At 54.8% G+C, this 69,309-nt stretch overlaps 2 protein-coding genes across 7 annotated transcripts; one reads left to right on the top strand and one right to left on the bottom strand.

Moving 5' to 3' along the window:
• Positions 1-42,034: 42,034 nt before the first annotated feature.
• On the bottom strand, positions 42,035-52,352 carry LOC141977595 (uncharacterized). Of its 2 annotated transcripts, none has more exons than XM_074939116.1 (7): positions 52,231-52,352; positions 50,136-50,861; positions 48,806-49,920; positions 48,474-48,600; positions 47,228-47,851; positions 46,462-46,619; positions 42,035-45,121 (listed from the first exon to the last, which is right to left on the bottom strand). In XM_074939116.1, the coding sequence occupies exons 2-7, from the start codon at positions 50,707-50,709 to the stop codon at positions 45,113-45,115; spliced, it is 2,607 nt and encodes an 868-aa protein (XP_074795217.1). In that variant the 5' UTR covers positions 50,710-50,861; positions 52,231-52,352; the 3' UTR covers positions 42,035-45,112. The 2 variants fall into 2 exon arrangements, with proteins under 2 accessions (XP_074795217.1, XP_074795218.1); XM_074939117.1 differs by lacking the exon at positions 52,231-52,352 and adding an exon at positions 51,067-51,468.
• A 264-nt stretch (positions 52,353-52,616) lies between these two features.
• Positions 52,617-65,522, top strand: LOC141977593 (uncharacterized). Of its 5 annotated transcripts, XM_074939114.1 has the most exons (8): positions 52,617-52,703; positions 53,969-54,936; positions 57,108-58,222; positions 58,446-58,572; positions 59,829-60,440; positions 60,939-61,070; positions 61,640-61,736; positions 62,805-65,522. In XM_074939114.1, exons 2-8 carry the CDS (start codon positions 54,306-54,308, stop codon positions 62,992-62,994), a joined length of 2,904 nt encoding a protein of 967 aa, XP_074795215.1. In that variant the 5' UTR covers positions 52,617-52,703; positions 53,969-54,305; the 3' UTR covers positions 62,995-65,522. The 5 variants fall into 5 exon arrangements, 3 of the variants coding, with proteins under 3 accessions (XP_074795215.1, XP_074795214.1, XP_074795216.1); XM_074939113.1 differs by lacking the exon at positions 52,617-52,703 and having other exon boundaries at positions 53,666-54,936; XR_012636240.1 differs by lacking the exon at positions 52,617-52,703 and having other exon boundaries at positions 53,667-54,936; positions 61,640-61,997; positions 62,805-62,937.
• The last annotated feature ends 3,787 nt before the right edge of the window (positions 65,523-69,309 follow it).

Raw genomic sequence — 69,309 nt, 5'->3', positions numbered from 1 at the left:
ACAAACCCCTCATCCCTGGCACCACCCCATGGCCTGCACCCCCAGCCTAGAGCCTATACCCCTCCTGCACCCCAACCCCCAGCCCTGAGCGCACCCAAACCCGGAGATCTCTCCTGCATCCCAGAGCCTACACTCCCAGCAAAGAACCCTCACCTTCGCTGCACCTCAACCCCCCTGCCCCAGCCCAGAGCCCCCCCCCACACCCTGAACCGCTCATCCCCGGCTCCACCCCAGAGCCCTCACCCCCTCCTGCACCCCAACCCCTGCTTCAACCTGCAGCCCCTTCCCACACTCCAAATCCCTCGGCCCCACCCCCCCAACCTGGAGCCCCCTCGTGCACCCCAAATCCCTCATCCCCGGCCCCACCCCAGAGCCAGCACCCCCAGCCCAGAGCCCTCACCCTTCCCATACCCCAATCCCCTGCCACAACCTGCAGCCCCATCCCACAGTCCGAATCCCTAGGCCCCAACCCCCCAGCCTGGAGCCCCCTCCTGCACCCCAAACCCCTCATCCCCAGCCGAGCCCTCACCCCCTCCCACACCCCAACTCCCTGCCCCAGCCTGAAGTCCCATCCCGCCCTCCAACCACCCCCTGCACTGGGCATGGGTAGAGACTGGTGGGATTGGTAGGACCATAGCTGAAAGGGAGGGGAAGGGGACACCAGTGCAGGCTGCAATAGAGGGGCAGACAGTGCAGTAGCCCCCCAGGATGCCCTGGGAGTGAAAAAGCTAAGAAGCCTTTCCCTGGTGCTAATCCAGAATAGAGCACCTGGAGGGAGAAATCTCAGGCAGCATGGGAGGAGATTACTGGCCAGGCTGTATATGCAAAGCTAAGGCCCACAGGTGCATTACTGCGTGAGAGGCACAGCAGCTGGGCTGAGGACAGAGAGCGGATCACCCCGTCAGACTGCCCTGTCACATGCCCTTGAGCCAGCAACCTGGGATTCAGCTGCCTGGAATGCACCAGGCTGAGACTGGCTCATGACTCACGTGGGAGCAGATTTCCGGGTGCAGCTGACACTGAGCAAACACCAGGGTCTGACAGGAATGATCAGGCAGGTGACAGTGCCAGAACGAAGGCTGGAGATCCCTAGCATCCATAATCCTGCCTGCAGGTAGAGGATGGTGCTTTTCTGATCAAAAATTTTCCATCGAAACTGGTTTTTAACGGGTGTGTGACAGGACAAAGTATTTCATGCAAGGTGCCTGCTTTGCACAGAAAATTGGGATTTCTCCTCAAAGGAAAAATGCTGAAGAGCTGGGGGAAAAATCAGCTTTGAGCTCAAAACAGAAACATTTCAGTTCTGAAATGCCACTGCAATGCCTCATGGGAGTTGTACTTTGAGTTCCTCACATTCCCATTCTTCTTGATGGGCCGGGATCCCCAGCTGGACTACATTTTGTATCATTCTCTTGGTCACACCACTGCCATGATGCATGGAGAGCATAGTGCATGTAGTCCAATCCTGGAGTTTGGCCTAGAGAGGCCAATGAGAGCTCGAGGCCACCCGAGTGACACTGGCTCCCACAAGGCTGCATGGCAGCATTTCAGAATCAAAATCTGCCAGGGGGTGATTTTTCAGGGCAAGCTCGAAATTTTCCACATGGGGATAAAAATGTCTGAGGAGCTCTAGAAAAGGATCTTATTGGAGGCAGGCACAGAGATACTTGGGAGGGGATGCGAGCGTCTGCCGGGCTGTGTGTGCAGCTACCTCAGCTATGGGGCGCTGCAAGACATACACTGGGGAGGGGTGGGGATAGTCATCAGACGACGAGGTATATTCAGAGATGAGGCATGGACCCAGCCCCGTCCCATGGAGGGGGCACTCGCTCAGGGCCATGGAGGGAACAGTCCAGCCCCACGTGGGTGGCTCTTGCTTGGTGCCATGGGGGGAAAGCCCTGCGCATGTGGCGGGGGTGGGGGAGAGGAACTGGCTAAGTGCCATTGGGGAAGCAACCCAGCCCCATGGGGGTGGCTCTGGTTAGGTCGGTGCCATGGGGGGAACAGCCCAGCCCTCACAGGGTGGATCTGGCTGGGTGCCATGGGGGGGAACAGCCCAGCTCACGTGGGTGGCTCTCGCTTGGTGCCATGGGAGGAACAGCCCAGCCCCACAGAGGGGGGGCCTCTGGCTCGTTGCCATGAGGGGAACAGACCAGCCCACGGAGGTGGCTCTGGCTTGCTGCCATGGGGGGGAACAGCCCAGCCCCATGTGGGTGGCTCTGGCTCGGTGCCATGGGGGGAACAGACCAGCCCTCGAAGGTGGCTCTGGCTCGCTGCCATGGGGGAACAGCTCAGCCGACTGGGGCGGTTGGCTCTGTCTTGGTGTAATGAGGGGAACAACAGCCCACATGGGTGGCTCTTGCTTGGTGCCATGGGAGAAACAGCCAAGCCCCACGGGGGATGGGGGGCTCTGGCTCAGTGCCAGGGGGGGAACAGCCCAGCCCATGTGGCTGACTCTCGCTTGGTGCCATGGGGGGAACAGCCCAGCCCACGTGGCTGACTCTCGCTTGGTGCCATGGGGTGAACAGCCCAGCCCCACGGGGCAGAGGGGCTCTCGCTCAAGGCCATGGTGGGAACAGCCCAGCCGACGGGGGAGGGCATTCGCTCAGTGCAATGGGGTGAACAGCCCGGCCACACGGGAGTGACTCTTGCTCAGTGCCATGGGGGAATAGCCCAGCCCCATGGGGGTGGTTCTGGCTTGGTGCCATGGGGGGGAACAGCCAAGCCCAGCCCACAGGGGTGGCTCTCGCTTGGTGCCATGGGAGGTGTGAGATTATACTTCATATTCTTTGTGAAAATATGCCTGTGGTAGGAATATGACGTAACTAAGATATGCTTTATGCAAGATAACTCTTCTAAGGAATCATAGGAAAGGTTACGATTTACTGAATATAATTATCCTATTTGTTTGCATGTATCATTTCTATATCTGAAATTAGGAATATTGACTATGTCTCTGTATTTCAACTATGCTACTTTGGGTGACACCCACTGCTAACACTTCAGGTACAAGAAGGAAAAAGCCAGACAGGGTGGATGGCCCATCAACAAGGACAATGGATTGTAAAAGAGCTTAGTCTTCCCGTGAACCTGTGGGTCAGCCTGTGAAAAATGGCTACAGGGGCCCTACAGAGGCATGTGACCATGTCACCTGATACTGGAACCCATCTTGAATTCTGTACTTTTCCACGAGAAGTTGAGGAGGGAGGGTCAAATTAGAAAACAAAGGACTCCTGCCTTATGCAAATCCTATTTAAGGATGGGGAATGAGGTAATCCATGTAATCAGTTCTCCCCTGCTACCCCACCCAAGATGACGTCTGGAAACAGCTAAGACTGACCTTGGAGAAAGAACTGGACCCAGGCTGGAAGGACATCTGGCCTGTGAAGACGATTATTAGAACCACATTTAGGGTGAGAACTTACATGCAACCAGTTTCTTTAGTGTATTAAGCTTAGTTTGCATGCTCCGTTTTATTTTCGTAGTTATATGCCTTGTTCTGTCTGCTACCTCCTTAACTACTTAAAATCATAGAATCATAGAATATCAGGGTTGGAAGGGATCTCAGGAGTTCATCTAGTCCAACTCCCTGCTCAAAGCAAGACCAATTCCCAACTAAATCATCCCAGCCAGGGCTTTGTCAAGCCTGACCTTAAAAATATCTAAGGAAGGAGATTCCACCACTTCCCTAGGTAACACATTCCAGTGTTTCACCACCATCCTAGTGAAAAAGTTTTTCCTAATATCCAACGTAAACCTCCCCCGCTGCAACTTGAGACCATTACTCCTTGTTTTGTCATCAGCTACCACTGAGAACAGTCTAGATCCATCCTCTTTGGAACCCCCTTTCAGGTAGTTGAAAGCAGCTTCAAATCCCCCCTCATTCTTCTCTTCCACAGACTAAACAATTGCAGCCTCTCCTCATAAGTCATGTGTTCCAGTCCCCTAATCATTTTTGTTGCCCTCCGCTGGACGTTTTCCAATTTTTCCACATCCTTCTTGTAGTGTGGGGCCCAGAACTGGACACAGTACTCCAGATGAGGCCTCACCAATGTTGAATAGAGGGGAACGATCACGTCCCTCGATCTGCTGGCAACGCCCCTACTTATACAGCCCAAAATGCCATTGGCCTTCTTGGCAACAATGGCACACTATTGACTCATATCCAGCTTCTCGTCCACTGTAACCCCTAGGTCCTTTTCTGCAGAACTGCTGCCGAGCCATTCGGTCCCTAGTCTGTAGTGGTGCATGGGGTTCTTCCGTTCTAAGTGCAGGACTCTGCACTTGTCCTTGTTGAACCTCATCAGATTTCTTTTGGCCCAATCCTCCAATCTGTCTAGGTCCCTCTGTACCCTATCCCTACCCTCCAGCATATTTACCTCTCCTCCCAGTTTAGTGTCATCTGCAAACTTGCTGAGGGTGCAATCCACACCATCCTCCAGATCATTTATGAAGATATTGAACAAAACCGGCCCGAAGACCGACCTTGGGGCACTCCACTTGATACCGGCTGCCAACTAGACATGGAGCCATTGATCACTACCCGTTGAGCCCAACAATCTAGCCAACTTTCTATCCACCTTATAGTCCATTCATCCAGTCCATACTTCTTTAAATTGCTGGCAAGAATATTGTGGGAGACGGTGTCAAAAGCTTTGCTAAAGTCAAGGAACAACACGTCCACTGCTTTCCCCTCATCCACAGAGCCAGTTATCGCGTCATAGAAGGCAATTAGATTAGTCAGGCATGACTTGCCCTTGGTGAATCCATGCTGACTGTTCCTGATCACTTTCCTCTCCTCTAAGTGCTTCAGAATTGATTCCTTGAGGACCTGCTCCATGATTTTTCCAAGGACTGAGGTGAGGCTGACTGGCCTGTAGTTCCCAGGATCCTCCTTCTTCCCTTTTTTAAAGATGGGCACTACATTAGCCTTTTTCCAGTCGTCCGGGACTTCCCCCGATTGCCATGAGTTTTCAAAGATAATGGCCAATGGCTCTACAATCACATCCGCCAACTCCTTTGGCACTCTCGGATGCAGCGCATCCGGCCCCATGGACTTGTGCTCGTCCAGCTTTTCTAAATAGTCCGAACCACTTCTTTCTCCACAGAGGGCTGGTCACCTCCTCCCTATGCTGTGCTGCCCAGTGCAGTAGTCTGGGAGCTGACCTTGTTCGTGACGACAGAAGCAAAAAAAGCATTGAGTACATTAGCTTTTTCCACATCCTCTGTCACTAGGTTGCCTCCCTCATTCAGTAAGAGGCCCACACTTTCCTTGACTTTCTTCTTGTTGCTAACATACCTGAAGAAATCCTTCTTGTTACTCTTAACATCTCTTGCTAGCTGCAACTCCAGGTGTGATTTGGCCTCCCTGATTTCACTCCTGCATCCCCGAGCAATATTTTTATACTCTTCCCTGGTCATTTGTCCAATCTTCCACTTCTTGTAAGCTTCTTTTTTGTGTTCAAGATCAGCAAGGATTTCACTGTTAAGCCAAGCTGGTCGCCTGCCATATTTACTATTCTTTCTACACATCTGGATGGTTTGTCCCTGTAACCTCAATAAGGATTCTTTAAAATACAGCCAGCTCTCCTGGACTTCTTTCACCCTCATGTTATTCTCCCAGGGGATCCTGCCCATCAGTTCCCTGAGGGAGTCAAAGTCTGCTTTTCTGAAGTCCAGGGTCTGTATTCTGCTGCTCTCCTTTCTTCCCTGTGTCAGGATCCTGAACTCAACCATCTCATGGTCACTGCCTCCCAGGTTCCCATCCACTTTAGCTTCCCCTACTAATACACCTGTTATAGTCAATAAATTTATTTCTGGTTTACAGTATAACCCAGTTTATGTGATTTCTAACTGGGGGCAGGGGGAAGTTGTGTATACCCTCTTCTACATTGAGGGAAGAGGTGAATTTCATATAATTTTGGGTTTGTACTCCAAGGGCAGGGGTGTGGACATCTGGGTGCTGTGGCAAGCCCCTTAAGCTGAGTTTTCTCAGAGCCGATCTCTGTCCCTCTGTGTAGCTGGGTATGGCCCTGCCTGTGTGCTTGGCTGGAAAAGGCAGGGGAGTCTAGCCCACCAAGACCAGCTAAAAGGGGGCCCAAACTGGCAGAATAGTCTGACTCACTGGCATCCAAGCACACGAGGTGACACCCCCAGGGGTCCAACCTATCACGGGGGAACAGCTCAGCCCCAAGTGGGTGGCTCTTACTTGGTGCCATGGAGGAAACAGCCCAGCCCACGTTGGGCGGTGTCCCTGGCTCAGTGCCATGGGGAAACAGCTCAGCCGATGTGGGTGGCTCTTGCTTTGTGCCATGGGGGGAACAACCCAGCCGATGGGGGAGGGCAATCACTCAGTGCAATGGTGTGAACAGCCCAGCCCCATAGGGGTGGCTCTGGCTCAGTGCCATGTGGGGAACAGCCCAGGCTCACAGCGGGGGTGCTCTCACATGGTGCCATGGGGGGAACAGCCCAGCCCATGGGGGTGTGTGACGAAGTGGGGATATTCCCTTGTTATGTTGTATGTGAGCCTTTGTGAGTGTGACAAAGTGGGGGATTTTCTTGATTTTGTCAATGGTTTGCATGCAGAGGGGGTGGGACACAGTTTCCCTGGGTGTTATTGGTTTAATGAGGTGATGGGAGAGAGAGTTTGTTGTTACAGAGGACCCGCAATGGAACTGGGACCCCAGCCAATGGCCTGGAGAATGGATACCCCAGCGACTGGCAACCTGGTGACTGGGAGGGCCAGCTCGGGAGTCACAACCAAATCTGGCCAGTGGGAAGACAATGGGCTGCGGAGAGAGGACCCCGGTGACCTGACCAGCTGGTTCCAGCCAGAGGGGGCCAGAGGACGGATGAGAGGAGAGGAGGCCCAGGCGACCCTGTTTACCTGGATAGAAGACAATGGACAGAGGCAGGACTTGGGGGAGGTGATATCGGATGCCCAGCTGGAAAGCACGGGGCGGGGGCTCGGGACTGGACAGAGAGAGCAGGTAGAGCCCACCTGGATGCAGGAGAAACTTAGATGTACAATGCTGAGGGAGGTCAGGCCTGAGGCCCTGAGAGTTTCCTATGCTGTGTTCAGACGCTCAGTAAACCCTCCTGTTTTATGCTGGCTGGAAGTCGCTCTGGTCTAGAGATCAGGGTTGCATTATTCCCGCTCGGAGTGGAGGCCCCAGGGGTCCAGAGCGAGAGACAGGCGTGCTGAGGCTCAGAGAGGTGCGGTTCCAGGAGGCAGAGAGGCTTGACCCCCTAAAGAGAGTGAACCCCCGAGAAGGGCTGTCACACTTAAGGGGGTTCCTCCCAGGGACCGTATGGGGCCAGGAGTGGGCACAACCTGTGAGTCCATGACAACATGGTAGCAGAGGAAGGTTGGCGGAGGCACCCTGTAAAAAATTGGCCGTGAACTCTGTGAGCTTTGCAGTGCGTGGCTGCCAGTGATAAAACAAGGGAATTAAAGGAACCAGGGCAGAAATGGCCTATAACTAGCTCCATAAGAGGGACCTGGCACGTCTGTGCAGGGGGAGATGGCTGAGCTTTGGGAGGCTCACTAAGAAGCAGCTGATGGCTCAGCTTGTAGAGAATGACTGGTCCGAGGAACAGGCTCCAGATCCCAGATGCCTGGAGAGCCAGGGAGTAGCCATTGGGGCAGTCCGTGTAGCAGTCGGGTGTCTATCAGACCTGACTCCCCAGTCAGCACAGGGGGACCCCAGTCAGGTTTCTCCCTGGAGGAGCTGTGGAGACTGGAGCTGGAGCTGAAAGCGAAGGAGCTGGAGCTGGAGAAGTGGAGGCTGGTGGACCGTGCAGAACAGCAAAAGCACGAGTTGGAGTTGGAGAAGATGCGGGCCAAGAGGGCCTGCCAGGGGGTAAGTGGGGAAGGGCCCTGAGACGCCAGTGTGGGGAATCTAGACACCAAACTGTTGCCCCCGTTTAAGGGGGGGGGGATATTGATGCCTACCTCACAGACGTCGAGAAGGCTTGTGATCTGAACCAGATTGACCCTGCCGACAGGCTTTGCTGTCTGATCCCCCTGCTGGGTCCCAAGGTTCAGCCAAATGGATGGTATTCAGATGGAGGACTATGACCTGTTCAAACGGGCTTTGCTTCTGAAGTTTGATCTGAGCCCTGAGGCATACAGGAAACGATTCCATGATGTACGCAAGACCTCAGGCATCACTTACAAGAAGGTCACCAACCTGCTGGGGGAATAGATCCGCAAGTGGGGGAAGGGCAGAGGGGCCACTACCGTAGAGGACGTGTATAACCTGGTGGGGTTGGAGTGTTATGCTTATAAGCAGCACAGGATCTTTTTCAGGGGAAAAGGCAATACGCCGCGTTTATTGAAGATACAACAATTAGCATATGCATTCAATCACACCACGCGCACGCACACACACACACACACACAGTGCCCCGCCAGTTGATGTTATATTTACCAGTCCAGAGTCTGGATCAATCTAGTGGCCAGCTAGATTGGTCACAGGTAGGTAGGAGCCGGGTTCTGTCGGTCGTGACACAATGCTCCGGGGAAGTCTTGGCAGGACGAACCCAAAGTTTCATGGTAAGGCCCCCTGTTTATATCGTGATTTTCCTTCATTGGGACCAATGAGTTTTGCACCGTCATGCTGTAATCAATTGTTGTTTGTTTTCTTAAATTGTCCTTATTATCCTTTATCTTGTTCTTTCATCAAGTCTCTCAGGGAGTTACCCCATGCTGGCTTTGATCACAGCTGTCTTGTCCCCATTGATAGGTGCCTGTCTCATCTTTAGAGTCGTCAATCTGCCTTCCTCTGATATTTCAATAGGGGCGTGTTGCAGCCTCCTGCGCCCTTGCATCTGTCTCCGGTGCTCCCTAGAACATCTGGGGTAGCGATGGCCTTCACACTTATCTCTTAACACCCGCTCCTCATTCACACACAAAACAGAATTAATTTACACAGAACATTTTGAACAGGAACATCAAATTGCAATGCAGAAGAAAAACAATCATGGCATTCTTTTACTTATTTTAATATGCTAAACCTACAACAAAGTGATGACCTCAAAGGTCTGTCATTGCCTTGAAATCAGCTCAGACACAGGAGTCCAGCTGGAGTGCTCTGACACAGAGTCCAGCTGATGCATCTTTACCAAATGGTCCATTAGGCCATTCCTTTCTGCTATTCAAAAAGGGTGGCTGGCAGGATATGGTCAGATCATACATCAATACGTTTAATACATGCTACATTATCTTATTAATTCTTTATCCTTCATTCTAAATCATACTAAATACAAACAATAAATCCTACTGCTACAGGAGCAGCTGTGCGACATCTGCCCTCCAGCCCTTAAGCTGTGGTTAGCGGACCGGAAGCCCAAAGATCTGCGCAGTGCGGGTGCACCGGCGGATGAGCTGTGGACAGCAGATCGGGGGCAGGAGGGAGACCCACATTCGGGACTCAGAAGGGGAGTCACCCAGAGACCTCTCAAAGGTGGGACTCCAGGAAGCCCAACTCAGGGGTGCCCGGGAATGCTGGGGCAGGTGACCCCCCTCATGGGACCTGAGGGACCTGAAATGTAATTACTGTGGCCAAAAGGGACACAAGGTAGCGCAATGCCTGAAGATGAAGGAAATGGCGGCCAAGCAGAATCCGCGGGGTGTCAACTGGATGGAAACCCACCGAGAGGGGGCACCGCCAGCCAAGGAGGCCCCAGTTGACAGGGCTGTGCCAGTGGGAGGGGACCGCCAGGCGAGGCCGGCAGGGGTCCAGGCCAGGGGGCATAACTGGACACTGCAAGACAGAGGTTTCTGGGGTTGTGTGTGGGACCTGAGATACTGGCTAGTGTCACTCAGTTGCACAATCCAAGGAGCAGCTTACATGCCAGAGGCTGTGTGTGAACAGCCCAGGAGTGGGGATTCTCACAGCAGAGCAGGGTAAGGCTGGCTCCCAAAGTCCAAGATTGGAGTGACCTAGCAGATCATCTGTCCAGATAACACCAGAGGGGAACATCACAGCGAGGGATATGGGACCTCCCAAAGGGGGGGACTGAAGCTCAAGGGTAGAGCTTGACAGGGCTGGGCTGGAGCCTCTGTCCCAAGGTGGGGAAACTGAGGCACTGCCAACCAGGGCTGTACCCTCAAACCCAGCAGCTGAATTCCAGATGGGGCTGCAGGAAGATCCCTCCTTAGAGAAGCTGAGGGCCCTTTTGCTGGCCACAGCGGTGAAGAATCCAGGGGGAGGAATGCCAGGAGAGATTCCTGTGGGAGAAGGGATTCCTGTACTGGGAATGGGCTGGGTTCGGGGCAAACTGAACCTTGGGAGGCCAGGAGGCAGTTGGTCCCCCAGAGGTACTGCCGCAGACTGTTGTACTTGGCCCACGATGTCCCCCTTTCAGGGCATCCGGCGCACCAGGCAGAGGCTGCTGCAGAACCTTTACTGGCCCGGGGTCTTTGATGCAGTCCAACAGTATTGCAGGTCCTGTGACTCCTGCCAGAGCGGGGGAAGGCCTGGGATAAGTGTAAAGCAGCTTTGAGACCTTTGCCCATCATAGAGGAGCCTTTCCAGAAGGTGGCTGTGGACATAGTGGGGCCCCTCAGCAGGGCGACCCGGTCGGGGAAGAAATACATCCTGGTGGTGGTAGATTTCGCTATGCGCTACCGTGAGGCAGTGGCCTTGTCCTCTATCGAGGCAGACACCGTGGCAGAGGCGCTACTGACCATTTTCAGCAGGGTGGGGTTCCCCAAGGAGGTCCTTACAGACCAGGGGTCCAACTTCACGTCAACCCTGCTCCAGTGCTTGTGGAAGAAGTGTGGGGTCCAACATACCTAGGCCTTGGCGTGTCACCCTCAGTCCAATGGGCTGGTGGAAAGGTTCAACGGGACCCTAAAGATGATGCTGAAAACCTATATGGACCAGCACTCGCAGGACTGGGACAAGTATTTACCCCACCTGCTGTTTGCATACAGGGAAGTGCCCCAGGAATCCATAGGGATTTCCCCATTCGAGTTGCTGTATGGGAGGAGAGTGAGGGGACCCCTGGACTTGATGAGAGACGAGTGGGAGGGGAAGGCCTTTCCCGATGGAGAATCAGTGGTGGCGTATGTCCTGACCTTCCGGGAAAGGCTCGCTGAGCTCATGGCTAGGGGAAACCTAGCCAGGGCACAGAGGAAGCAGAAGGTCTGGTACGACTGCTCAGCACGTGCTGCTCCTATGCTACCGGGGACTAGGTGATGCTTCTTGTAGTAAGATGAGGCCTTGACACATAAATCCTTGTATAAGAGGCCCAGTATGAGGCCCGAGGCCTGAACTATAGTAATGGTGAAGACTTTGCTAACATAAAGCAAAGTTAAGCTGTGAGCCAGAGGCAGGCCCTGCTCACACAAGTTGGAAGCTGCTAATTGCACGTACACACATATCTAAAAGGTATCGAGTACTAATAGGATGAACATGTGCCAGGATGGCACCAGAACATTCTGGTATGAACACATTCCACAGAGATAATGAGGAACAGGCTGACCCATCCTAAAGACAGAGTCAAAAGGATAATATGATGGATAGAGTTGTTTGTTCAAACCAACATGTACCAGGAGGAAGACAGCACCCTAACGCGTAGAGGGGCTGTACCTCGATGTGTCAGGAGTGATGCGTAACTTGTTTGTACCTGTGTATAAGATGCACCCCTGAGTGGCTGTCTTTGTCCATCCCAGGGGGCAGTGGAGAGTCCCACCACTGACTGAGCCGGTCCATTGTCCAGGAGCACATATGTACTAGCAGAACCATAGACGTCTGATCCTGGGAGCTAGAGACTGTGTTTCATTTGGCAATAAACCTGGCCCGGTGTCTTTGTACCTTATTGGAGTCTGTGGTCATTGGGGGTTCTCTCGGGGTCTGCTGTGTCAGCGATCTGCGCAGAGCCAGGGCATCACACGGAGGAAACACACGCACGCAGCTGACTGTTATCAACATTGAACAGAGCAGAGCACCACACCGGTGACATCTGACAACACTCTTCATCCCCATGAAGAAGAACGAGCTGCAATCTGTCTGGGACGGCCCCTTCAAGGCCATCAGACAGGTAAACAAGGTGAACTATGTAGTGGAACTGTCCAGTCGGGCACACAACCACCAGGTGCCCCATGTCAACATTATGAAGCCATAGTGGGACAGGGAGAAGTTGGTGCTGGCTGTGTGTGGGCAGTGGGAGGAGAAGGGAGAGGATCCCTGGTGGGACTCCTCCCTCAGGCGGGGGCTGACCCCTCCTGGAATCAGTTCCCCTCTCAGATCAGCTAGCCCCTGCCCAGCAGGCATAGATCAGAGAGATGCTGCATTCATACCAGCAGCTGTTCTCCAACTGGCCTGGGCTCATTGATTGAGCTATCCACTGGGTGGAGATGGGAGCCAACCCTCCCATCAGGTGTTCCCCATTCAGGGTCACTGGGAAAGCAGCCCAGGACCTGGAGAGAGAGGTCGAAGACATGCTGGCTTCAAGGGTGATCCAGCCATCCTCCAGTCCCTGGGCGTTGCTCGTGGTGCTGGTCCCCAAGAAGGACGGGTCGATCTGGTTCTGTGTGGACTATTGGAAACTCAATGCCATCACCGTGTCCGATGCCTACCCCATGCCTAGGACCGATGAGATCCTACACAAGTTGGGGGGTGCCCAGTACCTCACTACCATGGATCTCACCAAAGGCTACTGGAAGGTGCCTTTGGACCCATAGGCCAAGACAAATTCTGCCTTCACCCCCCCAGTAGGGCTCTTCGAGTTCCTGGTCCTGCCTTTTGGCCTCAGGGGGACACCTGCCGCCTTCCAGCACCTGGCAGATCAGTTACTAAGGGGGATGGAAGACTTTGCTCTAGCATATATTGACGATATCTGTGTCTTTTGCCAGACCAGGGAAGAACACGTGTCCCAGGTGAAGAGGGTGCTGGGTTACCTCCAGGATGCAGGACAGACTATAAAAGCTGGAAAGTGCAAGGTGGGGATGGCAGAGGTGTCATACCTGGGCCACAAGGTGGGGAGCAGCCACCTGAAGCCAGAGCCACCAAAGTGGAGGCAATGAAAGATTGGTCTGCTCCCCAGACTAAGAAGCAGGTCCAGGCTTTCATTGGGATGGCCGGGTATTACCGGAGGTTTATGCAACACTTTAGCTCATGGAGCTTTGTAGGAAGGGAAAGCCGGACAAGGTGTTCTGGACCAAGCAGTGCCAGAGGGCAATCTGTGCACTAAAGGGGGCACTCATCCAAAACCTGGTGGTGTTAATCTTGGATTTTAATAAACCCTTCCTGGTGTTCACAGGTGCCTCAGACAACGGGCTGGGTGTGGTGCTGATGCAAACTGATACTAAGGGGGAGAGACACCCTGTGACGAAGTGGGGTTTTATTCAATTTATGATGCATGTGAGTCTTACTGTCCTATCCTAATACTGTGTGTACCTTAGTTTCCCTATGTAATGCACCAATACTTCGGTGGTGGGAATTTGGTGTGTGATTTTTGCTGAGGCCCTCAGGGCAGGTGAGACTGCCCAGCTGTTTGCACCTATGTAACCTGAGACCCAGGAGGGGGATGTGACCAGGTGACACCTTTTGCCTGGGAAGCAAGACAAAGAGAAGGAGAAATGGGGGGTATCAGAGGTTGGGTCGCTGTAATCTGGCAGCAGGGCCGTCCTTTCCCATATGTAAAGTATGCTGCTGCATAGGGCACCAGGAAATTTGGGGCCAAATTTCCAGGTGCTCTGTGCAGCTGTGTGCTGCTCCAGCCTCTGCTCCAGCTCTTCCCCAGGCCCCCGCCCCTGCTCCACCCTAGTCCACCCCCACTCCCCTGAAGATTGCAGCCAGGCCCTACCCTGCACTCAACGTGTGGTAAGTGGAGTGACCCGGCCCCAGCCTGCTCCACTTCCCTAGCTCCCAGTTGCACCGCCAGCGAGTTCTGGGAGGCAGTTCCCCACTTCCCCCAAGCCTGGGAGCCAGGGGAGCAGAGCAGCTTGGGGCCCCAGGCCTCAGCGGGTGGGAGCTGGCCAGAGGCCTCCGCGAGGTGCAGGGCTGTGTGGGGCACCAAAATAGCTCAGGATGGCCCTGTCTGGCAGGCTGTGTTGGGGGACTGGAAGAGGGGAATCCAGGGCATCTGGCCCAGGATTCCAAAGATGGACTTGGCTGAAAGTCACTGATTTCTGGAATAGCAAGCTCAGTTCTACGCTGTGTTCCTGTCGACTAATAAACCTTCTGTTTTATCGGCGGGCTGAGAGTCATGTCTGACTGCAGGGTTGGGGTGCAGGACCTTCTGGCTTCCCCAGGAGCCCCGCCTGTGTGGACTCGCTGCAGGAAGCACAAAATGTGGACGGGGATGCTGAATGCTCTGAGGTCAGACCCAGGAAGGTTGAAGCTGTGTAAGCTTCTTGCCCTGGAGACAGTATGCTCAGAGAGAGGACTCCTGTGGTGCTCTGTGCAGCTGTGTGCTGCTCCAGCCTCTGCTCCAGCTCTTCCCCAGGCCCCCGCCCCTGCTCCACCCTAGTCCACCCCCACTCCCCTGAAGATTGCAGCCAGGCCCTACCCTGCACTCAACGTGTGGTAAGTGGAGTGACCCGAATGCTGAATGCTCTGAGGTCAGACCCAGGAAGGTTGAAGCTGTGTAAGCTTCTTGCCCTGGAGACAGTATGCTCAGAGAGAGGAGGCTCCTCCAGAGACCTGGCTGGCTTTATACGGAGTAGTTCCAGAGCATCGCCCAGTGACTCTGTATCACCTGTCCTTTGTCTTCCGTTCCAGGTAAACAGGTCACTGGGGCCCTCTCTCATCCATCCGTTGTTCCCCTCTGGCTGGAACTGGTTTGTCAGGTCACCAGGGTCCTCTCCCCTCAGCCCATTGTCCTCCCACTGACCAGAACTGGTTGACTGCCTAGCTGGGGTGGACCTCTTAGTCTCCAGGTGTCAAGGCTGATTCCCCACTCTGGCACTTCGAGTGCAGAAGGTGGGGGCCCACAAGGATTCAAAAATTAATACTGGCCACTCCAGGCTTGTATTAAACTCCCAAGGTTACAGCTTTTCTCTGACCTTGGATAGGTAGATGCTGCCACCACCCAAGTGCAGAACTCTTTTGAGAGCCCAGGAAGGTGCACTTGGGAATTCCTTCCTGTGGGGTACCCTCAAACCCTTTCACCCCCGGTCCTGGGAAGAGCTGAGAAAGAAGAAGAAAAAAAAAAGAGGAAATCAACTGTTGCCACCAGCTAATTAAACAACATGTGCACAAACCTCTTAAGACACAAAAATCCGATTCTGTTCTTAAAAAAAGTAAATTTTATTAAAAAAAGAAAGAAAGAAAGAAAATACATCTGGGAACTTCAGCTATTGCTAGATTTTAAAAGGTCAATTACAAGAATTAAGCATCAAGAATAGCTCTCTTGAGGTCCAGCTTAAAGGTTACAAGCAAAACAAAAGCACCTGGGGTTAGCACAGAGGAATCCACAAGCCATAAAGAAATAAAAGGGATAAACCTAATCGCGTCTTCCTAGACGTTTCCTGGTCTACTTACATAGCTGGGGTTTAAATGAGTAGTTTCTAGGCATGATACTGATGATTTTTTTCATGCCTGGCCCAAACTTCTTACAGCATAGCTGGTCCCTGTCCGCCTCTCCCTGGGAGAACCACAGACAGACAAAAGGGGAGTCGTTTCAATATTTAAAAGTTCTAGCCTTCCCACTGGCTCTTTAGGACAGGTGCCCACTCACTTCCTTTTACCTATGCATAGCAGTGAGACTTTTTAACCCTTTACAGGGAGAGCAATTACAGAAGAGCTACTAAAAGGGATTTTATAGCTACTGGCTGGCTGGTGGAGAGGTTTAATGGAACTCTAAAGATGATGCTGAAAACCTTTATGAACCAGCACCCGCAGGATTGGGACAAGTACTTACCTCACCTGATGTTCATGTACAGGGAAGTGCCCCAGAAGTCTATCGAGTTTTTGCCTTTTGAACTGTTATATGGAAGAAGGATGAGGGGGCCCCTGGATCTGATGCGAGACAAATCGGGGGCAGGAAGGACACTCCTGATGGAGAATCAGTGCTGGAGTAAGTCTTGACCTTCCAAGAAAGGGAAGCTGCTCTTCCAAGAAAGACTTGCTGAGCTCATGGGCTTGGCCAAGGAGAATCTGGCCAGAGCCCAGAGGAAACAGAAGGTCTGGTATGACTGCATGGCGCGGGCCCATGCCTATACCACTGGAGACCAGCTGATGGTTCTCATCCCTGTGAGAGAAAAAACAAACTACAGGCCGCCTGGCATGGCCCTTTCAAGGTTGTCAAGCAACTAAATGAGGTAAACTGTGTGTGGGACTGTCTAACTGGGCACACCACCACTGGGTATACGATGTTAATATGACGAAGCCATATTATGAAAGGGGGGATGTGGTGTTAGCTGTGTGTGGACATTGGAAGGAGCAGGGAGATGATCTTTTAGTAGATCTATTCCCTGAGACAGGAGCTGGCTCCTCCCTGGAAACAGTTCCCCTCTCTGATCATCTAACCCCTGCCCAGCAAGCTGAGATCAAAGAGGGTGTTGCATTTGTACGAACAGCTGTTTTCCAGTCAGCCTGGACACACTAATCTGACTGTCCACCAGGTGCAGACAGGATCGCACATGCCTATAAGATGCTCCCCCTTCCAAGTTACAGGGAAAACTGCTCAGGACCTGGAAAGAGAGGTCAGTGACATGCTGGCTTTGGGGGTGATCCAGCCATCTTCCAGCCCTTGGGTCTCACCTGTGGTGCTGTTCCCCAAAAAGGACGGGTTGATTTGGTTTCGTGTGGACTATTGGAAGTTTAATGCCATCACCGTATCTGATACCAACCCCATGCCCAGGCCTGATGAGCTCCTAGACAAGTCGGGGGGGAGGCGGGAGGCTGGGGGGCGGTTGCTACCTTACCACCATGGATCTTACAAAGGGCTACTGGAAAGTGCCACTGGATGCAGATGCCAGGCTGAAATCTGCCTTTATCACCCCTTTGGGGCTCTATGAGTTCCTGACCCTGCCTTGCAGCCTAAAGGGGGTGTCTGCTACCTTCCAGCACCTGGTGGATCAGCTACTGAGGGGGGTGGAGGGTTTCGCTGTGGCATACATTGATGACATCTGTGTCTTTAGCCAGACCTGGGAGGACCATGTCTCCCAGGTTAAACAAGTGCTGGACCGACTCCAGGAGGCTGGGCTGACCATAAAAGCTGAGAAATGCAAGGTGGGGATGGCTGAAGTATCTTACCTGGGCCACTGGGTGGGGAGCGGCTGCCTAAAGCCAGAACCAGCCAAGGTGGAGGCGATCAGAGACTGGCCCGCTCCCCAAGCCAAAAAGCATCGCAGGATGTTGGGGGTGCAGGGCCCTGACTCCCCCACACTTCATGACAGCCTCTCAACGTCAGTGAATGAAGGGAAATGCTTGGATCCCAGCAAAGCAGCTGTGAGCTTCCCAATTCCATCCCGTCTCATCTCTCTGGCTGTGTGGGGGGATGATGGAGGCAGGGCCTTTGTGATACTCTCAGTAAGTCATGGACCCCCTGTGACACTGAGCTGACTTCTCCCAGAGTGTCCTTTCATAGTAAGAAGAAGTCCAGTAAGGGTATGTCTACACTACAAAATTAGGTTGATTTTATAGAAGTTGATCTTTAGAAAGCAATTTTATAAAGTAGATTGTGTATGTCCCCACTAAGCGCATTAAGTCAGTGGAGTGCGTCCTCAATACCGTGGCTAGCATTGACTCACGGAGCATTGCACTGTGGGTAGCTATCCCACAGTCCCCGCAGTCTCCGCTGCCCACTGGAATTCTGGGTTAAGTTCCCAGTGCCTGATGGGGCAAAAACATTGTCGCGAGTGGTTTTGGGTACATGTCGTCAGTCTCCCCTCCCTCCCTCCGTGAAAGCAATGGCAGACAATTGTTTCACGCCTTTTTTCCTGGGTTACCCGTGCAGACGCCATAGCATGGCAAGCATGGAGCCCGTTCAGCTCAGCACTGCTGTTGTGAGCATTGTAAACACCTCACGCATTATCCTGCAGTATGTGCAGAACCTGGCTAGGATCCACTAGCACAAGGATGATTGTGAGGAGGACATGGGCACAGACATTCCTGAAAGCACGGGATGTGGCAGTTGGGACATCATGGCGGCAGTGGGGCTGGTTGATACAGTGGAACGCCGATTCTGGGCCCGGCAAACAAGCACAGACTGGTGGGACTGCATAGTGTTGCAGGTATGGGATGATTCCCAGTGGCTGCAAAACTTTCGCATGCGTAAGGCCACTTTCCTGGAATTTTGTGAGTTGCTTTCCCCTGCCCTGAAGTGCAGGAATACCAAGATGAGAGCTGCCCTGACAGTTGACAAGTGAGTGGCGATAGCCCTGTGGAAGCTTGCAACGCCTGACTGCTACCGGTCAGTTGGGAATCAATTTGGAGTGGGCAAATCTACTGTGGGGGCTGCTGTGATCCAAGTAGCCAATGCAATCACTGACCTTCTGCTAGCAAGGGTTGTGACTCTGGGAAATGTGCAGGTCATAGTGGATGGCTTTGCTGCAATGGGGTTCCCTAACTGTGGTGGGGCGATAGACAGAACACATATCCCTATCTTGGCACTGGACCACCTTGCCAACCAGGACGTAACCACAAGGGGTACTTCTTAATGGTGCTGCAAGCGCTGGTGGATCACAAGGGAATTTTCACCGACATCAACGGGGGATGGCCGGGAAAGGTGCATGACACTCGCATCTTTAGGAACTCTGGGCTGTTTGAACAGCTGCAAGAAGGGACTTACTTCCCAGACCAGAAAATTACCGTTGGGGATGTTGAAATGCCAATAGTTAGCCTTGGGGACCCAGCCTACCTCTTGCTCCCACAGCTCATGAAGCCGTACACAGGCAGCCTGGACAGTCATAAGGAGCACTTCAAATATAGGCTGAGCAAGTGCAGAATGGTGGTAGAATGTACCTTTGGATGTTTAAAAGCGCGCTGGTGCTGTTTGCTGACTAGGTTAGACCTCAGCGCAACCAGTATTTCCATTGTTATTGCTGCTTGCTGTGTGCTCCATAATATCTGTGAGAGTAAGGGGGAGACGTTTATGGCCGGGGGGGGGAGGTTGAGGCAAATCACCTGGCAGCCGATTTTGAGCAGCCAGATACCAGGGCGATTAGAAGAGCACAACTAGGGGCGCTGCGCATCAGAGAGGCTTTGAAAACCTGTTTCATGACTGGTCAGGCTACAGTGTGACTGTTGTGTGTGTTTCTCCTTGATGCAAAACTGCCCCCTTTGTTGAATTTACTTCCCTGTAAGCCAATCCCCCTCCCCCCTTCAACCACAGCTGGCAAAGGAAATAAAGTCCCTATTGTTTTGAATTCATGCATTCTTTATTTATTAAAAAAAAAAAAAAGGAGATCACTGACAAGGTAGCCGGGGTGGGGTGGGGTGGGGTGGGGGAAGAGGGAAGGACAAGGCCACATTGCTTATGTAGCCACACTACAAATCAAAGATGTTTGAATGACAGCCTTCTGTTGCTTGAGCCATCCTCTGGAGTGGAGTGGCTGGGTGCCCAGAGCCTCCCCACTCACGTTCTTGGGCATCTGGGTGAGGAGCATATGGAACTTGGTGAGGAGAACAGGCACTTATACAGTGGCTGCAGCGGTGGTCTGTGCTCTTGTTGCTTTTCCTGCAGCTCCACCAAACACCTGATCATGTCCATTTGCTCCTCCATTAGCCTCAGCATCGCCTCCTACATCTTCTGATCACGCTCACTGGATGCTTTCCTGGCATCTGTCACTGAATACCTCCATGCATTCAGCTGTGCCCTGTCAGTGCAGGAGGACTGCATGAGCTCGGAAAACATGTCATCGCAAGTGTGTTTTTTCCATCTTCTAATCTGCGACAACCTCAGGGACAGAGATGATACGGGGAGCATAGAAACATTTGCACCTGCACGGGGGTTAAAAAGGGAGAGTAAAATTTGAGATGATACATTTCTGAAAACAAAAGGGAGACTCTTTCACAGTGAATCAAGCAATTCACATCAGACAGCACATGTGCTTTAGGTACAAGGTCGCATTTTGCCATTTATATTGAGCTCCTGCTGGTATGGTGACACATCACATGTGGCTGGGCAACAGTTTCCAGGCAGCCATGGTAAGCCAAAGGGTATGTGGGGTTGGCTTCTTCCGCTTTCATAACATGTAGGTGTAACAATGCTGGTTCTGGTGGGACCCAACTGAGAGTGCCAATTCAGGACAAATTTCTTAAAGCAGGGCAGTTACAGCCCAAGGCTGGGGTTTTTCCACCTCTAAGGCAAACCAAACCAGCCAGATAGAGAGGACTGTGGTTTTACCCCACTGGCTAACCACAAGTCACACAAGCAATTCCCTTAGACACTCCAGTTTCCCAGTATCACCACCAGTGCCACTTGTCATGGGGACAAATGGTTATGAAAACTAATACCCTAGTAAAAGAAAAAAGGTTCTCTCGATCCCAAAGGACCAAGCCCCAGATCCAGGTCAACATACAAATCAGATCTTACCCACAAATCACGCCGTTGCCAATCCTTTAGAATCTAAAATCTAAAGGTTTATTCATAAAAGGTAAAAGATACAGATGAGAGCTAGAATCGGTTAAATGGAATCAATTACATACAGTGATGGCAAAGTTCTTGGTTCAGGCTTGTAGCAGTGATGGAATAAACTGCAGGTTCATATCAAGTCTCTGGAGAACATCCACAGCTGGGATGGGTCTTTCAGTCCTTTCTTCAGAGCTTCAGTTTGTAGCACAGTTCCTCCAGAGGTAAGAAGCAGGACTGAAGACAAGATGGAGGAGCTGCAGCAGCTTTTTATAGTCTCTTGCCATGTGGTCTCTGTTTTCTTTATCCCAAGGACAAGCTGTCCATCACATGGCATAGAAAAACGTCAGAGTTCTGTCCATAGGCATGTCCCTGCATACCTTGCTGAGTCATAAGGTGTATCTGCCTTCTCTCAATGTGTCAGTTGTATAGCTGATGATCCCTAATGGGCCATCAAGCAGGCTAGGCAGAGCTGACACCAACTTGTCTGGGGTGTCACCCAGAAGCATAGCACAAGTGTGAAATACCGACAGTCTAGAGCCAATACATATATCTTTAAATACAAAAATGATGCATGCAAACAGATAGCATAATCATAACCAGCAAATCATAACCTTCCCATAGACACCTCACATGACAATCTTTGTACAATATTTGCTGCAAATATATAACAGTGGTTGCAACAGTGATCTATATGGTTACAGATTCTGTCAATAACGTCACAGTGGGAATGGTTTCAAACTGCAGCACCCTCCTGTCCCATAGCAAGCAATGCCAGTTGGGTTTGCTATTTAAAAGGAGGGGCTGCAGTTTTGGGGTGGATGTGCAGCACAACCCTCCCCCCACCCCAACGTGTGGCTATTCTCTGGGATGATCCCTGTTAGCCAAGCGCAAACAGACCAGCATGAACGGGGTCCTTTTACTGTTCCCTTCACAAAAATTCCACTATTTCAACCAGGTGACCATGAATGATATCACTCTCCTGAGCCTAACACAGAAAGATAAAGACTGAATGTTGCACGAATATGACCAAAACCCAGGACCATTCACTGCCATGCTTTGTGCTCCAGTGATTCCAGACTACTTGCTACTGGCTTGGCGTGGTAAAGTGTCCTACCGTGGAGGACGAAATAAGGCAGCCCTCCCCAGAAACCTTCTGCAAAGGCTTTCAGAGTACCTCCAGGAGAGCTTCATGGAGATGTTCCTGGAGGATTTCTGCTCCATCCCCAGACATGTTAACAGACTTTTCCAGTAGCTGTACTGGACGTGAATGCATCCCAAGTTGTCAGGGCAAATCAAACATTAAACACAATTGCTTTTAACCCATGTAGGTTACAAATGTGCACTCACCAGAGGTGCCTTCTCCGGCTTCAGGGAGAACCCTTGGGAGGGTATTGGCTCCAGGATGATGAAAAGGTCCTGGCTGCCGGGGAGAATAGATTCTCCGCGTGCCTGCTGCGCATTCTCCTCCTCTTCCTCATCCACAAAATCCTCCTCCATGTTGCTTGAGACTTCCCCCTTGCAGGTGTCCACAGACAGGGGTGGGGTACTGGTAGGGTCCCCCCCTAGAATGGCTGCAGCTGATCTTAGAAGCGATATGTATGGGGCTCTGATCCAGAGTGACTGTTTGCCTCCTTTGTCTTTTGGTCGGCTTGCCTGAGCTCCTTGACTTTCACGCGGCACTGCTGCATGTCCCTGTTGTAGCCTCTCTCCACCATGCCCTGTGCAATTTTGGCGTATATATTAGCATTTCTTCTTTTCGATCGGAGTTCTGCCTGCACAGATTCTTCTCCCCATACAGCAATCAGATCCAGTGTCTCCCGTTCGCTCCGTGCTGGGGCTTGTTTGCGATTCTGGGGGGACTGCATGATCACCTGTGCTGCTGAGTTCGCCACGCTGACCAAACAGGAACTGAAATTCAAACATTCCCGGGGCTTTTCCTGTGTACCTGGCTAGTGCATCGGAGTTGAAAGTGCTGAGCAGAGAGGTCACTTTGGAGCACTCTGGGATTGCTCCCAGAGGCCAATACCGTCGAATTGCACAATGCTGCGTCTACACTACCCCAAATTCGACCCAGCAAGGTCAGTTTTACCACTACTCCTCTTGCCAGGGAGGAGTACAGAAGTCGATTTTAAGAGCCCTTTAGGTCGACAGAACAGGGTTGATTGCGTAGCCGCATTGCTTATAAAATCAACCTAACATGGCTAAATTTGACCTAACCTCGTAGTGTAGACCAGGGCTAAGTGAAAGCCCCAGGGATCTTCTCTTTCCTAACTTTCTGGGAGCAGGAAGCAGAGACTTGAACTCATCATTCACCTGGGATAGAGTTGTGAACCTCGATTACGTTATAAGAGGCTTGGCCTCCTGCTTTGTAGAGTCTACCTTGCAGCCAGAGAAGCTCTGCTCATTAACCACATTATCTGGAGAGCGCTGGGCTTGCAGAGGGAGGAGGCTGCATTTCTCAGAAGGAAGAAGTTAGAGCATGCAGATGAGCTGAGACTATTTCTTTAGCATTTGTTCCAGTCTTGGCACGCCTGCAGGGGAGAGAGAAGGGGCTGTTGGAAGCTTATTCCACCTACCTCTTCAACCACGATTACTACCTTCTGCCTCCACCCCAATCTCTGGACTTCTGTGCCCTGCCACAGATTCCCCTTTTTCAATGCCGCCTTGCCCTCTCTCCCCCCCCTCCCCAGGGCAGCAGGTTTGTAGAAATTTTGGTGGTGCTCAAACTCCGCCCCCCAAACTCTGCCCCCGACCTGCCTAAAGCTCTGGGAGGGAGTTTGGGTGGGGGGAGGAGGTCTGGGGTGCAGGTCCTGCGCTGTGGCAAGGGATTGGGGTGCAGGGTGCAGGCTCTGGGAGGGAGTTTGGGTGCAGAAGGGGTGAGAGGTTGGGCTTTGGGAGGGAGTTTGGGTGGGGGAGGGGGTCTGGGGTGCACGCTCTGGGATGGAGTTTGGGTGCTAGGTGCAGGCTCTGGGCTGGGGCAGGGGATGGGGGTGCAGGAGCGGGTGAGGGGTGCAGGCTCTGGGAGGGAGTTTGGGGGCAGGAGATGGTGTGTGAGAAAGGGGTGGGGGTGCAGGATCTGGGAGGGGGGAGGGATGTGTGTCGCTTACCTGGGTCTCCTAGACAGGGTGGGCTGTGGGGCCTCCACGCGCTACTACCCCCAGGCATTTCCACTGCAGCTTCATATTGGCCGCAGGGGCACTTGGGGCAGGAGCAGCACACGTAGACACAGACACAGACCCACCCCACCCAGGGGCTGCAGGGAAGGGCCAGCAGCCACATGGAGCGAGCAGGCAGGAAACGGCTCAACTCCGCTGCAATGCCGGTGGTGGTGGGGGGGCCCTGGGCCATTTTACATCGCCCAGGGGACGCGCGTGGGCGGGGGAGTGGCTGGGGGCGGAAGGTGGGGCCGAAGGAGAGACCCGGCATCAGACATTGCTGGAGCTGGGCCCCAGGCCAGGAATATTCCTTGTGCCAGGCACCACCGGCCCATAGAACGCATTGCCAATGCCCATATTCCTTCCCTTGCTCCACCCTTTCACTAGCAGGAGATCTCCAATCTCAATGGAAAGTCTCAGGAATGGTGGGTTTTGAGTCTCAGTAGCTGCAGCTCATTTCTGACACTCCCCTTACTCTTCCCTTTTCCTCTGCAGAGGGAGTGGCTCTCACCTGGGTTCTCTCTTAGATTTGGCAAGTGGCGCAATGAAGACCAAGAGAGAGGAGAGGAATCCTTGGCAGGAATCATAGAATCATAGAATATCAGGGTTGGAAGGGACCTCAGGAGGTCATCTAGTCCAACCCCCTGCTCAAAGCAGGACCAATCCCCAACTAAATCATCCCAGCCAGGGCTTTGTCAAACCTGACCTTAAAAACTTCTAAGGAAGGAGATTCTACCACCTCCCTAGGTAACGCATTCCAGTGTTTCACCACCCTCCTAGTGAAAAAGTTTTTCCTAATATCCAACCTAAACCTCCCCCACTGCAACTTGAGACCATTACTCCTTGTTCTGTCATCTGCTACCACTGAGAACAGTCTAGATCCATCCTCTTTGGAACCCCCTTTCAGGTAGTTGAAAGCAGCTATCAAATCCCCCCTCATTCTTCTCTTCTGCAGACTAAACAATCCCAGTTCCCTCAGCCTCTCCTCATAAGTCAAGTGTTCCAGTCCCCTAATCATTTTTGTTGCCCTCCACTGGACTCTTTCCAATTTTTCCACATCCTTCTTGTAGTGTGGGGCCCAAACCTGTACTCCAGATGAGGCCTCACCAATGTCGAATAGAGGGGAACGATCACGTCCCTCCATCTGCTGGCAATGCCCCTACTTATAAATCCCAAAATGCCATTGGCCTTCTTGGCAACAAGGGCACACTGTTGACTCATATCCAGCTTCTCGTCCACTGTAATCCCCAGGTCCTTTTCTGCAGAACTGCTGCTTAGCCAGTCAGTCCCCAGCCTGTAGCAGTGCATGGGATTCTTCCATCCTAAGTGCAGGACCCTGCACTTATCCTTATTGAACCTCATCAGATTTCTTTTGGCCCAATCCTCCAATTTGTCTAGGTCACTCTGGACCCTATCCCTACCCTCCAGCATATCTACCTCTCCCTCCGTTTAGTGTCATTGATGAACTTTCTGAGGGTGCAATTAATCCCATCATCCAGATTTTTGATAAAGATGTTGAACAAAAAAAGCCCAGGACCGACCCCTGGGGCACTCTGCTTGATACCGGCTGCCAACTAGACATCGAGCTGTTGATCATTACTCGTTGAGCTCGACAATCTAGTCAGCTTTCTATCCACCTTATAGTCCATTCATCCAGTCCATACTTTTTTAACTTGCTGGCAAGCATACTGTGGGAGACCGTATCAAAAGCTTTGCTAAAGTCAAGGTATATCACATCCACTGCTTTCCCCATATCCACAGAGCCCGTTATCTCATCATAGAAGGCAATCAGGTTGGTCAGGGAGGACTTGCCCTTGGTGAATCCATGTTGACTGTTCCTGATCCCCTTCCTCTCCTCCAAGTGCTTCAATATGGATTCCTTGAGGTCCTGCTCCATGATTTTGCCGGGGACTGAAGTGAGGCTGACAGGTCTGTAGTTCCCCAGGTTCTCTTTCTTCCCTTTTTAAAATATGGGCACTATATTTGCCTTTTTCCAATTGTCCAGGACCTCCCCTGATTGCTATGAATTTTCTAAGATAATGGCCAAAGGCTCTGCAATCACATCAGCCAACTACCTCAGCACCCTTGGATGCATTAGATCAGGACCCATGGATTTGTGCATGTCCAGCCCTTCTAAATAGTCCTTAACCTGTTCTTTCACCACTGAGGGCTGCTCACCTCCTCCCCATACTGTGTTGCCCAGTGCAGCAGTCTGGGAGCTGACCTTGTCTGTGAAAACCAAGGCAAAAAAAGCATTGAGTACTTCAGCTTTTTCCACACCATCGACTAGGTTGCCTCCCACATTCATTAAGGGTCCCACACTTTCCGTGACCTTCTTCTTGTTGCCAACATACCTGTAGAAACCCTTCTTGTTACCCTTCACATCCCTTGCTAGCCGCAACTCCAGTTGTGCCTTGGCCTTCCTGATTACACATGTAAGCAGTGTCAGGATGAGCTCCACCCTGACATCTGGTGGTGAGGTGTGGCAAGTTGTGGAAAAGAACTTCAGGGGCTGAGCTCATTTGCATAGGCACACCCATCCCACCTAGAATGAGGCCATAGCTGCCCAAATGGTCACTTTGGCTGCTGTGGGATCCCCAGTGTCTCTGTTATTGGGGCAGGAAGAATAAATTGTTATTACCCTGATTATGGGAACTGTGCTTGGAACTGTACTGGGCCTTTTGTTATGATGGAGGGACTCACCATCAACTAAGTAGCACTCGCTAGGCAAGGGTCATGGGTTCCAAAACTCTCTCAATTGAGAGAGGTTGGGGACAAGTATTAATGCTTGGTGGTGTGGGCCCCTTGGTGAGGGCCTTACATGGTAATTGTGCTTCTTCTTCTTTCCACTGTGGAATATCAGAGCTAATTTTGATTCCATTAGGAGTCTAGTTACAGGCTGCTGAGCTCACTTTGGGCTAATGGTGCACTTGCATTGAGGCTCCCCTACTACAAGCTGAATTCACCAAAGAGCTGAACTGACTAAGAGCTGAAACCACTGAGTGTTGTGTTAAGTAGTGGGGGAGCCTGAAGATATTTTGTGGGATGGCTGGTGGAGCAGTTCATAGGACGGCGGGAGCTGCTGGTGGGACGCGGAGCAGTTCGTGGGACGGCAGGAGCTGCTTGTGGGCCGCAGAGCGGAGCAGAGCTGAGCAAAGCAGTTCGTGGGGCAGCTGGTGGAGTGGAGCAGAGCGAAGGCCTACGGAGCTATGGGGCGGTCAGCTTCAGATCATGTAAGGTGCCTTTTACCCCCGCCCCCATCTACACCCAGGTTGGGAGGTAAAGCTCTGCAGATAAACTTTTGAACTCTGGGGCTGCCCTGACCAGGGACAGAGACTTTTGGGTCATTGGACTTTTGGGACTTTGGGTGATTTGGGGTTGCTGGACTCAAGAACCAAAGGGAAAGGGCATGCCCCAATTTGCTTGGGGTGGGTTTTTTGCTCATGGGTTGTGTTATGAATCCTGTTGGTGGTGTTTCCCCAACATAATGCCACATTGTTTCTCTCTGTTATTAAAAGGCTTTTTGCTACACTCAGACTAGGTGCTTGCGAGAGGGGAAGTATTGCCTCTTGGAGGCGCCCAGCGGGGGTGGTATATATTTGTCCCAGGTCACTGGGTGGGGGCTCGAGCCGGTTTGCATTGTGTTATTGGAATGGATCCCGTAGATATTGAACCCCGCCCTTGTTGCTGCCAACTCTGACGGGCAGAAGGGTACACACAGGGCAGCAGGTTTGTAGAAATTTTGGTGGTGCCCAGAACCTGCCCCCCCCCCCCGCCAAACTCCACCCCCACTCCACTCCACCCCCCACCTGCCTAAGGCTCTGGGAGGGATTGAGGGGGGGAGAGGAGGTCTGAAGTTCAGGCCCTGGGCTGGGCCAGGGGATTGAGATGCAGGACAGGTGAGAGGTTGGGCTCTGGGAGGGAGTTTGGCTGGGTGAGTGGGTGAGAGGGGTCTGGGGTGCAGGCTCTGGGATGGAATTTGGGTGCTGGGTGCAGGCTCTGGGCTGCAGCAGGGGGTGGGGGTGCAGGAGGGGGTGAGGGGTGCAGGCTCTGGGATGGAGTTTGGGGATGGGAGGGGGTTCAGACAGAGTGGGTACAGGCTCTGGAACAGAGTTTGAGGTGTAGGCTCTGGGCTGGGGCAAGAGGTGGGGGTGCAGGAGAGGGTGAGGGGTGCAGGCTCTGGGACAGAGTTTGGGGGCTGTGTGCAGGATCCAGGCTGGGACAGGGGCTGGTGGTGTAGGCTCTGGGACTGAGTTTGGGTGCTGGGTGCAGGCTCTGGGCGGCGGCAAGGGGTGGGAGTGCAGGAGGGGATGAGGGGTGCAGGCTCTGGGCCTGAGTTTGGGTGCAGGCTCTGGGCTGGGGTGGAGGTGCAGGGAGGGAGGGGATGCAGGCTCTGGTAGGGAGTTTGGGGATGGGAGGGGGTGCAGGTTCTGGGAGGGAGTTAGGGGGCCAAAAGTGGGGTGCAGGCTCTGGGAGGGGGTGGGAGGATGCGGTGCTTCCCTGGGGCTCCTAGGCAGGGCGGGCCGGGAGTCTCCATGTGCTGCTACCCTCAGGCACTGCCCCCGCAGCTTCCCATTGGCCGCAGGGGTGGGACACAGACCCACCCTGCCCAGGGGCTGCAGGCAGGGGCCGGCAGCCACGTGGAGGGAGCAGGCAGGGCTCGACTGCACTGCCGGTGGTGAGTGGGGGCCCCTGGACTATTTTAAATGCTCCAGAGTGGAAGGCGGGGCCGAGGGAGAGACCCAGCCTCAGACAGTGCTGGAGCCGGCCGCGGGCCAGGAATATTCCTGGTGCCCAGGCACCACGGGCCCATAGAGCTCGCCACCCATCTCGCTAGGGAGCGTAGACTCGGCAAAATAACCCATAAGTATTGATATTAAGAACAGAAGGGGTTTGAGATGGAATCTCCACTTATCCACTTGACACTGGGGTTGGGAAGAGTCCTTTCCACAGAGCTGCTCCAGGAGTCACTCGCATTTAGGATTCTGCAGTTTCTTGTGTTGGGCTCAATCAACTCTCCTAAGCACCTGCTGACCTCAGTTTACATGCCCTGGTTTCAGGGCTCATTGGAGAGGGGGCCACCCCGTGATTCCCACTGGACACGTGCCAAGGGAGTGCTTAGGTTTTAGCTCTCATTTTCTTTGCTGCTTCCATTGGTATCCAGTAGCTGGCGCTGGTGTATAACAGATTTCTTCAATTCTTTTGTTACTGAAGGTATTTTAAGTTTGATTCTTTTCAAGGATTGTATTTCATTACTTGCTCCTGCTGTCAGTTGGGATCCCCCTTTTAAGAAATTTCTCTTAATAGTCCAAAGTTCTACCCTGGTTGATATCTTTCAACATTTCTCTGTCCGTGTGCCAGACAATGCCTATCAGAGCCGTCCCTTGGGTAGGGCGAATCAGGATGACCGCTCCGGGCCCTGTCTTCATGGGAGGCGGGTGACCCCCCGCTTTGGGGAGGCAAGCCAGCCGGCCCCACCCCTTCCACCGAAGGCCCCGAAACCTCCCTCCTACCCTGTAAAAGGAGAAGCCCTGACTCTGAGGTTACAGGAAGAACGCTGGCCCGCCCACCCCAGCCACACCAGGTGAGCTGCTGCCATCGCCCCCCCCCCCCAAGCCGTGCCGCCAGCCTCCCCACCCCTGATGCTCACCCCCAGCCAGAGTAGGGCTGAGCCACCGGCCTCCCTGAGCTTTCCGAGCGCCGGGCAAGGCCAAGCCACTGACCTCCCACAGCACCGGGTCAAGTCACTGACCCCCCCTGCCAGAGTCAGGCCAGGCCGAGCCGCCTTCCCCCTAGTGCCAGCTCCTCCCGCCCCTGAAGGGCCCGCTCCTCACACTGAGCTGCTGGCCCCAGAACCCGGCCAAGCCTGCTCAGTCTGCCGGCTGCTGGCTCTCCACATCCCTCCTCACTCCCCTGTCCAGAGGAGGAGGTATGCAGCGAGCAGTGGGGATGGGAGGTGGTGTGGAGTGGAGGAGGCGGTGGGGGTCTCGGGGAAGGGCTGGGGCCACCGCGGCCCACATGTCCGGCACCAGTGTGGAGGCAGCACCAGGAAAGGCAAGGTCTTCCCTGGCCTATTATACCCACCGCCCATGCCCATTCTTGGGGGGACCTCGCAAGCCAGTGCGATTGGCTGGTGTGGTCGATCCCGGAAGAGACAAATCAGCCACTTCCACCCTGGGGCCCGCACCCCCTGCTGCCTATTATTCTAGAGTGCAACAGTTATTTACAATGAAAACCAATGAACCCCTTATAATCTTCTCAATTTGGAGGACAGACTCTGTGCAGTCTTTGCTTATACAAAAGCATTTCACATTATTTAGGACTTACAACAGAAGAGCTTTGTGTGGCTCGAATGTTTCCTCCCTCACCAACAGAAGTTGGTCCAATAAAAGATACTAACCCCCCACCCCCCACCTTGTCTCTCTAAGGGCTTGGCTACACTTGCAAGTTACAGCGCAATAAAGGAGCTGCGGGCGCCCTAGCTCACTCCCCGTCCACACTGGCAAGGCACGTAGAGTGCTCTGTCTCCACAGCTACAGCGCTGCTGGTACTCCACCTCGGCGAGTGGAATAACGGTTGCTGCACCCCCGCTGGAGCGCTGCGGTGCCAGTGTGGATGCCCTGGTCCTATAGTGCACTCTGATCGGCCCACAATGCCTGTGCTAGCCACTCTGGTCATCACTTTGAACTCTACTGCCCTGCCCTCAGGTGACCAACCGTCAGACCCGCCCTTTAAATTCTCTGGGAATTTTGAAAATCCCCTTCCTGTTTGCTCAGCCAGGCGTGGAGTGCTCTCAGCAAATCTTTCCAGGTGACCATGCCTCCACGTGCCAGGCGATCCCCAGTGTGGAGCAATGGCGAGGTGCTGGACCTCATCAGTGTTTGGGGGGAGGAAGTTGTCCAGTCCCAGCTGCGCTCCAGCTGCGGGAATTACGATACCTTCAGGCAGATATCAAGGGACATGATGGAAAGGGGCTGTGACCGGGATGCAGTGCAGGGTTAAAGTGAAGGAGCTGCGGAATGCCTGCCACAAAGCTGCGAGGCAAACCGCCGCTCCAGTGCTGCCCCCATGACCTGCCGTTTTTACAAAGAGCTGGATGCGATACTTGGGGGCGACCCCACCTCCATGCCGAGTACCACCACAGACACTTCAGACCCCAGTTCAACAAGGCAGGAGGAGGAGGAGGAGAAACAAAGCGGGAGTGAGGGTGCTGAGGTGGAGGAAGACACCCCGGAATCCCTAGACGCATGCAGCCAGGAGCTGTTCTCAAGCCAGGAGGAAGGTAGCCAGTCACGGCGGGCGATGCTTGGGGAAGGACAAACACCAGAGGAGGTTCCCGGTAAGTGGCTTTTATTTTGGGAAGGAAGTTATTCGGTGCGGGCTCTTGGTGCGAGGAGGGTTAGGGCTGTAGGCATGCCTAGATGCGTAATAGGGCGTTGATGTGCTCTCTCACATTGCGGCAATCGGCCTCAGTGATCTCTTCAAAGGGCTCATCCAGCACTTGGGCAATGTGCTTGCGCAGGTTTCTCGGGAGAGCCACTGTGGTCCTGTCCCAGTCAGGCTAACATGTCCGCGCCACTGTGCCGGGAGGGGTGGGGGGACCATTGCTGCACACAGGCAAGCTGCAGATGGGCCAGGGCAGAAGCTGCATTGCAGTAGAAGACCCTCCCTTGCTTCCCAGGTCACCCTCAGCAGTGTGGGGACAGTGTTCAGTATAGGGGCCCCCTGCCGCTGCTGGCTCTCCCCAAGGCACAGAAACCCAGAGGACAGTACAGCCGTGAAACAATTAGTCACGCTTGACCCTGTGCTTACTCACCATTTTGGGGCTCCCGTCAGTTATGTGCGCTCGCTTTGGGATGGGCAAATTATGCTATTGTGTAGATTGTGCTTGCCCTTGAGTACGGGGGAATCATTGCTCTGTCTGGTGTGAATAATGCTGCCTCTGTTAAGTGTTTCATTTTGCCTTTACAGATGCAACCTTGAGATCTCAGCCATCCGTGTTATCAACGGCAGAGATGCTGCAAAGAATCAGGAAGAGGCCACATAGAAGCAAAGAGGACATGCTGCATGAAGTCATGCAGCATTCAACTAATGAAAATAAAAAAGTGCAGGAGTGGCGGGAGAGTGAAAGGAGGATCCACCAGCAGAATGCGGCTCACTGGCACCAAAGCACAGAGCAGCTGATAAGCATCATGGAGCACCAAGTGGACTCGATCCAGGCGCTCGTAGCCATGCAGGTGGAGCACTATTGTGCCCGCCCACCCCTGCAGCCCTTGTCCCAGAACTCTTTCCCTTTCCCCAACATCCTGGTTCTTACCACCACCCGCTGCCTCCAACACATGTAGCTTCACCACCCAGCCCTGAAAAATACAACCCTTACCCACTGCACTCAGCCCCCATCACCATGCAGTGCAGCCATCCTGAAGTGCAGCACTCATTGCACAGCACTCCAGACAGGACATATGCAAATCTGTGATTGTATCGTTCCCCACCCCACCCCCTTGCCCTTTGTGTTTCCCAAGCAGTTGTGTTGTGTTTCTTTTCAATAAATTGATTTTTTGGCTTTGAAAACATTCTTTATTATTGCATAATGTAAAGAAACCTTAGCCCAGGGAAGCAACAGGCACTGCAAGTCAGTGTATCATATGTAGCAAACACAGATTCCTACCGCACTTCACTCCTGTGCCACACCAGACATTACTGTTCGCTTTAAGCCTCAAATTGCTCCCTCAAAGCATCCCTTTGTTTCCATGGGCACAATGTTTCCATGAAAGTGCCCTTACGCAATGTTACCAGGAGTCACGATTCTTCTGGGCAGGATGTGATTAATGGCCCTGCAAACTTGCATTAACACAATTCCAACAGTCGACTTCCCCACTCCAAACTGGTTAGCGACGCATCGGTAGCTGTCTGGAGTTGCCAGCTTCCAGATTGCAATAGCCACCTGCTTCTCCACCGTCAGGGCAGCTCTCAGTCTCGTGTCCTTGCACCGCAGGGTGGGGGTGAGCTCCTCACACAGACCCATGAAAGTGGCTTTTCTCATCCAAAAGTTCTGCAGCCACAGCTCATCATCCCAGACTTGCCTGACGATGTGATCCCACCGCTCAGTGCTTGTTTCCCGAGCCCAAAAGCGGCGTTCCACGGTGGTGAGCACGTCCGTGAATGCCACAAGCAAACTAGTGTCGTTTGCGTTACTCGAGTCGATATTGTCGTCGGAACCCTCACTGTCACTTTGGATCATAAGGAATAACTCAACTGTCAAATGTGACGTGCTGGCGAGACTCGTCAGCATATTCCTCAGCAGTTCGGGCTCCATTCCCGCAGACCGAAAGGGGAGGCAGAGTGTGTAGCACAAAAACCATTGAAAGATGGCGCCAAATGTGGAGGGAAGCACAGGGATTGCTGGGATGTGAACCTATGCATCACGGGGCGTTGGGACAGGACCCAGAATGCCCCACACCCCCCACCCCCTTCCCACAAGTCACAGTGCCAGAATGGGAAGAGGTGCTCTGTGGGATAGCTGCCCACAATGCACCGCTCCCAATGCCGCTGCCAGTGCCGCAAACGTGGCCACGCCAGTGCGCTTGCAGCTGTCAGTGTGGACAGACTGCAGCGCTTTCCCTACTGCGCTCTCCGAAGGAGGGTTTAACTCACAGCGCTCTACGTCTGCAAGTGTAGCCAGGCCCTAATAGAACAAGAGACATTTTCCACGTACAGAAGGATGTGGATCTGAATCACAAGGCAAACAAATGTGCAGATTCTAATTTGGGGTGAAAGATTATTCACAGTGTATTTGATGTACAAGGAACACCATGTATACTTCGTAATTTGGGGTGAAAACCTGTGGCTTGGATTTCTTGGGGGAACAGCTTGTCCAGGTTGACCTTCAATCTTACAGCCACATTTCTAGTTTAATTTGCAGCTTCCCCACCCATCTCTTCTTGATCCACTCAGTGTACAATGGCCACTTTGCATAGGAAAGCAGGGTGTGACCCTTGCTTGGTAACTTGGAGTTATTTTAACTAGGCTGGGAGGGAAAAAGAAGTTTATACATGTGCAGGTTATGAGAGATTCTTGACTAGGTGACTAGTAATACTCTGAGGGCTGATCTGTACTAGAAACGTATGTTGGCATCGCTACGTCTCTTGGGGGGTGAAAAATCCACATCCCTGGGAGGAGATGTCATGCCAACCCAGCACTAGGTCAATGGAAGAATTATTCAGTCGACCCAGCTACTGCCTCTTGGTATGTCTACACTACGAAATTACTCCAATTTTACAGAAGTCGATTTTTGGGAACAGACTGTGTAAAGTCAAGTGCATGTGTCCACACTAAGCACATTAATTCGGCGGTGTGCGTCCACAGTACCATGGCAGGCATCGACATTCCAAGTGGTGCACAGTTCCCATAGTTCCCGCAGTCCCCGCTGCCCATTGGAATTCTGGGCTGAGCTCCCAATGCCTGATGGGGCCAAAAATTTGTTACGGGTGGTTATGGGTAAATGTCATCAGTCAACCCTCCCTCCGTGAAAGCAACGGCAGACAATCATTTCTCGCCCTTTTCCCTGGATTGCCCGAGCAGACACCATAGCACGACAAGCATGAAGCCCGTTCAGCTCACTGCAGCAGTTATGACCATTGTAAACACCTCGTGCATTATCGTGTAGTTTATGCAGAACCAGAACCTGAAAAACCAGGCGAGGAGGCGACGGCAGCATGGTGATGAGAGTGATGGACACAGATTTCTCTAAAACCACGGTCCCCGGCAATTTGGAGATCATGGTGTTAATGGGGCAGGCTCATGCCGTGGAATGCTGATTCTGGGCCCGGGAAATAAGCACAGACTGGCGGGACTGCACAGTTGCAGGTTTGGGATGATTCCCAGTGGCTCTGAAACTTTCGCATGCGTAAGGGCACTTTCATGGAACTTTGTGACTTGCTTTCCCCTGCCCTGAAGCGCAAGAATACCAGGATGAGAGCAGCCCTCACAGTTCACAAGCGAGTGGCAATAGCCCTGTGGAAGCTTGCAATGCCAGACAGCTACTGGTCAGTCAGTAATCAATTTGAAGTGGGCAAATCTACTGTGGGGGTTGCTGTGATGCAAGTAGCCAACGCAATCATTGAGCGGCTGCTATCAAAGATAGTGACTCTGGGAAATGTGCAGGTCATAGTGGATGGCTTTGCTGCAATGGGATTCCCTAACTCTGTTGGGGCTATAGATGGAACGCATATCCCTGTCTTGGGACCGGACCACCAGGGCAGCCAGTACATAAACCAAAAGAGGTACTTTTCAATGGTGCTGCAAGCATTGGTGGATCACAAGGGACATTTCACCAACATCAATGTGGGATGGCCGGGAAAGGTTCATGACACTCGCGTCTTCGGGAACTCTGGTCTGTTTAAACAGCTGCAGGAAGGGATTTACTTCCCAGACCAGAAAATAACTGTTGGGGATGTTGAAATGCCTATAGTTATCCTTGGGGACCCAGCCTACCCCTTAATGCCCTGGCTCATGAAGCCGTACACAGGCAGCCTGGACAGTAGTAAGGAGCTGTTCAACTATAGGCTGAGCAAATGCAGAATGGTGGTAGAGTGTGCATTTGGATGTTTAAAGGGTGGCTGGCGCAGTTTACTGACTCGCTCAGACCTCAGCAAAACCAATATTCCCATTGTTATTATGGCTTGCTGTGGGCTCCACAATCTCTGTGAGAGTAAGGGGGAGACGTTTATGGCGGGGTGGAAGGTTGAGGCAAATCGCCTGGCCACTGAATACGCGCAGCCAGACACCAGGGCGATTAGAAGAGCACAGCAGGAAGCGCTGCACATCAGAGAAGCTTTGAAAACCAGTTTCATGACTGGCCAGGGTACCGTGTGACACTTCTGTTTGTTTCTCCTTGATGAAAACTCACCCCCTTGGTTGACTCTAATTCCCTGAAAGCCACCCGCCCTCCCACCTTCGATCACAGCTTGCTTGTAAAGGAAATAAAGTCACTATCGTTTAAAAAACATGTATTCTTTATTAATTGATTATAAAAAGAGGGAGATAACTCACAAGGTAGCCCGGGTGGGGTGTGGGAGGAGGGTAGGAGGGAAGGTAAAGGCCACTTCAAAACTTGTTGAACGACAGCCTTCTGTTGCTTGGGCTGTCCACTGGGGTGGAGTGATTGGGTGCCCGGAGCCTCCCACCCCGCGTTCTTGGGTGTCTGGGTGAGGAGGCTATGGAACTTGGGGAGGAGAGAGGGCGGTTAAACAGGGGCTGCAGCCTGTGATCCTGCTGCCGTTCCTGAACCTTCACCAGACGCCGGAGCATGTCCGTTTGATCCCACAGTAGCCCCAGCGTTGCATCCTGCCTCCTCTGATCTTCCTGCCACCACCTCTCATCTCGATCGTCCCTCCTGTCCTCACATTCACTGGCCACTTTCATAGAATATCAGGGTTGGAAAAGACCTCAGAAGGTCATCTAGTCCAACCACCTGCTCAAGCAGGACCAATCCCGAATTTTTGCCCCAGATCGCTAAATGGCCCCCTCAAGGATTGAGCTCACAACCCCGGGTTTAGCAGACCAATGCTCAAACCACCGAGCTATCCCTCCCCCCCATACCTGACTGAGAGCTCTTGAGCCATATCCGTTTATCTAGGGTACTTATATATGGCCCCCATTAGTAGGATCTGGGTAGTATCCCCCCACAACATGGTGGAGCTGGGAATTGAACCCAGGCCTCTGGAGACCTAGGCTGGCCCCCTAACCACTGGACCATCTACTGCCCTTGTCCTTGTCCTTTCATGTACTGTGCCCGTCCACACATTCTGCTGAGCTCTGTCAGTGCCAGACGACTGCATGAGCTCAGAGAACATTTCATCGCACGTGCATTTTTTTCGCTGCCTTATCTGAGATAGGCTTTGGGACGGAGGAGGGAGGCTTGAAACATTTGCGGCTGTGGGAAGATAAAAAGGGAGTGAAGTATTTAAAAAGATACATTTTACAGAACAATGGCTATACTCTTTCACGGTGAACAACACTATTCACATTACAGAGCACATGTGATTTTGGTACAAGGTCGCATTTTGCATCTTATATTGAGGGCCTGCGGCTTTGGTGTTAGAGATCACACACGCAGTGCCGGGCAACAGAATTCGGCTTGCAGGCAGCCATGGTATGCCATAGTCTTTCGGCTTCTGCAATCTTCATAACAGAAGCGCCCTCCTTTCCCATACCAAGCAAAGCCCGTTGAGTTGGCCATTTAGTGCTGCAGTTTTCGTGTTAACGCGCAGCAGCAGAAACCAAACTACCCCCCCGCCCCAATCCAATTATCTGGGATGATTGCTTTACCCCTCCCCACACCGCGTGGCTGGTATCAGGGAAGATCCCTGCTAGCCAAACGTGAACAACTCAGCGCCAATGCCCCCCCCCCCCACCGTGTGGCTAACTGCAGGGAGGATTTCTTTTCAGCCACAGGCAAACAGTCCAGTAGGAACAACCACCTCTGAATGTCCCCTTAATTAAATTCTCGTATTTCCACCAGGTTACCATTAACAATATCACTCTCCTGAGGATAACACAGAGAGATAAAGAACAGATGTTGCTTGAATGCCATCATACACCAGGACCATATGCTGCCAGGCTTTGTCATGCAATGATACCAGATTACTTGATACTAGCATGGTGTGGTAAAGTGTCCTACCATGGAGGACGGAATAAGGCTGCTCTCCCCAGAAACCTTCTGCAAAGGCTTTTAGATTACCTCCAGAAGAGCTTCATGGAGATGTCCCTGGAGGATTTCCGCTCCATCCCCAGACACGTTAACAGACTTTTTCAGTAGCTGTACTGGCCACGAATGCATCCCAAGTCCTCAGGGCAAATTAATCATTAAAAAATGCTTGCTTTTAAAACATGTATTATATTTAAAAAGGTACACTCACCGGCTTGGTTGGGTTGGGAGGGTATTTCAGTCAGGGTGATAAAAAGATCCTGGCTGTCGGGGAGAACGGTGTGCTGTGTGCTCCTCAAGCTCATCCTCCTCCTCCTCCTCCTCATCGTCCCCGTCCGCAAAAATCTCAGGCATGGTGGAGAGTACCCCAACATCGGAGTCTACGGACAGGGGTGGGGTAGTGGTGGCGGCCCCTACTAGAATTGCATGCAGCTCAGTGTAGAAGCGGTGTGTCTGGGGCTCTGTCCTGGAGCGTCCGTTTGATTCTTTGGTTTTCTGGTACGCTAGTCTGAGCTCCTTAAGTTTCACGCGGCACTGTGTTGCATCCCTGCTGAAGCCTCTGTCCACCATGGCCTCGGAGATTTTTTGAAATGTTTTGGCATTTCGTCTTTTGGAACGGAGTTCTGATAGCACGGATTCCTCTCCCCATACAGCAATCAGATCCAGTACCTCCCATTCGGTCCATGCTGGAGCTCTTTTTTGATTCTGGGACTGCATGGTCACCTGTGCTGATGAGCTCACCTGGCCAAACAGGAAATGAGATTCAAAAATTTCCGGAGCTTTTCCTGCACACCTGGCCAGTGCATCCAAGTTCAGAGTGCTGTCCAGGGCGGTCACAATGGTGCACTGTGGGATAGCTCCTGGAGGCCAATACCATCGAATTGCATCCACACTAACCCTAATTCGAAATGGCAATGTCGATTTCAACACTAATCCCCTCGTCGGGGAGGAGTACAGAAATCGATTTTAAGAGCCCTTTATGTTGAAAAAAATGGCTTCGTTGTGTGGATGGGTGCAGGGTTAATTCGATTTAACACTGCTAAATTCGACATAAACTCGTATCGTAGACCAGGCCTTGGGGAGGTGAATTAACTATGCCAATGGAGAACTCCTCCCATCACTGTAGTGAGTGTCTACACTGTAGCCAAAATGAAATCCAGGGAGAGTAGGAGACAGAAAAGAAGCAGCAGCAGCAGACCACTGAATGCTGAAAGTGGAAATAGCTGCCCAACAATGAACCATGGAGGAGAAAGAGAAACAATGCCAATGGGAGCTCAAGATATGGGAACTAAAAACAGAAAATCCTCAAGCAGTAATCAGTCCTCCCTGAAGGCCACAAGCTGTGCTCCACACACCACCAATCGGATGGCAGGAGGGAATACCTTCCTACTTTTGAAAGACTCTGCACATTGCATGACATTCCAGAAGACAAGACGGTTCCCACGCTAGTTGCAAAACTCTCGGGTAGAGCATTACATATGTTTGATTAAATGGAAATTGAACGGGCTTTGAAATATGCTGAATTTTAAAAGACCGTATTGCAGAGGTTTCAAATGATCCCTGAGGTATACAGGTTAAGGTTCAGAAACCTCAGAATGTGGGATAAAGTGAGCCACAAAGAATAGGTATACAAGATGTGTGACTTGATGACAAAATGGGCAAGGGGAAAGGAGCAGAGAATTCTAGTTATGACCAGTTATTTGATCACTTTGCCCAGGAACATTTCCTGCACACGTGCTCTGAGGAGATCAGAAAAGCCGTTTGGGATAAATCCCTGGGTTCTGAACAGAAAGCAGCAGATCTAGCTATTTCCTATGTAGAAGCCAGAGAGTCCAGTGAAAAAGAGAAGGGCAGAAGCCCAGTGTAAAGAGGGGACCCTGTTTTACCCCTGGAAAAAGGGAGGGTGGTTTGGAGACCAGGCACTCACCTCCCCAGAACAAATCACATTTGCAGACTCTCTTCTGAGACAGAGGACAGCCCAAGAAGGTGTTTCATATGTAACTCCACTGAATACTGGAGGGTCAACTGCCGTGAGCAAAGGGAACCCTAACCCACATGCCGTCCAGCCCAGGTTAACACAGCTATTGTAAACCCAGGGCCCACAGAAGTGTGGGAGAGGTTCCTGATGAATTGTGTACAGTGTGACCCATTGGAGGGTCCTACTGACTTTCTTAAGGTTGCCAAAGTGAATGACATAGAACGCCTGGGGTGGAGGGATGCTGGTGCCCAGATCCCTCTACTCAGAGAGGGCATGGTCAAGTAGACGGACATGGTACTTGGGGGAAATGTGGAACTCCTGGCCTGGGAGAAATTTAAAACCACTCTGCCTGCAGGGGGAAGGGCTACAAGGCCTTTTGGAAATTGGTGCATTGGGCTGCATTCCAGCAGGAGTGCTCACAGGTAACCACCTATTAGCTGCGGCTAAGGCTGGTAACATAGCAGCCCCCAGCCATAAAGAACATTGCTCTATGATGCCTTGAGGGAACTGTGGAGCCTGAGCCGAGGGAATCTCTCCAGGGCAAAAGGCAGAGGAGCTCAGAGCTGGCAGCCAACAGGGTGAATTAGAGGAATTTGCAGCAGAGTGGACCCAGCCCTAAAAAGCACAAGGGGAGTCATCTCCAGGGTTCCCCGGCTAGGGAAATAGGTCGAGGTTTGTTGAGGAGGAGGGAAGATTGTCCAGGGAGGCTCCCGCAGGGAAAAACAGGCTGCTTGGGAAGCCTCACAAGCAGCTGGTGGTGCCTGTTATGGCTGGTCGGGAGCTAATGTTAGCCCCTGGCTGTTCTTTGGCAGGGCATCTAGGGACACAGAGAAGTTATGGAAGGCTGAAAAGGGATTTCTACCGGCTGCTGTTCAGGAAGAGGTGGGAGATGAGTGCAAGCCTTGTGACTTTCCTCAGGAGCAGAAGAGGCCTCTGGGGTCCCCCAGTGGCCCCCTACAGCCCTCACCTGCCATCAAGGAAGCAGGATTTTGGGTGGCAATAGGGAGCTCGGGCCCTTTGGGGAAAGCCAGAAGGGGAAAGCTCCAGTTTGGTGGTAGTGGGTTATGGAGCATGCTCTCCAGCACCGGTTGCTCTGACACAAAGGCTGAGACTGTGGCCAAAGCCCTTCCCATCACTATTTTCAGCCAAGTAGGTTTTCCTCAGAAGATTTTGTCAGCTCATGGGTCACATTTCATGGTGGGGTGGGGTGGGGTGCTGTGCCGTGCCGTGAATAAGTGACTCAGAAGAGCCACAGCTAGGGAGAGCCTGGGACTGATAAAGGCTAACTGATAATGAAGCCCAGCTGGGCAGGGGCAGGCTGAGGGTGTATAAAGCCAGGAAGCTGGCAGCAGAAGGAGTCTACAGTTCCTGTTTGAGCACAGAGAGGTAGGTAGGAGGAATCCCCCTGAGACCCTAGCCCTGCAGGAAGGGGCTAGAGGAGTTGCAGGGAAGAAAGCAGAGTAGGGAGAAGCCCAGGGACAGAAATGAGGGCTGAGATCATGTAGACCTTGGCTGATTATGGGGCATATGGGCTAGAACCCAGAGGTGGGCCAGGTTCCCCAATCCCACACTGGGAAAGTGGTGCACACTTGGAATTGGCATGGATGATTGCCTGAGACAGCAGCCAGACAGTTTGTCTGGACAGGCTTTGGTGCCCCAGAAGGGGAAAGCTATACAGTGACCTGGCCACATGGCCAAGTCACATAGACAGAGCACATTAAGTCCTGAAGAGAGGGCACTAGACTGGATGAGAGGGAGCAGATCCCCAGACCCAGCCACAAGGGTTATATGCAAACAAGTGGGAGAACAACTGGGATGAAGTGCTACCCTATCTGTTATTTGCCTATTGGTACGTTCTCTAGGAATCTACAGGGTTCACCACCATTTGATCTCCTGTATGGGAGAAAGGGGAGGGATCTTGGCTCTCATCCGGGACTCTGGGGAGGGGGGAACCAGGGACTATGTACAAAGGTTCAGAGTTAAGGAACATCATGGAAGTGGTTCAAACTCACCTCGCTGGTAGCCAGGCCCCACAGCAGGCCTGGTATGAGCAGGATGCTTGTGAAGACTTCTCAAGGTTGGGGGATTTAGTGCTAGGGCCATTCCCTGGAAAAAGGCACAACATGCAAAACTCACGGGAGGGATCATACCAGGTTCATGGAAAGGGAGGATGAAGCCACATGTAGTGTAAAAAATCCCACAATGAAGTTGCCCCACAGACACTGCACGTGACTAAATCAAAGCCTACCACAATCGAGAAACCCTTGAGACTGGGATTTGTGGTGCTGAAGGGGAGGCTGGGACCTCAGTATCTGGTGGCTCAATGTCTGGATGACTCGTTACTTGGGAGATGCAAAGAGCTATCGCAGACTGAGAGGGCAGAGATCATGGCTGTGCTGCAAAGTCACAAGCAGGTTTTCCTAACATGCCAGGAAATGGACTCATAAGATGGTTCACAGGCTTGACACTGCAGGATCCCAACTGCACCCCAGCAGGGCACGCAGAACCCCTTGCAAATCAAAGGAGCAAATTCGTACTGAGATACAGGGTACACTGGAAACAGGGATAAGTAAAGTGTCTGATGGCTCCTGGGCATCTACTGTTGTATTGATCCCTAAGAAAGACAAGTCTGCAAAATTCTGCGTTTATAGAAAACTTAATGCTGCCACAGTTCCTGATGGATACCATATGCCCCAAACCAATGACATGCTAGATGTTTTAGGCAAAGCAAAATTTACAAGTATCACTGACCTGGTGAAAGGTTACTGGCAGATTCCTTTAGACAATAAGGCACAGAAGAAATCTGCTTTTATTACAGACATGGGACTTCATGAGTTTAAAATGTTACTTTTTGGGTTAATTCCTGCACTGTCAATCAACCATGTGTTAAGCAGATTACAAGACTTTGCAGGAGCGTATATCACTGATCTAGCAACATCAGCAACCCCTGGTCACTTCACAAGAAATACTTGGGGACTGAATTTTCAAAATTCAGAGATGCAGGTCTTATGGTAAAAGCATGTAAATGTAAAACAGGAACAGCAATGGTTCCTTATTTTGGACATTGGGAAGAGGCCGGCTAACTCTCTCCTGCTCCCTTGGAAGCGGAAGTTACTGTTAACTGGCCTGTGCCCTAGACCAAAAAGCAGGTCCAGCCTTTCATGGGCTTTGTTAACTGTTACTAACGATTTTGTGCATGGCTTGAGTGACACTGTGTTCACCATGGCGGGCTTGTGCAAGACAACAAAACCAAAGTCGTGCAGACAAAGCCTCATCAGGAGGATTTTGCTAAAGAAAGTCTTGTCTGAACAACCCGTTCTGGCCAGTCCAGATTTTGACAAAACATTTGAACTCCATACAGCTGAACCAGTCAGTGGTTTAAGTGCAGTATCAGTGCAAGCTGGGGGAAAGTAACAAAGCATCTCCTTGTATTCTTGAGCAAGAAACTGTTCAGGGGACATCAATTACTCTCTCACATAAAAAAAAGAGACGTTATTTTATGGGAAATCAACCAACTCAGGCCCTATCTCTTAACACAAAATTCCAGGTTCTAACTGACCATTCTCCACTGGTGAGGTTACACAAAACCAAAGGCACCAGCTCCAAACTGCTGGGAGAAGCATGACACCCCAAGCATATGCCATGAAAGTTGTGCACATTAAAGGGAGAGAAAATGTAGCAGCAGATGCCCTGTCCTGGAACAAGGGTTCTGACCCACAACCTCCAGTTCAGCCATTTGGCTGATGCTTCTGGAGTACGCTAAGAGAGGGGAGGTGTGTCCCTTAAGAGACCCATTATTCCAACTGATAAAGGGTGCACGGCACCACATTGCCAGAATATTTAGCTAAACTATGTCCTGTAGGTATCAGATAGAAACTGGTGACACACTGGTCACAAGTTTCTTTGTGTGGTGTATGGCAGGTTGTGTGGAACAAGTTCCATATGTGTGGGTGCTGGAAATATGTTCTTAAAATCCATTTTGGAGGCAGTGGATACATAAGATGGCCTTAGACAAGAAATGTTTGGCCTGTTTACCTGTGCTAAGCACACTAAGCAGGGTAACACCAGAGACAACGGCAATACATTTGCATCTAAGATAGACGAAGCAATTCAGCCAATTGGAGAAGCCAATTGACCCAAGGAGTAGGGAGACAGCATGGTGTCTGCATGCACAGCAGGGGAGAAAAATCTTTATGTAGGACCACGCATCAATGGAAAACATTTCAAAGGTTTACTGGACTATAAAAAGGGAGGAAAAGAGCCCCTCAGCTATCTACCACTTAGGGGACATAGGGACAGCACCCTCTGGGCTTGTGAATGGCAGATCCTCTGGGCCTGAAGGGCAGCAGGTGCTGGGAGCCAGAAACTGTTTTAGGCAAAGATCCAGGTTGCTAGAATTAAGTTTTAGGCACTAAAAAGCATATTCTTTTTATTTTGTTTGCAATCCTTTTCTATCTCTTATTCCTGCCTAGTATCACTTCAATATGTGTTCTTTATTAATCAACTTCCTGTTTTATTACAAAACCATCTTAGTACTGTGCATTCAAGGGTGAGACCTCAGCTGAGTTAACAAGCAGGTGCAGGCTTTGTCTCTTTGGCGGGAGCGAAATTAGTTTCTATGAGCGGCCAGTAAGAGGGACTGGACGCTGCAGACACATCTCTGGGGGACTGGAGTGCAAGGCAAGGTTTAGACTGGCAGAGTCTCAAGGCATTTGCTGGTGAGGTGGACAGACTGGGGTGGCAGGGAGCTGCCACATACTTGAAGCTCCAGCAAAGCTCCCTCTTGCTGAGGTGGAGGAGTAACACAGGAGCTCACGGTTCTGGGTTCCCTGAGGAGAGCAGAACAAACCCATTCTCAGCCCTTCAGCACAAACCCATTCTCTCCTCCCCCTGTAGTGAGGGTGGCTAGAGACGGGAAAGTGATGGGTTCCTCTGGCTGGAGAAGGATGAAGACTGCAAGGTCTGCCCTGAGGGTATTGGGCACTGACAGACAAGGAGGCAGCTGGCACCCCAGGCTCTATCTCCCAGGAAGGTGGATCCATTGGAAGAAAGGTCAGGCTGGTGCATGCCACGCTAAGGGACAGAGCCAGCACTGTCCCACATGCCTTGTAGTGCTAGGAGCTGGGATTCACCTTTAACCACTCCGCCCCATCACAGTGACAGGCTGAGAGAGTGCGGCTATGTGCTATGGGTCAGATGGTAACAAGAACTCAGCACCCAGCACTCCCACTGAGAACACAGGCTGCTGCTGGGCCAATGGAGATACAGCTAAATAGTCTGTCCCAGAGCAACAGCCGCAGTCAGCACAGACCCATGGGCTCTCTCTGCCTGTGCTCTGCACACGCCGGACCCAGAGCTCTGTGCATTGCTCTATTGAGACAAACCTGAGAAGTGAAGCGGAAGTAGAGGGCTTTGGGGACATTGTATCAAAAAGCTAGTGGAGTAGGAAAGGCTCCCTGGAAAGTCCAGTGACGAGACGCCAGCTCCCCTGGCTCAGCACAGGCCCCGCTGGATCCAGCTCCCAACACCCCCAGGCAGCCGGCCCAGTGCCCCTCAGGTCCTGTCCAAGGCCTCCCTGCTGCAGGCGCTGCCATGAGTATGGGGCTCGATGCTAGCGGCTCTGGGATCGAGTGGCAGGTCGTCACCTTCTCCCTGGTGCTGCCGACACTGCTGCTGAACATCGTGTGGGCTCCTCAGCGGTGGGCCATGACCAGCTGCTCGCCAGGCACTTGGGCTTCAGGAGAGCTGCGGGGAGTGACAGAGTGAGAACAGGAGTTGCCAAGCCCAGCCCGTCAGCCCGCCACTGGGCACAGGCAACGAGCGTGTCTCTGGTCATCACGCTCAGAGCCCTGCATCCACCAGTCACTGAGCATGTCTTGGGTGGGAAAGCCGGCCCGCACTGCTGGGGTGTGCTGGCCACCAGCTCTTCCCTGGGAAGATGCAGTGGAGGAGGCCGTCGAGCAGGCAGCGCTGGCCTGCCCTCCAGCTGCCTGTGGCATTGCTCCGGAGTGTCTACACATGGATGCTGGCGCCAGGACAGAGGGGGCAGAGCAGGCACTCTGGCAGGGCTCAGAGCTCAGCTCTGAGTGAAGAGCAACACTCACCCCAGGGAAGGAAATACACACTGCTAGGGATGCAGGAAATGCCATTGACTCCCTGGCTCGGAGACAGACAGAGCAGAGAGGAAGGGGCCTGGAACAACCCCCCAGACAGTCACTGCAACATCAGCACGTGCTCTTGGGGAAGCAAGGCCAGACCCCCGTGCCCTCGTTCCCACCCCACTGGCAGCCCCCGAGCCAGGGGGGAGCCCTGCTAGCTAGCAGCAGCCACAGATCTCGGATCCCCTCCAGGCCCAGCCCTGATGCAAAGGGCTGAGCACCCACAGCTTGGACAATCCCACAGAGGGGCTGGGGCTCAGCATCTGATGATCAAGGCCCTCATTGCAGCCCTGTCCTGCAGGGAAACCCGCAACTCTACTGAGAGCTGAGCAGGGCTGGGGCAGGAGTCCTGGGGGCTCTCTCTGGCCGGGTCATGCCAGCTCAGGCTGGGCAATAGGAATGGTCCCGACTTGCCAGGAAATCCACCCAGCCTTCCCAGCACAGATGGCACCTGCCAGGAGCAAAAGGGGGGGACGGGGGACAGGGTTAGCACAGACCCAAGGGAAGGTGTGTGTGGGGGTGGGGAGGACACTATTGGGGTACGACTCTGCAGGTTGGGCTCATTCCAGGCACTCCCAGAGCTGAGCTCTGAGCCTGCCGTCGCCCAATCCTCCCTCGCAAGGCCCAGGTGCCATGGGGATGGGCACACGCAGCTACCAGGCAGAGGGGGACCCTAGAAGGGGAGGGAAGGGATGAGCCAGACTCCGAGTATGGAGGGAGGGAGAGGCAAGGAACTGACTCAGCTGTGACCGGCAGGAAGCCAATGGGGGGCAGAGATGGGGAACTTCCACACCATGGCGCCCTCTGCCAGGCTGAACTCTGGTGGGTCCATGCAGCCTGACCCAAGGCAGCCTTGCATACTCCCGCCGGGGAAGGGGGCAGGGGGACAGGGCACCAAGGCAGCTGTTTGTCCGGCTGGACACTTACGTGTGTCTGTTGGGTGATAGCCACACCGGGGCTCTCGGCAGCACCCCAGGGGGGTTTGTTCGTTGTCGGCCTCCTGTCGTTCAGGATGCGTGAGATGGTGCCCAGGGCCTCAGCCAGGCCCTGCAAGTGGGTGCCGCTCAGCCCGTACAGGGTGGAAGCTGCAGGACAAACACGCTGCATGGATCTTGCCCCCCTGTGGCTGGGAACAGAGCCCAGCCCCATCAGCTCCTGGGATAACAGCCCACTACTGCCGCCTGCTCACAGGAACCAGCTCTTCCCCCACGCAGCCCCTAGGAAAATAGCCCGCCACTGCCGCCTGCTGATGGAAACCAGCACAGCACCCTCCGGCGGATCAGCTGGCTAACACTGCCTGCTGCTGGAGATACTCCACTAGTGCACGCCCTGGCTCGCAGGGTGGGGTGCAGCTGAGGGGCTGGATACCGGATCAGGAGCTCTGCTCTTTCGTCTCTACAGGCTGCCCCAGTGACTGACAGCTCAGGGACCCAGAGCCTGGCCTTTACCATTGAGGTGCGGGGTTCAATTCACCCACGGACACGGTACCAGCATTGGCCAAATCCCCAGAGGTGGAGGCTCTTTTTTCCCCTGGCCCAGGAGCCCGTGGGTGCTCGGCCCCTTGTGAAACCAAACCCAAGGGTGCAGCAATCAGACAAGGGCTGATGACAGAGCAGCCCCTGATGGCAGCATCTGACCCCTGGGCTGAGCACACAGCCCCCCAACTACAGTTCCCCTGGTGGCCAGCGCCTACCTTGGGTGATTTTCAGCTCCTCCCGCGCAGCGTCCAGCTCGGCCCGCAGCACCGTGCAGCCCAGGCAGCGGGGCCGTGCCCCCAGGCAGGCTGCGCCGTCGTCCGGTGCTCTGTCTGCGCTACCCTCTCCATCCCATGGAGAGTCCAAGGACGTCTCCAGGACGTCCCCGAGCAAGGGGCCGTCCAGCCCCGGGGAAGCATGGCCAGAGCTCCTGTGCTGGGGGCTGCAGGTCCAGTCACCCTTGGAGCCGGTGCGCTCCGTCTGCACAAGACCAGCAGGTGTTTGCTGTTCACATGGGGCGCAGGGAACAGGCTGCTGTGTGACCCCATTCTGAGCCTCCGAGATGTTGCTGCCCCCTTGAATGGTGGTTCTGCCCTGTGGCACGCCGTCCGTCCCCCCGTGGTCTCCTGGGTCAGCACCGCATAGCTCAGTCACCTTCCCAGCTACTGGGGCAATGTTTTTCTCTGCTTGCCGCAGGTGCCCGGTGCTCTGCAGTGGCTCTAAGCCATTCTCCACTTGCTGTCCCTGCCTGGAGCCCGCTCTGTTGCGCAGGGGCTGGGAAGCAGGTGGCTCAATCGCCCCCAGACTCGGTCTCTGTGCCAGCAGGGCGCACGGTGTGGCAGCTAGGAGAATAAATCGCCAAGAGTTACTGCTCAATAGAGACAGGGTCCAGTCCAGGGCCAAGGTGCTGGGCATTGGGGAGCTGAGTTCATCTTGGCTGTGCCCAGACTCTCTGGGACCTTGGGCCAATCACAGAGGGTCACTGGCCTCAGCTCTGTAACGGGGACGAGAGCATGGCCCTGCCTCATGGGAGGGTCATCTCAGGAACTCACAGTGAAGTTGCCCTGGGACATTCTCCAAAGGTTAATGAGAGCGGGTGCCAGGGAGCGCACTCCCTGACACCTCCTCACGCAGGGCACATGTACAAAGACCCTCCCCCACCTCCCTGGAGCTCTCCATAGCGCACTCAGCAACATTGGGGGGTATCAGTCAGAGACCCACCTCACTGCCACTTGCCCTCCCTACGCTCCGGAGCCATCAGGCTCAGTACAGCGACACCCACTGCTGGCTGACCTGTGCTGCGGGCATGCACAGCCGATGTGGGGGCGACTCAGGGTCTCTCCTACTAGTCCCCCCGGGGCCCACCCAGGCTGAGCTCCCAGAAACCAGAGACCAGCCCTGCGCTGGAGCCCATCCAGCGCTTCAGAGACAGCCGGATCCAGTGCTGGGGAAAGGAGGCCTCACCCAACAAACCACCGTTCCAGCCGTTCTCCTGCCCGCTGGCCCCCCGGGGTGCCCTCTGCCGCTTGGCCAGCAGGGCCTGCTGCGCTGCACCGACATCCCTGGCCCCTTCCCGGGCTGGCACCCGCGCCTGAAACAACAAGTGTCTCTGCTTAGTGCCAGCTAGTCCAGGCACTGTCCCCAGCACCACATGGGCCCATGCTGTGGAGCCACAAAACGTCCCCTGCACCAAGGACCAGGCACAGGGCAAGCAGCAATCCTGGTGCCATCACCCCCCACACCACTCTGCTCCCAGGGGGCGAGGCCATGGGATGTGCAGCATCCCATGTGCTCACCTGGGGCTGCCATCCGGGCTTCTGGGGAACAAGCTGGAAATCCTCTGCCAGGGCCACGGCCTCCTGGCTGCTCTCTGGGCCACGCTCCCGCACCCAGCTCTGCATTTCCTCAGGCAGGAGGCTCAAGAACTGCTCGAGAACCAGCAGCTCCAGCACCTGCTCCTTGGTGCGGGTCTCTGGCTGCAGCCAGCGATGGGAAAGTTCCCACAGGCGGCCGTAAACCTCCCGCGGCCCTTCGGCGTCCTGGTAGCGGAAGCCCCTGAAGCGCTGGCGCTGCGTCTCTGTGTCGTGGCGGCGCAGGACAGCTCCCTTCACCTTGGCACCGTCACCGGCCTCACTGGCATCCAGGCTGGCGTGGGTCTGTTGGGCTTCCCCGCCGAGGGGAGGGAGGAGTCGGGCTCCCCGCAGGCCTCTAGGCCCCTGGCAGGTGTCAGTCACTCGTCTGGAGGAGGTGAGATCAGTCTCATTCTCACCCCCTTCTCCATCTCCCCGTGAGGCCAGGGGGCCCAGCAGCCCCTCCCGACACCGCTCGCCCCAAGGCTGCTGCCCATTCAGCGGTTGCTGAGGCACCAGCCAGCGCAGGATCTCATCTGCCGTCCAGTACTGCACGGCTGGGGGTGCTTTCCCCGCTCGCTCCGGGACCCCAGCGGGTGCAGGGCCGGCTGCCTCGGCCTCCTGCCCCTTGGCCTGGGCTCGCACTGCCTGCTCCAGCAGAGTGTGGAACTGGAGCCCAGCTCCCTCCCGCGCCACCGGCTCTGGCTCCTGCAGTGGGGGTGCGGGCTGGGCCAGGGCCCCCACCATCTCCAGCTGTTTCTGGAAGAGCTTCTCCAGGAGCTGGGCCTGGAACTCCCGGTCCTCCCGCCGCATCTCCCGGTCATGCTGGATGAACTCAGCCAGGCTCTGCCTGTCCTCCGCCCTCCAGGCGCCAGCGCGCCTCGCCCGCTTCAACTCCAGCTGGCTGCGCCCATGCTTCTGGGTGGGGCCCCGTGCAGTCTCCAGTGGCCCATCCTCCCGCACCTTGCGCTTCCTGGCCCGGAGGTGCACGAGCCGGTCCAGCGCCGAGACCAGCTTCCGGGAGGCTGGTTGGGGCTCTGCCGATGCTGATGGGGAAGGGTCTGGGGAGTGCAAAAATGCAGAGTGAGGGCCCACAGTGCACCTGGCCTGGCATGCAGCCCACTGTACCAGTATGGGTCACCCCCACATCTTGGCCAGGGAAACAAAAACCCCTCTATGCAACAGGCCAGGATCCCCCGCAGGACCCCAGACCTCTAATGCAGTGCAGGAGGGACTCCCAGCACCCAAGCGACCATTCCCCAGCAAGGGGGCTTACCGGGCTCGTGTGGCAGCTCATCCGCGGATGCCTCTTCCTCCTTCACCTGCACTCGCACAGCCTGCACTTCACCCAGCGGGTCCTGCACCTCAGGGAGCACATAGCCTGGCTCCTCACATCCCCAGCTCTCAGTGGCCTGGGTCCCCCAATGGTCAGAGGCTGAGGCTGGTGCTTCCCAGCTTTCTGGGGCAGCTGTGCCCTCCTGCCTATCCACGGTGCCAAGCCCCTCGCCGCTCTCTGCCAGGAGGCTGGAGCGGGTGCTGACACAGCGCTGCATGATCTGGTCCATCTCCTCGTAGAATGGGCAGCGCATGGGTGGCCTCCCGGCCGCATTGTTCTCCTTGGCCTTGCGATAAGCCACCTTCAGCGCTTTCATCTTCTCCCGGCACTGGTCCCCGGTGCGGTAGATGCCGAGCTTGGACAGGCGCTGGGAGATGCCATCGTAGACAACCCTGTTCCTACCATGGGAGCCCAGATCGTGCACAGCAGCCGCCTCTGCCCAGTAGGAGATGAGCACCATGACATGGTCAGCCGGCCAGCTGGCTGCCCGCTCCGGGGGCCGGTCCCGACGCATCGCAGGGGTTGGGACTGGAATCACTCAGCAGGTGGCACCGCACAGAGCTGGCTGCTGTGGAAACAGCTTGCACCTGGCCGGGATACGAGGGTCTGTGCTAGTAACACAGACACTGGGAGAACGAAGGACAGATTTGCTGGTAACACGTACACCTTGGGGGAAAAGAGAATATGTGCTGGTAAGGCACACGCTGGAGGCCGCAGAGTGGAGGTATGCACAGGAAAGGTGCGTGCCTGGGAGCGGCAGTGGGGGGCGGAGGGGGAACGCGCAAGTAAGATGCATGCCTGGGGGAGGGGGGGTACGTGCAAGTAAGACGCATGCCCAGGGGCGACAGCAGGGCGGGTACACGGAGGTAACCTGGAGGCATCCAGATAACCCGCCCTGGGCAGCGCCAGGCAGCCACACGGATTCTCTGCAGGGGCCGATGCAGTGAGGGCCAGCACTCAGAGGCCTAACAACCCTGCTTGCTACCTACAAACCTGCCCTGATCCAGTCAAGGGGAGGAAAAAGCTGTCACTTGAACCCTGAGTCAGCCCTGCCCTGCCTGCAAACTTGCACTCGGCTGCACCACGTCAGCTGCAGCCCATGGCAAAGCAGGGGCTGGAATCAGCCCGCAGCTTCCTAGCCAGACATGCAACCTGCACTCAGGGAGCCCGACCAGCCGCACGCCCTGCTGGGCCACGCAGGACTGGAACTGTGGGACAAGTAGACAGCAGGCCAACCGGAGGGAAGGGAGCACTTTTCCTCCCCAATGCAGCATCCTCCTAGAGGAGGGATGGAAACACTCAGGAGTCAGCACAGGACACTCTGGAAAAAGCTAGAACAGCTCAGCCAACATTTGCCACACTGCTTGTCCCCCACCATAGATATCCCCCCTTCTCCCAGCTCCCTGCCCCATAACCCACCTCCTGGCCCACTACCCCATTACCCAGCTCCCTGCTCCTCCAACCCTTAACCCAGCTCCTTACCCTATAGCCCACCTTCTGGCCTGCTACCCCATAACCCAACTTCCAGCCCCCACCCAGACAAGACATGCCCCTCCCTGCTCATCCTCCCCCGTACCCAGCTCCCTGAATCCATAACCCAGCTTCCTGCCCCGTCCTATGGCTCCCTGCCCCATAACCCACCTCCTGGCCTGCTACCCCATAACCCAACTCCCTGGCCAAGACAGGCCCCCCTACCCAATTCCCTGCCGCTCACCCATAACCCAGCTCCCTGACCCCCAGACAAGCCATGCCCTTCCCTGCCCATTCACCCCGTACCCAGCTCCCTGCCCCAACCCCATAACCCACCTCCTAGCCCGCTACCCCACCTCCCTGCCCCCCCGACCCAGTTCCCTGCCCCCCCGGCCAAGCCATGCCCTTCCCTGCCCATTCACCCCGGACCCAGCTCCCTGCCCCAACCCCATAACCCACCGCTACCCCACAGCCCAGCTCCCTGCCCCCCGGCCAAAACGGGTCCCTCCCCACCCCAGCGCCCAGCTCACTGCCCCCAGCGCAGACCGGCCCCGCCCGCGGATACCTGGGGGGGCTCCAGGCGGTGACGTGGGGAGGTCCCCTGGTCTCCGGGCGCAGGCCTCGACCCAAGGCAGCGAGAGGTACAGGCCCGGCTCTGCCTATTGGCTGCTGCTCCTGGGAGGTGAGGGGGCGGGCAAAGAGAAGTCCAGCCCTTCGAGGTGTGACACGAGAGCCTGTCCAATCGCTGCCTAAATTCGCCTCTCTGACAGGTCTGTTCACCAATCGCTGATCGGATGAACTCCAAAAGATCAACCTATCTCTGCCAGCTCCTCACTCGAGGTGTCAGCAAAAATTGACAGAGGGACAAGACCGTTCGCTACGCCCCTGCACCCTGACTGGCCGCTCGATCAGCCAATCGACGCTCCCTCTCCTTCATGACTGGTCAGCCAATAGCGGGCGGTCTCCTGGCAGCGGCGGCATTTGCTGAGAGCTTCCGGGGCAGGCGGTGACCCCCCGCCCACGCGGGCTTTGGCCGCGGTAGGTGGGTCCTGTCCTGCCCAAGCTCGGCGCGCCGGGCGGCTCCGGGGCCGATCGCTCCCCGCCCCCCGCGAGCCGCTGGTCTGGTCCCGTTCCCGAGCGGAGAAGGGCCGTTAGCTCGGCGCCCCGCCCAGAGGCCGGGCCCGCCGTGGGGACAGTGCCCCGGGCCAAGGCAGGAACTCCTCCCTCGCCCTCCCGGGCAGGCCAGGCGCCAGGGCTCCGTGCGAGCGGGCTCCCTCCGCCCGCCCCGGGCCGGCCAGCCCCTGCCCTCCCCGCGAGCCCCGGGCCGGAGCCGGCCCCAGCCGCGGGGCTGCCGGGCGCGGCTCGCCCCACTTCCGGGCGGGCGCTCCAGGCCCAGGGGCCTCGGCTCGCGTAGCCGTGTCCCGCGCCACCTGGCTGCGAAACGCCCCGCTCCTCTGTGTCGGATTAGAGCGGGGCACTCGGGGGAAAAACAACGGCCCTGCTGGGGCCATGGGCCGGGGAGAGAGAGAGAGCCCCCAACGGGACTCGGAACACGGGCGCCTTCGGCTGTGCCGGGGGGCAGGGAGCTGGGCGACGGGTGCAGGAGCTGGACCTGTCTGTGCCGGGGGACAGGGAGCTGGCTGACGGGTGCAGGAGCTGGACCTGTCTGTGCTGGGGGGCGGGGAGCTGGGCGACAGGTGCGGGGGCTGGACCTGGACCTGTCTGTGCTGGGGGGCGGGGAGCTGGGCGACAGGTGCAGGGGCTGGACCTGGACCTGTCTGTGCCGGGGGGCGGGGAGCTGGGCGACGGGTGCGGGGGCTGGACCTGTCTGTGCCGGGGGGAGGGAGCTGGGCGACGGGTGCGGGGGCTGGACCTGGACCTGGACCTGTCTGTGCTGGGGGGCGGGGAGCTGGGCGACAGGTGCAGGGGCTGGACCTCTCTGTGCTGGGGGGCGGGGAGCTGGGTTACAGTGGAGGATGGCTCTGCTGGGGAGCAGGGAGGTGAGTTGTGGGCCAGGGAGTTGTCTGCTGTGGGGCAGGGAGCTGGGTTAAGTGAGGAGGAGGCAGGCAGTTGTCTGTTCTTGGGTAAGGGAGCTAAGCACTGCACCAAGCTCGCCGACCAACCAAGCTTGGCTCCTTGCTCCGCAGCACTTGGCCCCATACGAGCTTTCCCCTCTCCCACTCGGTCTGACTGACACATTGGGGCCCGCATGGCTGCACCTAAGGGGGCTGGCCTGGCCATTGGTGAGCAGAGCCCGCAGCGGGCAGCAACTGCAAACTGATCATCTCTCTTGCTCTGTACAGGACGCTCATTCCTGCCACTCTCCTTGCCCTGCTTGTGTCCGTGGCACTGGCACCGATGGTAGCGTCTCTGGGGCCGATACCAACCTGAGGATCGGGAACCACCAGCCCTGTGCTAGGGACCCCCTGTGTTTGGTGTTCCCTAGCCTTGGTCCGTGAGGACCCTGGGGCCAGCCTGTGCAGTTTGTGACACCTGGAGTAGGGGCAAAGAGCACAGGCCTGTGGCCTGGCTTTGCTGGGTCGTGGTGTGTCGTGTTGTGAGGTCCCTGCGTCGGCCTGGTGCTGGGCACTGGAACCTTTCCCTAGGGATCCTCCACGGGTCCAGCCACTGCCTGCTGCGATGCGCCGGGACAAACCTCAGGAACGGGCTGCCAGCTGGCCAGCTGATCACATCAAAGTGCTAATTGCCTTGTGGGCGGAGGCGGCCACCTCACATGACCTGAGCTCCCGCGGCAGGAACAGGGTTGTCTATGATGGCATCTCCCAGCGCCTGGCTGAGCTGGGCATCTATCGCACCGGGGACCAGTGCCGGGAGAAGATGAAAGGCCTCAAGGTGACATATCGCAAGGCCAAAGAGAACAATGCAGCCGGGAGGCCGCCCATGCGCTGCCCTTTCTACGACGAGATGGACCAGATCATGCAGCGCTGCGACAGCACCCGCTCCAGCCTCCTGGCAGAGAGTGGCGAGGGGCCTGGCGCCCCAGACAGGCAGGAGGGCACAGCTGCCCCGGAGAGCTGGGGGGCACCATCCTTTGAGCCATGGGATTCCCAGGCCACTGCTGCCTTTGAGCACTGGGAGTCCCAGGCCTCGGCCTCTGACCATTGGGGGTCCCAAGCTGCAGCCTCAGAGAGCCAGGGGGCTGAGGAACTGGGCTACGTGCTCCCTGAGGCGCAAGCCCTGCTGGGCGAGGTGCAGGCCGTGCAGGTGAAGGAGGAAGAGGCGTCCGCGGATGAACTGCTGCCTGAGCCTGGTAAGCCCCTGTTGTTGGCGAGGGGTTGCTGGGAGGTGCCACACCAGGGGCCTGACCCTGCCCACTGGCCCTGGTTCCTGGAGTCCTAGCCATGCCAGAATCTTGCCATCCTGGCAAGCAGCAGTTCTGTGTCAGGGCCTTGTGGCTGGGAGCATGGCCCAGGATAGGGACATAGCTGGGGTCCTTGGGTCCCACAACTGCAGGCAGGCTGAGACCAGAACTCCATGGGGCCACAAACTGCCCCTGTTGTGGGCTGGTGCAGCTAAGCCCTGCTCCCCCTACGGTGCCTAGCCCAGGGGACTCTGTAGAGGGAGTGGGGTAACCTCGCTGCCATCGCCTGGCCTGGTTCTCTTGGGGACTGTCCACTGGGGCCACATCCTTTTCTGAGGGACCCAGTCCCCTGCTGCTAGGAGAGGGAGCCCCAGGCCATCTGAAGAGAGACGCTGGGGGAGGAGGGAAACTGTTACATTAATTTGGATGGAGCTGCAGGCAGGCGGCTGAGCTGGGCAGGTGAATCAGCCACCACAGCTCTTCTCCAGCCTCTGGCTCTCCATACCCCTGGTGGGGGACATCACCTGGCTGGTCTTAGCAGGCCCCTCTCCTTTCCTGTCCTTCACAGGCTGGCAGAGCTGGCTGGGCCATCTCGGCCTGTCAGGCTTCCACTGCAGCATGATTGGGGTCAAAGTGGAGCGAGGGGATGACCAGTGGGGGATGGGAGGGGACATACAAGCAAGGGGAAGACAGAGCAGGGTCTCGTGTATTGGTCTGGGGTTCCGCAGTGCTGGCTGGGAATTCCCAGGAGCATGCTGGGGTCTGCGTGTCTCAGAGGACCCTGAGGTTTGTTAGAGGGCTTTCCGTTCACCCTCTCCTCTGGTTCTTGTCACGCAGACAGAAATCAGAAGTCTGAAGTGCAGGCAATTCGATGTCTATTGGGGTTAGTTCCAAATAAGCATATCCATAGCTCTACACACCAGCAGAGTCTGTTTCCCAGTGTTCCGTTCCCAGCTCTGACACTGCAGAACCTTGCCTGTGCCCCCGTTCCATAATCCCCCATTTCCCACCTCCTCCTTAGCAAGCCCAAATATACCTGCAATGCATGCTCACAATCCCAGCCCTTACAACTTAGGGTCATGTTCCATTTTGTGTCTGGGGTCTTCATCCCACCCCTTTTGTACCCCATGGGAGGGGTAAGGAATGAGGTTGTGCTCTGGTCAGGGATGCGCATTTCTTTGGTCTTTTAGTGCTTTATACCCCTCCCACCCCCCAAGCCCCTTTGCCCCTCCCGACTAGTTGTTTGACTTTGCCTTGAGATAGTGGTTGAGACAATCTTAGTGTGCTCTGGAGTAACACTTTAACTGCTCTTATCTGTTCCCATTGTACTAACAAATCCAGCTGACTAGGCAGAAACAATATCAGTGTCTTTGTCCCTTGTTTACACATTTTAGTATAAGAGTATCAAAAAGTCAAACCCAAAGGCTAGCCTAGGGTAACAAACGGACCTATATACTAACAAGGTTTACCAGTGGCAGGCAGAGGCTCTGGGCTGAAGCCTTTCCCTAGAAGTCCCGGGGATCCGTATTGTTGCCCCCACAAAGTCTCTGTGAGCAGGCCTTGAAGGGGGCATGGGCGGAACAGAGCCGCTTGTCACCCTGGTACCAATTAGCCCTGGCACACCAAGGCCACTCCATTACTCTCCAGTCCCAGTCTCCTCTTGTCTGCAAGCCATGGAGCTCGGGCCCTTTGTGTTAGCACTGATCCAGCCTGGCTGTGCTTCTCCTGTCCTGGCCATCATCACTCGGTGTGCCAGGGCCTGGCATGCTTTGGAAACTAGCCTTGGTTTGTGTGCATGGTTCCACCACCCTGCCTGGCCCACCTGGACTGTGCCTGGTGTCTGGGGCCTTCCTCTGCCTGCCCACAGGGGGAAAGCGGTCCTGAGTTTCCCTCTCCTTGTTCTGGGCACCATCAGCTTCATCTGAGGGTAGGACTGTGCCCCTCTTTCCATGCGCCATCGCTCTTGGTGCCCCAGCCTGACTGGGAGCAGACGCCCAGCTCCCTGCTGTCTGGGGCTGTACAGTAAAGGGAGCTGCAGGGGTGGGCCATACCGATACAACGGGGTCTGTGCCGAGCCAGGTGTGCTGTGGGCCCTCACTCTGCATTCTTTCTCTCTCCAGACCCTTCCCCATCGGCATCGGTGGAGCCCCAACTGGCCTCCCGGAAGCTGGTCTCAGCGCTGGACCGGCTCGTGCACCTCCGGGCCAGAAAGCGCAAGGCACGGGAGGATGGGCCACTGGAAACTGCACGGGGCCCCACCCAGAAGCATGGGCGCAGTCAGCTAGAGTTGAAGCGGGCGAGGCGCGCTGGCGCCTGGAGGGCGGAGGACAGGCAGAGCCTGGCCGAGTTCATCCAGCATGACCGGGAGATGCGGCAGGAGGACCGGGAGTTCCAGGCCCAGCTCCTGGAGAAGCTCTTCCAGAAGCAGCTGGACATGGTGGGGGCCCTGGCCCAGCCCGCACCCCCACTGCAGGAGCCAGAGCCAGTGGCACGGGAGGGAGCTGGGCTCCAGTTCCACACTCTGCTGGAGCAGGCGGTGCAAGTGCAGGCCAAGGGGCAGGAGGCTGAGACAGCCGGCCCTGCCCCTGCGGGAGCCTTGGAGCGAGCAGGGAAAGCACCCCCAGCCGTGCAGTACTGGACGGCAGATGAGATCCTGCGCTGGCTGGTGCCGCAGCAGCCACTGATCGGGCAGCAGCCTTGGGGCGAGCGGTGTCGGGAGGGGCTGCTGGGCCCCCTGGCCTCACGGGGAGATGGAGAAGGGGGTGAGAATGAGACTGATCTCACCTCCTCCAGACGAGTGACTGACACCTGCCAGGGGCCCAGAGGCCTGCGGGGAGCCCGACTCCTCCCTCCCCTCGGCGGGGAAGCCCAACAGACCCACGCCAGCCTGGATGCCAGTGAGGCCGGTGACGGTGCCAAGGTGAAGGGAGCTGTCCTGCGCCGCCACGACACAGAGACGCAGCGCCAGCGCTTCAGGGGCTTCCGCTACCAGGACGCCGAAGGGCCGCGGGAGGTTTACGGCCGCCTGTGGGAACTTTCCCATCGCTGGCTGCAGCCAGAGACCCGCACCAAGGAGCAGGTGCTGGAGCTGCTGGTTCTCGAGCAGTTCTTGAGCCTCCTGCCTGAGGAAATGCAGAGCTGGGTGCGGGAGCGTGGCCCAGAGAGCGGCCAGGAGGCTGTGGCCCTGGCAGAGGATTTCCAGCTTGTTCCCCAGAAGCCCGGATGGCAGCCCCAGGTGAGCACGTGGGATGCTGCACATCCCATGGCCTCGTCCCCTGGGAGCAGAGTGGTGTGGGGGGTGATGGCACCAGGATTGCTGCTTGCCCTGTGCCTGGTCCTTGGTGCAGGGGACGTTTTGTGGCTCCTGACACTGCTGTGGCTCCACAGCATGGGCCCATGTGGTGCTGGGGATAGTGCCTGGACTAGCTGGCACTAAGCAGAGACACTTGTTGTTTCAGGCGCGGGTGCCAGCCCAGGAAGGGGCCAGGGATATCGGTGCAGCACAGCAGGCCCTGCTGGCCGAGCGGCAGAGGGCGCCCCAGAGGGCCAGCGGGCAGGAGAACGGCTGGAACTGCGGCTTGTTGGGTGAGGCCTCCTTTCCCCAGCACTGGATCCGGCTGTCTGTGAAGCACTGGGTGGGCTCCAGCGCAGGGCTGGTTTCTGGGGGCTCAGCCTGGGTGGGCCCCGGGGGGACTAGCAGGAGATACCCTGAGTTCACCCCCACACTGGCTGGGTGTGCCTACAGCACCCAACCTTCTCCTGTGCCCCAGGACAGGCTGCAGTAGTTGTCACTGTACTGAGGCTGAAGGCCCTGGAGCATAGACGGAATGGGGAGATGTCTCCCTGCTCTCTGTTCTGGAGCTTGGAGCCACAGTGCCTCTGGCAGCCAGCAGCAGCTATAGCAAGGGAAGTCCTGCTCACCGCTGCAGCTGGAGCTGGAGTGTACTGGGCGGTCATACGTGGGCTGGAGTGTGCTCTGGGGGATGGAGCATGCACAGGCTGGTTGCTCAAGGTGCTGGAATGTGCTCCGTCATGCAGGGGGATGGAGCACGCACAGGCTGGTCGCGTGGAAGGCTGGAGTGTGCTTGAGGTAACTGGAATGTTTGGTGATTTTAGCAACTGAGTTCTAACAGATCTCTACTGAGCATGTGCAAACTTGACACTTTCTAGAGGCTCATACGTGGCTGGGTGTGAGCAGGGTTTCATAGAAAAAGCCAAAGGCACCTCCCTGAGGCCAGCACCCCCTACCCAGTCTCTGGCCTTTGCTCCTGAGCGTGGGGTGCCAGAGGTCCTACGTGAGTATTATGGCCGGTTCGGTAACTGAGCGAAGCAGGCTGTTTTCCCACTCTCGTTTCTGGAAAGGGTTGAACAGTTCCCACTGGATTCAGCGGGAGTCAGGCAGCTTGCAAGGAAACCCCAGCCCGGAAACCTGCAGTTTGGCAAAGATACATGCAGCTGAAAACAGGGTCCTGTAATGAGAAGTGTTGGGCAACTATAGCTATAGAGGGAGCTGCCAGCCCCGCCTGTAATGAAACCCTGGTGTCTTAAGTCCTTCCCGGCGCTGAGGGAGAGGAGAGTGCCATAGACCTGCTTGCCGGGGTCTCGGCTCTCCAGGCAGTTCCTGTGTGGTGTGAAGGTCCCAAGGGCTCCTGCATTGACTCTCCCATGAGGCAGGGCCATGCTTTCGTCCCCGTTACAGAGCTTAGGCCAGTGACCCTCTGTGACTGGCCCAAGGTCTGGGCACAGCCGAGATGAACTCAGCTCCCTGATGCCCAACCCCTTGGCCCCAGACTGGACCCTGTCTCTCTCGAGCAATAACTCTTGGTGATTTATTCTCCCAGCTGCCACGCCATGTGCCCCGCTGGTGCGGAGACCAAGCCTGGGGGCGATTGAGCCAGCTGCTCCCCAGCCCCTGCGCAACAGAGCGGGCTCCAGGCAGGGACAGCAAGTGGAGAATGGCTTAGAGCCGCTGCAGAGCGCTGGGCACCTGCAGCAAGCAGAGAAGAACACTGCCCCAGTGCCACGCCCAGCAGCTGGGAAGGCGACTGAGCTATGCGTTGCTGGCCCAGGAGGGCACGTGGGGACGGACGGCGTGCTACAGGGCAGAGCCACCATTCAAGGGGGCAGCAGCATCTCAGAGGCTCAGAATGGGGCTCCATGTGAGCAGCAGATACCTGCTAGCCTTGTGCGGATGGAGCGCACCGGCTCCAAGGGCGGCAGGGCCTGCGGCGCCCTGTCCAGGAGCGCCGGCTGTGCATCCCCGGAGCTGGACGGCCCCGTGCTCGGGACCCTCCTGGAGACGTCCTTGGACTCCCCATGGGACAGAGAGGGCAGCACAGACAGGGCACTGGAGGGCGGCACAGCATGCCCGGGGACACAGCCCCACTGCCTGAGCTGCACGGTACTGCGGGCTGATCTGGACGCCACGCGGGAGGAGCTGAGAATCACCCAAGGTAGGCGCTGGTCCCTGGGGAGCCCATGGGGTCAAGGCTGCCATCAGGGGCTGCTCTGTCACCAGCCAGGGCCTGACAGCAGCAAACAGATCCCAGAGGGGCTCAGCAGCTGCAAGCCCATTGGGCCAGGACAGGGGAGAGGCAGCACCTCTGGTGATCAGGCCCAGGTTGGCACTGGTGCCAAGGTTGGGAGTGAGTTTGGTGCCAAAGGCCCAGCCCTGGGTTCCTGAGCTCAGGGATTTACTCCATGGGGGTAGCACGGGGGCAGTCCATAGAGAGACAGAATCGCAGCCCCAAGTTGGCACATGCACTAACAGAGTATCTCCATTAGGAGGCAGTGGTAGCGGGTGGTTATCCCAGTATTTGAGCAGGGCATGGTGAGCGATCTGCTGGTTCTCATCAGCAGGCGGCAGTAGGGGACTGTTATCCCAGGGCTGATGGGACTGGGCTCTGTTCCCAGCCACGGGGCAAGATCCATGCAGCGTGTTTGTCCTGCAGCTTCCACCCTGTACGGGCTGAGCGGCACCCACTTGCAGGGCCTGGCTGAGGCCCTGGGCACCATCACGCGCATCCTGAACGACAGGAGGCCGACAACGAACAAACCCCCCTGGGGTGCGGCCGAGAGCCCCGGTATGGCTGTACCCCAACAGACACATGTAAGTGCCTGGCCAGACAAACAGCTGCCCTGGTGCCCTTCCCAGCGGGAGCACGCTGGGGCACAAGGCTGCCAGGGGCCAGCCTGGCGCAAGGCACCGCAGTGCACAAATTGCTGTACTGGCTCTGACCTCAGTGCCTCAGCTCTCCCTCTGGGCTGCAGGGCCAGCAGCCATTGCACAGCCTAGGGAGCCCCTGGGAGGGCCATGGTGGTGCCACAGTAACCCGCCCTCCAGGCGCATTGAGAGCGCCCATGAGGCTGGGAGGTATCTGCCAAGCCCCAAGGGCTTGAGACTTTTCCTCTGAATTTCCAGTGGTTTGACAGAAAATTTTCCAATCGCTTCCAAGAACCATCAACTTCCCCTGCCAGAGAGACCCCCAGCAGTGTGGGCCAGTCTCCCCCCAGAAACATGCACAGTGGCTGGTGGATGCAGGGCTCTGAGTGTGATGACCAGGGACACACTCATTACCTGACCCCAGTGCCCAGCGGGGGGCTGATGGACTGGGCTTGGCAACTCCTGTTCTCACTCTGTCACTCCCCGCAGCTCTCCTGAAGCCCAAGTGTCTGATGAGCAGCTGGCCGTGGCCCACCGCCAAGGAGCCCACACGTTCAGCAGCAGCGTCGGCAGCCCCAGGGAGAAGGTGACGACCTCCCACTAGATCCCAGAGCTGCTAACATCGAGCCCCATACTCGCGGCAGCGCCTGCAGCAGGGAGGCCTTGGACAGAACCTGAGGGGCACTGGGCTGACTGCCTGGGGGTGTTGGGAGCTGGATCCAGTGGGGCCTGTGCTGAGCCAGGGGAGCTGGCATCTCATCACTGGACTTTCCAGGGAGCCTTTCCTGCTCCACTAGCTTTTTGATACAATGTCCCCAAAGCCCTCTACTTCCTCTTCACTTCTCAGGTTGGTCTCAATAAAGCAATGCACAGAGCTCCAGGCCCGGGGACGTGGTGCCTGCAAATGGGAGGAAGTGGCTGTGTCAGGGACTCCCGAGTGCACCATGGTTCATCCTGATCTCCCTGGGTATGGCAGGGCATGGTCTCAGCACCCACCCAGCCTGCCTTTCTGGGCACCCAGTTGGGAGGGAAGCCCCCAGCCAGAGTGCACCATTGGCCGCTGCTGGGGGAGGGAGCCTGTCAGGGGAGTGTCCAGTTAGTTCAACCAGGAGAAGGTTCAGGGGTGACTTGAGCCCTGTCTGTATGTACCTATGTGGGGAACAACTCTACAGCAATGGACTGTGCAGAGGGCCAAGAAAGGTCCAACACCATTTTGGGGCTGTAAGTTGAAGCTGGACTAATTCAGCCTGGAAATAAGGTGTCAGTTTTTAACGTGACAGCAAAGAACCAAGGGCCATGGTGGCTCCTCCATTGCTGTCGATTGTAAATCAAGATGGGCTGTTCTAAACGCTCTTGCTCTAGGGCTAATGTTGGGGTCATTCGTGACCTGAGCAATGCAGGAGGCCAGACTAGGTGATCACAATGATCCCTTCTGGCCTTGGTATTGATGACCCCGATGGTTGAGGGGCTGGGATTAAAGCAGATGACTTGGGGAAGGGGTCCTGGCTCTCTGCTGCTTCTCCTCCTCTCCCTGCCAATTAACCATGCTCCACGCCAATCCATCCCCCACCAGCCACTCAGCTGGTGCTTGTCGAGCCTGTCGAGTTAAGCATGGCCCACCAACATGTGGTGTCGTCTCTGTCATGTTTTTCAGAGCAGAGAAGCAGGAGCCTGTGTTCACGGGGAGGCTGGGAAATCCCTCCAGGAGCACGGTGGGCGTTTTGGAGGCTGCATTAGCAGGGAGTCTGGGAAATACTTCCAGGAGCGTGGTGGACGTTTCGGAGGCTGCATTAGCTGGGAGTCTGGGAAATCCCTCCATCGACATGGTGGGGGGTTCCAGATGATGCGTTAGCCAGGAGGCTGGGAAATCCCTCCCCCAGCATAGCGGACGTTTTGGAGGCCGCATTGGGGGGAGGCTGGGAAATTGCTGCAGTGGCACAGCAGGTGTTTCGGACACTGTGTTAGTGGTGAAGCTGGGAAATCCCCCCCCGCCCCCCAAGTGGCACAGTGGACATTGGCTTAGTGGGGAGGCTGGGGAATCCCTCCAGTGGCATGGTGGGTGTTTTGGGATGTTGTTTTAGGTGGAAGGCTGGGAAATCCCCCCCCCCCCAGCGCCACGGAGGGCGTTTCTCATTCAATTTGAGGGAGGTTGTAAAAGTGGGATCTATTCAGCAGGGCAGTGAGTGGGAACAAAACCATGAGGCCTCATTGAGAATGGACTTTGAAGGGTGTTTGCAAACCAAGGCCCCTGCAGTGACCAACATGGACCCCAGCACATGGCCAGAGCCCCCAGAACACCCCACTAGAACCTCAGCCAGTCAAGTACCCTGCCCATTAAAAGTGACTGGTCTGTGGTGGCATGGGAGAATGCACCACATTTATTCCAGGGATGCCACTGGCTCCCTGTGCCAGAAGAGTATCGCCTATGTGTGGGGCAGATAGGGGGAAGGGACCCCTCAGGCTCTGCCAGAGGAACATCAGAGAGCCCCTTTGGTTACAGCTCTCTCCAGCCCAGGTCACTTCTCCCTTGTGGCTGCAGAAGAGATGCAAGTGGCTCAGAGCTGAGAGCAGGGAGGACACACCCACCTGACTCTCAGCCTGTGCTGGGGTTAGTGCCACACTTTGGCTGCCTCGGAGACGGGCTAGCAGCTGTCCAGCCGACACTTTCCTTCCTGGGGCCTTTGCCTGTGTTAGGGTCTGCTGGAGGGAGCGTGCTGGCCCAGGGCTCTGCCTCCTGCTTGCCTGGCACTGGGACATTGGCTCTAGGTGCATGGGGCAGAGTTTAGGACCAGTCATTACTGGGCCAGCCTGGCCCACTGAAGGCTTGCAGAGAGATGCTCAAGCAGGCCTGTAGCAACCCTCTGGCCCACCCAGGCTTCACAGCCAGAGAATGCCTGGCTGGACTGGCCACATGGCAAACACACTTCTTTGGGTTCAGCTGGAGGGAAACACCCTAGTACTGTGCTAACTGGTGGCTGTTAACCCCCCCATAGGAGTAGAGGAGTTGGAGACGTGACTGGTGAGGGAGAGTTTCTCCAAACCAGCAGCAGGGTAACGTCTGACCCTGACCCCAGGTGGGGTGGAACTGGGCAGGGCAGGAGGGCCCAGCGGAGCCCAGCCAAGTGGGGCAGTAGACCTTGGTGTAGTGCAGAAGGGCCTTGCCAGGCGTGGTGGGGCTGGCCCACATAAGTGCGGGGAGGGAACTATTTCTCCACCCTCAGATAATACTTTGCTTCCCCCAACCCTCCACCGCTGCTTTGCTCCCAGAACAGCTGCGGGGGGCAACTGCAGCACACGGCGATGGGCACGGAGCCATGGAAGTGCTCAGTGGGGGTGTCCCCCGCAGGAATTCCCCAGAGCTCCAAGCAGGCATATGAAGTCTGCATGGCTTCACTGCTCTGGGACACTGCCCCCCAGCACAGACAAGCCCCTCCATGCCCCCCTGCCATCCCCAGAAGGCACCAATGTGCCCCTGCAGCCTCTGGGGGGAAGGGGGGCTGGACAGCATGTGACTCTGTGCACTGCCCCTCTGCAAGCACCACCCTCGCAGCTCCCATTGGCCACAGCTCCCTGTTCACAGCCAATGGCAGCTGTGGGGGCAGTGCTTGCAGGCAGGAGCAGTGCATGGAGGGAAACCCCTGGCCCCGCCCACCCACCCCGCCATGCTGGCCACTTCTGGGAGTGGCATGGGTCCAGGGCAGGCAATGAGCCTGTTTTAGCAGCAGCCCTGCTGCGCTGCCAGAGATCGTGATCAACTGGTAGATCCTCTAGGATCGACCAGTCGATCGCAATCAACCGGTTGGTGACCACTGCTTTAGAGGTTCAGGCTTCTCCCATGGAAGCAGCTTAGCAAAATCAACAAACCTACCCTGCTATTTATATTAGGAGGATAATTGATGCTGAATATTGCAGCTGACAGAATGTGATATAAACAAATATCGCACAGAAAAAATGTTTCACTGCAGTGTTTTCCACAGAAATTGAAATTAGGGGGTGTGTTCAAAAATACAGGGGGAGGACTGATGAGGGGTGAGACTGTTAGGGCAAAGATGGGCTATATGGCACCATAGTAAAAACTGAAAAATGTTTCACAACCATTTTATTAGATTTAACTCATGTTTTTAAATCATCACACAAATTAAAGTTGGCTATACAAGCCTACTATGAAGCACTCTATCTACATCCTTCTTGGTTTGTTGTTATAATTTTGCACAACTCTGTTAATGAACTTCTCGAATGCAGTGCTTTCATTTTTGGTGGCTTCTCGTGTCAGGTACTTTCAGTCCTTCATGATATGCTCATGATCAGGCAGAAGGCGACTTCTTTCAGAACACAAAATTCTATTCAATGAGGAAAAGGAACACTCAACTGTAGCTGTTGTGACTGGGAGTAGAAAGAGATGAATTCCTACTTCTTTAATCCCAGGAACCCGCACAAAAATTGGGTCGAACCATTAGTGATGATAAAGAAGAAGTTGAAATCAAATCTACATTCGTTCATCAGATGATATTCCACTCTGTGTTCAAATTCTCTTTTCTATAATGGTCATATGGCAGGCCCATTGCTGGTAGTGCCTCATTCCACATAACTGTCGGTGTTTTATAAGACAGGCATCTGTAAAAGATAGGTTGATGGAATTCAAAAGTAGTTGTGTAGAGATGTAAGAATCAAGTCCGTGTACTTTACTTTTTCAGCTGGCTTAACAAACACTTCTTGTCTTCTTCATTTAAGCAGTTAATATAAGTGCCTAACTTAGTCAACTTCTGAACTGAAGTCTTTGCTTCTTCCAGTACATTTTCAATGGATATCATTCTGATCCAAGTGTAGCTTCCAGTGCTGGACAGAGATCTATTACCATTGTAGCAGATGCCTGGATGCCATTGTTTAATGACCTAAGTGGTTTCAACAGTAGACTTACAAGAGAGAGTGGCGATTGTGTTCTCTGAATTTAGTAGCAAAAGTAGTCCACCAGCCTTACTACTTAGATCTGTCCCATCTCGGTAGATACTTTCCAAAGCCGCCAATGATGGTTGTAGTAATTTTAAGACAACAGCCAAGGATCGCTCATGAGAAAGCCAGTTGATTTTCCCAGGTTGGACTAATTTGAACTTCTGTCCCAATGTATCTTCTATATTTTACAAGACATTTAGTCCTGAAACGGGATAATGAAAACATTAAATATATAGCTTTTTAAATGCCTTTTGAAGATTCTGCAGCTTGTACTAGCACTAGTTGGAGTAGAAGACCTCTGTAGTGTGTATTGGAGAGATTAGAGTTACACTTTTCTCTGAGCAAAGCTTGTGCTCCACTATGTCTTCTAGAGAAGTTTGCAGGTCCATCAAATACACAAACAGACATCAGTTTGGGGTTCAATTGACAAGCATTTAATTCTTCTCAGATGTGGGTGTGCATACTCAGGCAGTGTGGGTCACACTTGGGGCAGCTGCCCCCTTTCAGGTTGATCGGCCCAGGCTCTGCGCAGACTCAGGCAGCGTGGCTGACACACGGGGGAAGCTGCTTCCTCTCCAGGCAATTGGCCCAGGCTCTGTGCAAACTATAGCAGCATGGGTCACACCAGGGGCAGCTGCCCCCTCTCTGGGTGATCGGCCCAGGCTCTGCACAGACTTAGGGAGCGTGGGTCATAGGGGGGAAGCTGCCCCCTATCTAGGCGATCAGCTTAGGCCCAGGCTCTGTCAGAGGTGCAGCCAATGTGCTTTCTGTAACCTGAACATCTAGAAATTCATCTACTGACCTACCACTGATATCAACACAACATAGGCAGTGACTTAATACTTGACACCTGGGGTCCAGAGCGAGTGGACTCCCTGAAGGGGCCCACACGAAAGACAGGCGTGTTAAAGGCTCAGAGAGGTGCAGTTCCAGGAGGTGAAGGGGCTTAATCCCTGAGAGTGGACCCCCAAGAAGGGCTGTCACACTGAAGGGGGTTCCCCCCAGGGACTGTACAGGGCCAAGAGTCGGCACGACCTGTGAGTCCGTGACAACACCTATTTACATCGGTGCGTTCATCAGCCACGTATGCAGATTTTCTGAATGCAGTGACAGAGTTCTTTACTTTTTCAACTGCTCAGTCTTTCACTGTAGCACTGCATGCTTCTAACCAGTCAGCTGAGTTTCTTGCAGAAAGATAGTGAGCATTTGCTGGTCTTGGTTGGAACCAGTGTCCAACTTCAGGATTAACAAATGACAATGCTCTTAACATTGGCCTCCAGTTTGTAGTGTGCGTGGTATCTCTTGCTTTAAGAGCAAGTATGATGTGACAGTCATGTTTGTTTGCATAAACTGTGTTCTGGCTCCAGCATTCTTAACAGTCTCTTTTTAAGTACTTCTCAAATTGGCTTTGACAATTACTGGCTTATAAGGTTTTCTGCATGGTGATGCAAGCCAGAGGATTTCACAGTTTGCAGCCTTTTCACATAGTTTGTCAGCTTTGGCTTTGCTGATCAGTCTGGTAAACCAAGCTCCTCCACTTTTACTATAAATCCCTGGTATGCTCACATCTTGAATACTGCATGCAGTTCTGGTTGCCCTATCTCAAACAAGATATATTGGAGTTGGAAAAGGTACAGAGAAGGGCAACTAAAATGATTAGGTGTATGGAACAGCTTCCATATAAGGAGAGATTAAAAAGACTGGGGGACTTTCCGGCTTGGAAAAGAGATGACTAAGGGGGGATGTGATAGAGGTGTATAAAATCTTGACTGGTGCGGAGAAAGTGAAAAGCTCCCTCCCATAACACAAGAACTAAGGGTCACCCAATGAAATTAATAGGCAGCAGGTTTAAAACAAACAAAAGGGAATATTTCTTCACACAACGCAGTGAACCTGTGGAATTTTTTGCCAGGGGAGGTTGTGAAGGCCAAAACTAGAACAGGATTCAAAAAAGAACTTGATAAGTTCATGGAGGACAGGTCCATCAATGGCTATTAGCCAGGATGCAACACCATGCTCTGAGAACCTCTGTTTGCCTGAAGCTGGGAGTGGATGACAGGAGATGGATCACTCAATAATTGCCCTGTTCTGTTAATTCTCTTTGAAGCACCTGGCATTGGCCACTGTTGGAAGACAGAGTACTGGGCTAGATGGACCACTGGTCTAACCCAATATGGCTATTCTTATGTTTTCATGTAAAAATTATAATGTTTAGTACAAAAATGTTTAGTACAGAAACTCCCAACACCAGCCAAAATTGATCACTTGGGCAGTACAGCTCTGTCTGCTGGATACCTAATGTTTCAATTTCAATTCAAATTTCCAATCAATGACTAAATTGGCAACACTGCATGTAACTAGTTGGCCAATGGGGGGTGTTGGTGAAATTGAGAGGGTGGTGTAGGGAAGGCCTGGCATTACTGAATTAAGTCTCCTGTTGTAGCACTTCAGTAGGTTACATCAGACAAAGAGGAGCTGCAGTGACTAGGCATTCAGATACCTGTGCCTTTAAGAAAAGGGCATTGGAATGCCTGTGCCTTTAAGAGACAGTGCTGGGAAGCCCTGCTGAGAGATACTGTCTGCGGGAGGGGAAATAAGACAGCCCCTCTGCTCCCTGCACTGTATTTTTCCCCTACTGGTGTCTCAGTCCACTGGGGTAACTGTTACCCCCTCTGCCCCTGCCAGTGCCAGGGTTTTGCCCTCTGTCACCCTCTGGCAGTGCCTCACCCCTGGGATTAACCCCAGCTCCTTCCTCCCCCTCCCTGATTTTGCCTTCGGCCCCTCTCCTAACCCTGCTTCCAACTGCTTGACCCCTGTGACTAGTCAATTTCCGCCCCCTGCTCAGACCCTGGCCACCTCCCTGCTCTGATTTGCCCCCTTTGCCCCTTTTAAACCCCTGTAAAAAGCAGTCTGCAGAATCTTATGGCTAATAAGGGCAGGGTGAAGGGCAGTGGCTTCAGCGGATGTTACTGAGCATGCTCAGTACACCATAAATAGCACATTACTACAAGGAGCCAGCCTGCCAGCCACCTCCAGCTGGTGTCCACTGTCTATGCTGTGTTCCCAACCCCCAACTCCAGGGCACGTCTATAAATTCCTATGTTTGTAATATTGTCCCTTATGAGGGACCATCTCTACTCACTGTAGGACGAATCTCCCCAGTGGGATCACCACATGGCACTCATGGCTCTGTTAGCCACCCATCCCAG

Source organism: Natator depressus, chromosome 24 (assembly GCF_965152275.1).
Source record: "Natator depressus isolate rNatDep1 chromosome 24, rNatDep2.hap1, whole genome shotgun sequence".
Taxonomy (NCBI): Eukaryota; Metazoa; Chordata; order Testudines; family Cheloniidae; genus Natator; species Natator depressus.
The sequence above is the reverse complement of the archived record's forward strand: the minus strand, read 5'-3'. Positions and strand labels throughout refer to the sequence as shown.

Coding starts and splice junctions, on each gene's coding strand:
- LOC141977595 (XM_074939116.1), bottom strand. CDS start 50,709: ATGCGTCGGGACCGGCCCCCGGAGCGGGCAGCCAGCTGGCCGGCTGAC. Junction 48,601..48,805: donor AGCCCGGATGGCAGCCCCAG/GTGAGCACATGG, acceptor TTGTTGTTTCAG/GCGCGGGTGCCAGCCCGGGA. Junction 47,852..48,473: donor CTGGAACGGTGGTTTGTTGG/GTGAGGCCTCCT, acceptor TTATTCTCCTAG/CTGCCACACCGTGCGCCCTG.
- LOC141977593 (XM_074939114.1), top strand. CDS start 54,306: ATGCGCCGGGACAAACCTCAGGAACGGGCTGCCAGCTGGCCAGCTGAT. Junction 58,573..59,828: donor CTGGAACTGCGGCTTGTTGG/GTGAGGCCTCCT, acceptor TTATTCTCCCAG/CTGCCACGCCATGTGCCCCG. Junction 60,441..60,938: donor GGAGCTGAGAATCACCCAAG/GTAGGCGCTGGT, acceptor TTTGTCCTGCAG/CTTCCACCCTGTACGGGCTG.